Raw genomic sequence first — 72,089 nt, forward strand, 5'->3', positions numbered from 1 at the left:
CCCTTTTCCCCCCTTCAGAGGGCTGCTCATAAGTGGATGTTGATTTTTATTTTGTGATTTGCTTATTAAGTAGATTTATAGAATGCCACTCATCACATTTTGCTCATTTTTATGCACTATGGTTGGACAAAAAAAATTAAATTTGTACAAAAAAGGTACATAAGCATCCAATCTGTAAAGGGAGTGGACAATTTTTCCTTAGTCCGTTTTAACCCATATAGTGATGGAGATCAGTCACGAGCAAACTGGAACAGTTCATGATTTCAGACTTTCCTTGAGCCATTGATGGTTTGGTTCTGTTCTTAGATTTGAGTTCAGGATACACTACAACTTGGAGCCATTGACAGCTTGAACTCTGTGCCTATTTAAACCTCTTAGATACTCTTCAGGGGAACAAGTATGCAGTTGATGAATGTAGTGTTTTTGATGGCTTGAAGTTAGGTATTCGTTTTTGCTGATAGTGGATGTACGTCAGTACAACGCGATCATTTTGATTGCGGTACTTTACAACGCGGTTATCACAATGCAAGTCTTTACAACGACTTGCGTTGGAGGGCGCTGGATTGTGGATTAATTTAATTTTCTGTTCCAACTCCAGCCCACGTATCAGTAGGGAAGGTGTGGGAATAGAAAATCAAACTATTCCTTAAGCAAGAGCGCCATCCAGCGCCAGTCGTAGTAATGACTTGCATTGTAATGGCCGCGTCGTAAAGGTGGCGCGGTGTAAACACCGCGTTGTAAAGGATGTTTCCCGCTGACAGCCAGTACCTTTGCTAAAGTACGCCTTGTGTGTGTTAATACTGATGCTGAATTGAATCCTTCTATCTACTAGAACTCTAAATACTCTTTCAAAGGCAGCTTTATTTTTTTCCTACAAAGATGGGGGATCGATCAGAATGCTGCTTCCATTTTAATTGTAATCTTAGGACATTGCATTAAAAGCAGAGTTGAGGCTCAGGATATCTATGTATATAAAAACGAATGTCTGTCTGTCTGTCTGTCTGTTTGTCCTTTATGCATTACTACACCATTCATCCGATCGGCTTGAAACTTTGGGAAGTTGTTGAGTACACACCCGCGAAGGTTTCTGGCATAGAATATATTAAAATATCGGCCCCCCCAGGGCCCTCATAATCTTTCAAATACTGATGTACGCACCAGACGGAAAAACAACAAATCGTGTCTCCACAAGCACTCGAATAAATAAATAGAATTAAAACACAATTCATCCGATTGCCATGAAACTGTGGTAAGTTGTTGAGTACACTCCGCAAAGGTTTCTGGCATAAATGTGTTTTAAATATCAGCCCCCCAGGGCCCTCATAATCTTTCGAATACTGATGTACGCACAAGACGGAAAAACAAAAAATCGTGTATCCACAAGCACTCGAATAAATAAATAGAATTAAAACACCATTCATCCAATCGCAAGGAAACTTTGGGAAGTTGTTGAGTACACTCCCGCGAATGTTTCTGGCATACATTTTTTTTAAAGATTGGCCCCCCCGGGCTCTCATAATCTTTCGAATACTGATAAACGTTTACAGTTTCCGGTGCGACTCGCTTTTGCAATGACCATCAACAAAGCACAAGGACAATCGCTGCAAGTTTGTGGACTAGATTTGGAGAATCCGTGCTTCTCACATGGACAACTGTATGTGGCCAGCTCACGTGTCGGAAAACCTTCTGATTTATTCGTGTACGCACCAGACGGAAAAACAAAAAATATTGTGTATCCACAAGCACTCGAATAAATAAATAGAATGAAAACGACACTTTGAAATGTTTTCCATATTAAAATGAATATGTTTCAATAAAAATGACACAATGTAAATTGAACGTTATCATAACAAGTTTCCTTGAATTTCCTTTCTTCTGAGATCGCAGCAACGCGCGACAGGTAAGCTAGTTGGAAAATAAAAAGAACAAGTTGAGAGATATAATGGGTTTTTCAATTTGCACATCTACATGTGGGCTTAGTTTGGAATCTAACTAGAAATTCTGATAGAATGAAACAGAGTCTAGTCATTGTAAATTCTCAAAAGAAACTACAGAACTTTGAGCAAATGCAAACATGTTGCTACAATATTGCTGGAATTCACAACTCCAGCTATCAGTTTGGATGATCTGTTAGGTAAATTTCTGAGAGCCTCATATATGCATGCACACACATACATATGTATATAGTAATGGCCTTTCTCCCATATTCAACAGAGGTAATAAATTGCATTTTGGAACACTGCACTCTACAAATCTGTGTATATGTGTGTGTGTCTGTGTGTGTGTGTCTATTTCTATTGCATAGTTGTGAAAATAAATAGTTTAGAGAATAGTAAACCAGTAGTATATAAAGGTGTATGGCCACTCAGAGAGTCTTGGGAAACTTAAAGATTTTCATTATGCGATATTTTTATTGCCCGGATCCCAAAATGTTGAAGGAATTAGCACAGAATTCTGCTTCTTGTTTGAAAAGAATGTTCAAAATTTAAAGTATGCATTGAGTGTCCTTAAATAAGATTTTGAAAGAAATAAAAGGGATAATTGAACTGGCATTATAACAAGGGCAGGAAGAAATAGAAAAATGTAAACGTGAAATGGATTCGGGGTTAGATAAATTGGAAGAGGCGATAAAAGCCAAAAAAAAAGAGATTCTTGACATTCTATAGAATATTGAAAGGGCTGCCTAAACAGCAGAAGTTAGGCAGAAAGTAAAATACAAAAAGGTGGTACTGCATCAGATAGGGGATCGGACACCATTAGTGAAAGTGATATATCAAGATAGTTAACAGCAAAAGGGGTCATTTTAGACAGATTTTACCTCTTGAGAATGGGGCAAAATTCCATGCCAGCAATCAGGAAGAGACCAATCTCAAGGTGGAGCTAGACGCTACAGATGAAAAGAACAAACAGAGTTGGAAAAGCAGCACAAAGGTACAGGGAACATGGTATGATCTCTGTGGAAAAAGGACTGCAGGGTCATAAACCCAAAAAAGTACAATGAAGTGGGTAAACAGTGCAGTGATCAACTTGTCCAGCACTAAACTGATGAACAGAATGTTTTACAATACAGTTTGTCCTTTTGTCCAACTGCTAAATTTAAATTATACAGAAAGAGAGATTGACTTTTTCTTGTCAATAAGTAAATTCAAATTAATGAAATTTTTTATCGCTAAGAAAAAAGGTAACAAAACATTATGATAATTGTTGGGCAGACATGGATAGCTATTTACTGATAAATTATATTGACATGCTTGTTACAATTATTTAAATTGAACAGGATGCTAGTATGTTACATAAAATTATGGAGACTTTCTAAAAGACCAATAAGCAAAGAAAAAGATCCCCGTAGGGAGATTCACATACATTTCCAATCCTAGTTTCATACACTCAAATAGCTCTATGTTACCCCTATTTGCCAAAAACTGGCCAATACTACTCTTAAATGGTATAGGAATTAAACCCCAAACTGAAATGTAGTGCTTGCACAATTTTTATTTAAAAAAAACACCAAAAAACTGCCTCACATCATGTATCTGTTAAAAATCTCGAATATTCATTAAATATACACAAAACAATAAATACAAATTAAAAATCACAATTTATGCAGTACAGTTTCTTCAACAAACATATTAAAACACAAAAAGCAAAGACCCCAAAAAATACAGTTATTATAGTCTGTTAAAAATCCATATGATCCAAACACAAAACATTATAAGTGGGGAGCCTTTAGTAATAAGATGTTTTTCTTATCTAAATGTCCCTTGTTTTTTTGGATTCTTGGTAGGTGAATGCGTCAACGCGTTTTGGTTGTATGACTGCTTGTAAAGGAAACCACCTTCTTCAGGAAAAGAATTGTTAAAGGGTCACTTTTCTCCACATTATGAATATTATATCATAGTTAATGTAGGGTCATAATTCTTGATCAGATTGCTTGTTGTCCTATCCTAGATCCTTCCTGTCACCAGGTCACAGGATCTGTTGTTTGTAGCATAAGTCTTTCCTGTTTCTATTTCACCCGTGCTTTACCTCGTCTTTCATTTTCTTTCCCAAAGGCGCTCCAATGTTTGGTAAGTTGCACACTTTAAAAATGCTTATGGCGACATGATTACAAATTGCTTTTTTGTATAATTAAAAGCGATGTTGGAGTCTTATTCTGCCCGCAAAATGCCCATTGCCCCAGACACTTCTGATGTGTCTATCCGTGGATTTCAATCGTCACGCTATCTCAACATTACGGGGTCCTTCCCTCCCTTCCCAACGTTCTAAAAGAGTTAGGCATTTGCTATGAGAAAAGAGTCCCGAAAGGATTCAAATCTAGATTCAAATACATGTCTCTACTACCATGTAATCCAATACAACATTTCAGGGCACTTTTATTAGAGAACTTAAAAGCATGATCCGTAGCAAATACAAAGGCAGGTGTTAGGTGAAAGCTCTTACAGCCATATAGAAAGTGAGGAAGGGAATTCTGAAATCATCCGACAAGGGTGGCAATATTGTTATCATGCCTAGACAGATGTACTTGGAGGAAGCTGAGAGTTATTTGTCATATACATGGTGTTATTTTGAAATTGAATGGTAGGGATATATTGTCACATCAAGTTTTCAGGAGACTGTTAGAGGATTGGTGTGACGAAGGACAGTACTGAAATTAGATGAATTTAGATATCTAAAATGTGATAATCCCCAGCTACCAGTAGTGTATCTTTTTCCCAAGCTCCACAAAGATATCTAGAGACCACTAGCAGACCTTTTCTTCCTCTGGAGGTAGTCTACTGAAAAAAACTGATCTAAATATATTATAATTTCCTCAGACCTCTGGTGGTTATCTTACCATCGTTCACCATTGATATTGATATTATTTATTAAATGCGTGAATGCACAAAGGCATCTTCTCGAAGCTAACTTGTGATTAGTTGAACCATGGAAAATTTGTGGGAAAGTGGGGAAAGCCAAGATTTCAGTTGTTTCCTAAAACTGGTCAAATTCTGTTGAGTTTTTAGAGGTCCAGGAAATTAGCTCCAGAGATTGCAGGTGGACCTCCTCCGCCATGTCGAGAATCTTGGTGATGGGCCCCAGAGTATCCAAGAGCTTGGCTTGGCAAGCCCGCCAAGACCTGTCGATACCTTTTTTGGGATCTTTTACGAATTTCTGCAGAAACGTCACTATCCTTGGATCAATTTCGGGGGTTGCCGCCACCTTGTCCTCCGAAGAGGGAGGCGGGCAATCCGCCCGAAGGCAGTTACGCACCGAAGCCACTAGCGGCCTCCGGATGTGGCTGACGACACACTGGGCGACCTTGTCACAGGGTGCCCAGTCAGAAGATCTGGGATGTAAAATGTCAGCTGGATCCAGCATATCGGCGCAGAGGTCCTGCGCATCCGCGTCCTGGACAGGAGTAGCAGATGTTGGTTGAGCCGGCTTGCAGGCATGTGAAGGTCCCGCTCCATCATCAGGTACATAGACGACGTGCTGGTGGTTTGGCAGGGCTCTGCCGAGGAGATAAAGGCATTTCACACCTGGCTTAACCAACAAAATGCCTTCCTAAAGATCACCATTGAAGTCAGTCAAGAACGACTGTCCTTCCTCGACATCTCGATCTTCCCTTTTGACGAGAAGTTACAGTGTGAACTTTTTAAGAAACCAATGCCAAGAAACTCTCTGCTGTCTTTTGATAGTCACCATCCGAGAGCCCTCAAGGAGAATCTCCCAGTGGGCCAGTTCCTGCGTGTCCGTAGGAATTGCTCGACCAGAGACCTCTTTGACAAACATGCGAGTGAACTGGCCTCTCAACTCCAGGCACGTGCCTATCCCAAGCGGCTTGTATGTCAGGCATGGAAGAGGGCAGTGAATAATAATCGGGATGCGTTGCTCGAGGTTGATACTCCCAAACCTCCCAATGACAGGCTAACATTTGTGACAACTTTCTGCACATTATCAAACCAAGTACAGAAAACAGTGCGTAAGCATTGGCGTATCCTCAGCGCGGCTGCTGAAAGGATTCCGCCTCCTCTCTTTGCGTTCAAAAAGGGTCCCAGTGTGCGGGACAGCCTGGTCCATACACGCCCAGTGACACAGTCCATGAATGACACCAACACTCTATGGAGATTACCCCCTGTACGAGGCCACTATCCGTGCGGCTTGTGCAGTGTTTGCCCACAGACCACCAAAATGGTTTCGGTGGACATAGGCACTAACCGCCCCTGGATACTCCAGAACCATACCAATTGTAATTCGGACGGTGTAATATACATGATTACATGTCCATGCTCCCTTAAATACATTGGGCACACGACACGGAAGGTGAAGCTGCGCATTAGTGAGCACAAAAGCACCATACGTTGTAGAAAACAATCCACCTGCCTGACTGACCATTTTCTTCTCAAACAACACAAGGCCGACGATCTGAGATGGTGTGTATTGGAACGACCCTTTATCCCTCAACATATATCGGAGATTTCCCGCTTCTTGTTCATAAAGGAGCAGAGATGGATTTTCAGAATGAAAACGGATACTGAAGGCCTTAATGATCATATACCATGGGTGTCAATCTGAGGAACCATTGTACTTGCTAGAGCCACCACTCGAGACTCATGATCTCATGCTAATGAACAGGGGTATTGTGATTACTGTTTGCAGTCACCCTTGCTTTTTTGTCACTTTCTAATGAAGATGTAACCATTGCAGACTATATTTAGGATGAGTCAGGAGCAAATAGCAATCACTAGCTTAGATTCACACACCTCCTATCATGCCGTACCATCTGACATCTAATATTAGAGTGAGTCATATGGACCCTTAACAGCGCTTCAGGTCCGTTGCCCCTCTTGTCTGTATGGTAATGATGTTTTCAAATACGAGGTTTTCCCAATACTAGCTTTTTATGCAGATTCGATAGCGAGACACACACCACACAAACATATTGAGTTACGGTTTTAATTTCAAACCGCAACTTGTGCTGACTCTGCCTCTCGAATACAGGCGGATCCTTGCCTGATGTAGTATTCGGGCTTTGCTTGTGCGCGCTTTAATTAGTGACCTCCTGTGCCAGACAAAGTTTGGATCTTTAGTTTTGCGCAGGCACGCGGTATAGCAGTACACTTGGGACCATTTCGGCGCAGTATATGTGTAGGATCGAGTCTTCACTATGCGCATGCGCAGTGAATAGTGTCCCGTGAGTGAGCATGTTCAATGTGCTCACGAGTAGACCGGGATTTCACAAGTATCAGCTGTTAGGACTTAGCTGATTTACAAGCAATCAGGGTGAGTATTTAAGCAGCTTCCCCTTCCCCTGTCGTCACCTCCTAGACTGCTCGCAGTCTGGTTTGGAGCACCGACAGACAGGTAAGAAGGAGAGAGTCTCTCTGCTTGTATTTCTGTGCATCTTGTCAGTACTATTTTTCCCCCGTTTTCCCTTAGCTTTTATTGACCTTGCAGGGAAGGGAGGTTTCCTTGCACTTTGTTTTATTTTATACCCCTAGTGGTCTGCTGTCCCATAAACGCTTTATCTATTCTTTAAGTTTACATAATAATATACTTATAATGAGCGGATAGGCTGTACATAGACCAAGGCCCTCATTAAATATACACACCAGGATTGCACCATTATGGAGGTTCTGTTGTGAGACTGGGAGGACTAGCCTCCCTGCATTTTGATTCTATCAGGAGCTGAGTGTTTCTAGGTTGTTTGATTTAAGGTTTTTGAGAATGTTTAACGCTGATGTAAAGTTTTCAGACAGAGTGGTATCATTGAGCAACTTCTTTGTCTTACTTTACATGTAAACAGAGCGGGGCTTCCTTCTCTGAGCAGTCAGCCGGGTGAGGTGAGGCTTTCCTCCCACATAAAGCTGGGTAAGTGAAATGTAGTTTTTTGGAGAAAACGATACTTTCATTTGCATTAAACCACGATTTGGGTTTTTGTAATGAGTTGTGCATTAATTGCACAACGGAACGTTAATAGCTGATGTTGCAATATGTTAAATTACTTTTCAATAGTTTTGACCCATATATTTCTTCATTTATTTTTTAGGAAGGAAGAGGTAGCCATTGCCTGCAAGCACGTACATTGCGTGACTGGTAGGGTTGCGAGTGCCACAGATTTACCTTAATATTCTTATTCTTATTCTTCAACACAGTTTTTATGCACCTGCAGTAGCTTACATCACGTAGCATCTGGGTCCTGAAGAAAGCCGGGTCAGTTGACCATTACGGCTGAAACATGTCGACCGCATTAGCCATAGCCAGGAGATAGTTAATATTTTTCACACTAGCAGGTTATTTTAAGTATGGCACTTAGATAATCCCTAATAAACATATTTTTTGTCTAAGTAGTCATTTTTAAATCTTCACACACTTGAGCACTGCACTTCACTAGAGTACATATGGCTTGAACATCCACCTTGGCATGAGCCGTTTAGGAGCATGAGGTCAGGTACCCAGCGGGGCAAGGTGGCTCAGGGCTGTGGTCCTAGATCTAAATCTCCTTGAGCTCCAGATGACGAAGCTCCGTCAATAAGGGCGGGCTGATGGACTCTTGCCTCTAGCCAGGTGGTGGGCAAACTATTAGAATTGGGCTTCCACATTTTTGCAGCATTCAGCCGTTTCCAGTTCCTTCTAGATTTGACAGGGCATCTCTTTGTTAGTTGTGTAGACTGTGATTGGGGAGCAGAGGTGTTTCAGTCTTTAATTAATTCCCCTGAGACCCTTATTTACATTATATTTCCGCCCGCTCCATCATCGCCCCCCTGAGACGAAGAGTTAGGGGCGGCAGCAGCAGAAGAAGGCTTGCTGGCCAACAAAGCTCGCTTGAGGCGGGCGAAGGCGTCCGTATCCACCCCTGCATCCTTTGCTCGCTTTGCAGGAGGTGGCTGGGGGTCAGCGGCGGCACCACCAAGAGAAGCTGAAGCGGACTGAGCAGCCCTTGCCGGCTTGTCGCAAGCCAGTTCTATCTTCCTAGAGAGGCGCTCCTCCAATGGAGCCATGGCTTGCTCCACCGCCTTGTGAATGGAAGAGTCCACTGCATCGTAAAAGTCTTCATCCCACTGCAAAGCTGTGAGAGGATCTTCCTCCCACTGTTCATCCTGGTCATCCAGGTAAGTATTCTCATCAAAGGACTCCATAGTAGAGCAAAACGCCACGTAGATAGCGGGTAAGTAAAACCACTGACGTTGTTGGTGCTGTCAGGCAGAGGGGAACTCCGCAATATAGGAGGCTGGGGGTCAGCCCAATTAGGAGCAAGCTCAAGCTCGTGTTCGGGAACTAAGCCCTGGCCCAACAGCCCTGGTGCAACAACTCGATGGGCAGCCTGTCCGAAATTTTGGGCCCAATCAGGACACTGTCCACATACAGACTCACAGAGCGTATTAAGAAGGCCTAAATACAGACCCACGAGACTGGACGTAGAAAATCAAGCCGCAGTCTCCCATGCAAAAATACAGACCCAAGGAAAACTTCTGCTGCCCCACAATGTCTTGTTTCACTTGAGGACTATGACTGTTCTTGTGGCCACTGAGCGTAGAGATCTACTTGGTTTGTACCACTAATTAAATAGTCTGGTCCCAATCCATGAAGGGTGTAGCACACCAGACAGAGTGCTTTAAAGGCTACCAGTTTCTTCATAGGGAACCAATGAAGCTCCACTAGAGCTTGCGATACACACTGAAATTTAGGTATTTTCTTTAGAAGTGAGCAGCTGCATTCTGCAGTAACTGGAGTGTGTATAGAGATTGTTGGTGAATGCCCAGATATAGGACATTACAATAATTCAATCTCGATAGTATCATTGAAATGACAACTGATTTATGACGATTGAAGGGAATAAATGTAAGAATTTTCCTCAAGTCCTTGATAAGTAGAAACCAGAGGAGATGAGTTTATTAATTTGATCTCTAAAAGTTAGATTAGCAACAAAGATCATTACCAGGTTTCTGACTTTTTGTACTGGAATTGGCAGTGGCCCAAGGACTGGGGCAACCAAGATGAATTGCCAAAATATGTGTCCTTGCTAAAGAGAATTTCAGTCTTTTTAGAATTAAATTTGTGACTGTTTTGTGTCACCCAGCCGACGATTTTGCACATACAATTATTGAAACAAAAGGAGGTGTCCTCAATGTCACTAGGAAAGGGCACTATGATTTGAGTGGCGTAGGCTATAGAGGAAAACCCAAAAGTCAGAATCAATTTAGCCAGAGGGGCTATGTAATTGTTAAAAAGCTTGGGTCTCAAGGATGACCCATGAGGGACTCTGCATGGTAATGTAAACAATTAGATCTAAGGTTTCTGAGGGAAATCGACTGCTCTCTGTTTGCAAGGACTAGACGATCAATAAGAATAGAGTGGCTCACAGTTTCAAAGGCCACAGATCGGTCCCATAGGATCAAAGTGGCCTTCCCTCCCTTGTCTATGGTGGGTCTTATCTCCTCGATGGCCACTATCAGGGTTGATTCTGTACTGTGATTTTTCCTGAATCCGTGTTGAGCCTCATCAAGAATCTCATTCTCATTTCAATATATATTGATAGAGTGGTATTAAGATATTTTTCTATAATTTTGGCCACCATCGAGAGCAATGGGGCAGTAATTTTATTTCTTTATTGAGGTTGAGGGACAGATTAAATATAACAAAGACTTCTTAGCTATAATTGAATAGATTTCTTGGGAAGTTGACTTTTCAGTAATCACACTAGATGTCACCTAATTGTATGCAATATAAACCAGCCAGATTGGATTAAAGTCTGTAAGTTCTACATGAGACCTCTGCCTTTATGTTGTTTCTCTTGTACAAAATGGATCCCCTTCATAAAGGGGCAGACAGTCTTCTTTGGGCATCAGATCTAGGTTTGGCAGCCCAGTGGAGTGGGCAAAGCGAGCAGCTTGCGTCACAGGGCTGCAGGTCTTCTCATTGATGCTGCAGGTGGAGTGGCACCAGGGGCCAGTGATGTGATGGGCCAACCAATCCCCAATTGTGGTTGCTTGCCACCTTTTCTTCTTTGCATTAAGGCCCATTGCACCCTCGCTGTACTGGGGTTACTTTGGGCCTCGGAATAATGACACAAGTGAGGGGAAAACTGAAGCACAGAAGACACCTTTGCTTGGGCAGTGAATAGTTTGCAGGGATTGCAAATGTGATAAGATGGGTTTCTCAAGTTTTAACCATGGGCAGAGGAGATAGCCTGAATGCAATGCACAAGCAATCATTAGTGAAGCATGGGCAGTGGCACTGTGGCCTGGGATGCGAGGGGCAGTCTGCATCACAATTATGACTGTTCTACTTTACAAATCGGGTATGGGCACTCATTTTAATTGCAAGCGTTAGAGCTAAGGATACTCATGCTGCAAAGAGGAGGGCAACACTTTAGAGCTTTTGTGTCTGAAAGAGACAGAGAGACAGTTTCAAGACTGGCATGATGCCCTGGAATTGGCAGACAAGGAGTGAAACAGGAAAAGAAAACAGCCTTTTTCTGAAGGCCGCAGCTACCTTTAGGGGAGCAGGTGAATCGAATTGGGGCCCAGGAGTATGAGGGGCTCACAAGATCCCAATTATGGGGAGCAATATTTTTGTAAAGTTTCTGTTTTTGTTTGATGCATTTATAAATCTCACATTTATTGTGAATTGTGACCTGCAGAAAAATTAGACTCAAAATGATATCATAAGCCCCATGCTCCACACACAGCCCTGACTGTTGCCCTCAGTCAATCCTTGCCATTAAGTTTTGAAGAGGTGCCCCGCCTTCCAAACATTTTGCTTAGGTGGGGCTCAGAAGAAAAAAGTTTGAAGAGCTCTGCTACAAGCAATGTGTATTTACTAGAACTGGCACATCTATCATCAGAAATGCCTCTGTCGTTGCCTGACACTGAAGGCCTCTTTCTAAGCATTTAGTTTTTTTGTTGTGAATATTAGGTCACCGTGTAAATACGGATAGCCCCGATTTCCACATTTTGCCACCGTCTTTTGAATTTTTCCAATGCACATAAAGCGAGGTTTCCTGTAGAAATGTGAATGGTAGGAGTCGAAGGATGTGCCATTTGTTTTTTTGTACAACATAAAATCCAGTTTATACCCAAATAGATATTACAACTGAACTCTGAGGGTCATTTTTGTAATCGCACAGAGCCCAACGCCTGTTTTATAGGCACGAAGTGCATAAAGTGAAATAATGTAATCTAATATTTCTTTTGGTTAGTGCTTTGTTTTCAGATAGTGAGCAAGGCTTGCCTCTTTTTGTTTCTATGCTGTTCTGTCTGAAATTCACCTTAGCCATACAGGCCTATAAAACAGCCGCTCCCCCCACGCTGCGTCAGACCAGACCATCACGATAAGGCCTCAGGTTCGTTGGAGCTACAGTCAAAGGTGTAATTATCCCATGAACTCTCCGACTTTTCAGTTTTCTGTACCTTCTTATTTTCCAGATAGAGAAAACCAAGGATGGCTAATGGAGACGTCGATTACGTCCCTTCCTGAAAAAGTGAAAACATTTTGCCTTCGGTTTTCCCTGAAAAATTCTAGTCTGACAGGTCTGTGGAGTGAAGTCAGAAGAGCAGAATCACAAAGAAGCCACAATGGCACTCTGTGAAATTGTGCACGTCGCTGTCAGAAAATGTATCGGAATCTTCCCTGGAGTAAATGTATGCAGAGAAGCACTGCGCAGGCTGAGAAACGCATTAATCTGGCCGTGAAAGGGCCCGGGAAGCAGTTCTTTAGTACGTCTCCAGTGAACAGGAAGCCTCACTTTCTATGTGTTCATGGCAATCTACGCGATTTCTATGCAGAAAGCGCCAGCAGGGTCGAAATGTGTTGACGACGATTGTTTCCCTTGAAAAGGCTGGGTTTCTGCAAGAGCTAATTGAGAGGTGCACATTGGGCGATGCACTCTTACTGAATGGCCAAGCCCTGCTCCATAAGCTACTCTATCCTTTAGACAGACAATTGGATGTAGTGTCTCCAGACTTTGATTGGTATGGGATACTTGTTCAAAGTTATAGTGCCTTTAAAACTCGTGATATAGCGCATACTCACTGAGATTCACTCTCCAGCACCTTGGCGATTCCTCATTCAAACAGGCATTTTTCAGAAACAAAATTAGTTTGCAGCTTTTTCTCTTTTTGGCAAGACATGAATCGGGCAGATCTACCAGCCCACTGTGATACTCCATATATAAATTTTTAGTGATAAATAAGCTTTCTGTTCATGACTAATTTGTGCTTGAAATGGCTAATAATGCACACATTCTTAAAGCTGAGAGCCAGCATAAAATACATATTTCATTTAGAATTACATAGTAAGTCCACACATAGTTTTAACTATTGACTTTCAAATACAATTAATTTATTTAGCAGTTTTACATAGAGCGAACAAGACCCAGCGGTGCCAAAGGGCTTTACATCAAAACAATTTATGGATTCACAGAGGACATTGCAGGGTAAGGACCCTACAGTATTATTTTGTCAAGCGGACAGTAATAAGGTGATCATACATTAGAGAACAGACCATTAGGTACATATATATAATAAGCATAGGCAGAGGAAGGGGATTCAAGGATTAGTGAGTTGGTGCCAAAGGAGGCTATAAATATAATCCAGATTTCCAGATTGTAGGTACAATTTAAGTAGTGTCACTTGAGAATTTCGTTTTTTATTTCTAATGTTTTCAAGTAGGAGGACTCGAAAGAGGTTTAGAAATGTCTCTTGTAATCCTAGTTAGAAGTGTTGTCAGGTATTGGTGTTTTCAGTAACATTTGGAATAACTCGTATTATTGAATTACCTTGATATGCGGCCAGGTTGGGGTCGGTGGAAATTCATAACCTCGAGGCACTTCCAGACAAGAATTGCTGTAATAATGTGAAATATAGAGTAAGAGATTGTCTGTGCTTCTTAGCTAAAGTTGCCCACCCGAGATTCAAAGTATTCTAAAGCGATAGTTTGATGGGCCCTAGTAGACAGCCTTATGGGTATTGTTGGCTATTTGGAAAATATTCCTTATTTCCATATTGAGTCAGTTTAGTGAGGTAATAAAGTTTGATACATTTTGGCGATCTAAGCTGGTGTTGGGCACCTTTTGCAATATAGTTGATGTACAAATGGAGGTTCAGGTGTTTGTCAAGAATGAAACCTAATAATTTCAGAGTCAACATTGATCAAAGTTATTTTGAAGAGATTTGTTGAGCCATTTTTGGATATGGGTTTTAAAATTCTGAGCTGCGATGAACATAAATTCTTTTGCAGCAGGGCTTCAGTAGATGTGCTGAAATCTAAGCTTGTATCTCATTGAAGATTTTGGCCAGCACTCGATCAACAAAAGTGTTGCATGTAAATCCTATCTACCGGAGAGGCAAGATGGCGACAGCGTAGTGGTCGATTGCAGCATTAGCAGAGAGGACATGGACTCTAACTGAAACCCCGTGTGGTGTGGTGGGCAAACTTTAAACACTTTCTACGGGAGGCACAGTACAGATTTAATGCTGTTTCTGATTACCTGCCGGTTGTTCTGGGTGAGGACGCCGAGCGTTGCGAAGTCCGGGCTCGGGTGGAGACAAGTGGCCGGAAGTGTTCTGCCCATAGTGTCTCTCTTGCTCCGATGCAAGAGGCGTAGCGGTGGAGACAGGCGTAGCAGGTGGAGGGAGCGGAGTGAGATTGATATGGCACCGAAAGTGGTGACTGGGGCGAAAGCGGAAGCGGCAGCCCGGAAGAAAGCGGAGGTAGCGGAGGCGGAATCGGGCAAGGGGGAGACACCTCATAAGCCACGGACATTTCTGCCCAAGCCGGCAAGGCAAGGGAAACATACCGCAGTTAGGACCCGCCAGGCAACAGTGTCAATCGCGGAGCTGCTTTTACGGAGTGGTAAAGAGAAGGGCTCGACGGCTGGGATTGATACGGAGGGAGAGGCAGCCGATCCTGCGGCCGCGATGCGGGCACAGAGAGCAGAGATGGCATTGCAGGCTCTGGGGACAGGTCTAGATGCGACGCAAGCCCCTCTCCCAGAAGATGTAAATGGAATTAATCAAGAAGTGCCCCAAACTAAGGCAACTATTATCCCTACAATCCCCACAATGGCAGACTTAGAGCCACTTTTGGTTAGCTTAAAGGAACTTGGCAATGAGGCAAGAGTTGGCAGAGATGTGAGAATAGCTGAGGTGGGGATTTTTTAAAACAACGCCTCCATCTCTCAAGAGGAGAGTAATTCAGCTATGGCTGCTATGGCTGATCTGGAAGCTCTGGAAATAGCTCAAACAGATTATGGTGACACTCTGGGAGGAGGGGAGACCGGAATGCTTTGTCCTACTGCACCTTTGCTGACTGGAAAAGATAGGTCGGACTATGAAAAGGACTAAGATCCTAGGGAGTGTTTTTTCTCTGTTTTGGAAGGGGCCAAATGATCAGAAGATGAGGAACGGAGCTCATTCCTGGGGGACAGCAACTTTGAATCAGAGAGCGATCCTGAACAAGAAACTCCAGGGACAGCTATAAGACCCAACATCCAATTAAAAACACGTGAGCAACCTCTACGAGACTTAAGTTGGGATCATTCTTCGTCTATGCCACTTCAGGGTAGCCCCAATGCGGAAATTCCAACAACTCAGCCTTCGCTCCTTGAAGTGATTCATCAGGCAATCCTCGCTCACAGGGAGGAAACAAGCCAGGATAGCCACAAATCGCAAGCAGCAATGAGGAAGATGCACGGCGTAGTAAGGAAACTGTCTAAAACCTGCATCAATGTGGGAGACAGGGTCTCAAATCTCGAAGAGAGGATTGTCGCAACAGAATCAGAGGCGGCTGCAGCCACCATTAAAGTGGAGTCTCAAAGTGCCCAGGTCATTGACATCCAGTGGAAGCTGGAGGACATGGAAAACAGGCTCAGAAGAAATAATCTTAGGGTGCTGGGGCTACCAGAGGGAGTGGAGGGGGCAGACATCAGAGCCTATATGATAAAGTTATTTGAGTCTGCCTTCCCTGAGCTCTCGGACTGGAACTGGGCCGGAGAAATTCAGAGGGCACACCACACCCCCTTCAAAATACGTCGCAATGCAAGGGAAGGAGATACGCCAAGAGCAATCCTAATCTTTCTGGGGAACTTTATCCTACGGCAAGCTATAGCTGAAAAAGCAAGACCAGATGCAAGAAGGTCTAGTGGTGGAGTCACGTTTTTTGTCTGCCCGGACTATTGTCATACAACAGTCGAGAGGTGCTGGAGGCTGAGACAATTGATCAAACCCTTCCAGGACAAAAATATTCAAGTATACCTCATAAATCCGGCGCAACTCAAGATAATAAATGAAGGATGGACACAGTATTTTTCATCGGAAGTGAAGGGGCAAGAAGATTTAGATTCTATGGGTAGCTAGAGAGTCGCTCTTTTGGCTTGTGCAAGGGGGAGAAGTATGGTTTGTTTTTGGCCACTTATGTTTTTTTTTTCTGATTCTAGGGTGTGGAAAAAGGGGTATTGATATGTTAAAATGTAATTGGGTAAGAAGGTCCGCGCTGCTACTGCTGCATGCATCACATGCACAGACCAAGGTCTGAGCGCTTCACGAGGGAGGGAGCAGGGGTTGGGGAGGGGAGGAGGGCAGAGGGGCGGGGTGGTGGAATGGGGTTCAAGGGGGGGAAGTGTAGTGGGGGGTAAGGAGGGGGGAAAAGCATAAAAAAGAGAATTCTCGGTACAAATGCAGCCTTATTTTTGGATGTGAATTGTGTATTATGGGCTTTATATGGCTTCGTTACTCAGTTTCTGGTGCTAAAAAAGAAGGAAGATTGTAAACAAAATAATGACGAATCTTCGTATATGCTCTTTGAATATTGGGGGGCTAAATGACTGGAAAAAAAGGGGCAGATTGGCAGAATTTGTTAAATTAGAGCATATTGATGTCCTGTGTTTACAAGAAATGCATCTGCCCTGGGCAAAAAAATAGCTGTTACATTTAAGAGGTTATGAGATCTTGTCCTGCTCCTCTCAGACCTCTACAGTTAAGGGGGTAGCTATTCTAGGGAAGGTGGGACTCGGGGGCATAAAGCGTTCCAGGGCCGATACATTAGGAAGATGGGCGCTGGCTGAAATGAGTATTGGCATCACAATCTGTGGGATATATGGATCTAATCGGGACGACCTGGAGGTCTTCGAATTTTTAGAGAAGGAACTGATCGAATGGCCTACTCCTATTGTGGTATGCGGGGATTTAAATACATCAGCTGATCTTGTGAAGGAAACTGTGTACTTGGGCCGGAAGCCAAAGGTATTCCGGGCTCTCTTTTCCATGATGCAATCACACGGATTAATAGATGTGTGGGGGAATAAGGAGCCCGGCAATCCCGGGTTTACTTATTTCTCCTACCCATTTCAGAAGTACACGAAATTGGATTATTTTTTGACCTCGTCCACAGAACTTAGTAAGGTGAATATCCGGAAGTTACCAAAAATCTTATCAGATCATAGTTCGCTAATCTAGACCCATGACTATATAATGCTAGACAGAAAGCATAGGCCTTGGACTTTTGATAGGAAATTAATAGCGGACAGTACATATGTGGAGCATATGAAGAATTGGTCCCGGGGATTTTTTGATACAAATCGGTTCAGCACGCCCAGAAACAGTGTCTGGGAAGTGTTTAAGGCAGCGTTCAGGGGTGAGATCATCGGTTATGCTGCCCCGCTCAGGAAAAAGATTCTGGCAGAGAAGGAGTGGTTATTAGGTCAATTGATAGGGGCAGAAGAGCAACACGGCAAAGATATCCTGCAGGGAAAAGAAGGGAAAGAAAGTCAATTAAGAATTATCTCCATTAAAGCAGAAATACATAAAAAAAATGGCTAAAAAGGCTGCCTCCGAATATCAAGTTTACAGAGGCAGGATGTATGGGACAGGAGAGCAGGCTGGTAGGGCGCTCCCGATCCGGATCAGACAGGCTGCTACTAAAAATGTAATAACTAGTATCCATGAGCATGGTCAGGATTTTGTCGAATCTCAGGATACCTTGAATGTCTTTAAAAACTATTATCAAACCTTACATCAGGAAGAGTCAGCTGCAGAGATGCCACATTGGGAATATGGTGAGGAAGGTACTAAACTGGACCAGGGGGAAAAGGAAATTCTGGAAAAAGATATATCAATTAGTGACGTTTTGGAAGCACTACACAAGCTAGAACCTGGTAAAGCTGCAGGGTCTGACGGCATCCCTTTAGAAGTGTATAAGTGTGTTTCATGTGAGATAGCCCCAATGCTTTTTGACCGATTTAATGGGATAATGAATACGGGCAAAATACCCGAAACATGGAAGGATACAAATATAGTGGTATTCCACAAGAAAGGGAAGCCAAAAGAAAATCCCGGCTCCTACAGGCCTATTTCTCTTATAAATGCGGATAATAAAATCTACGCTAAAATCCTGGCAAACCAATTGGGGAGGATCATTGGGGGGCTGGTCTCCCCTTGGCAGCACAGTTTCATTCGAGGCTGGGGAACTACTGACCATATAAGATGCGTAATATCCCTATTTGACTTCCATACTGCCGGGGGGGGGGAGGGGGATGGCACCTAAAGCGTTTGATCGTGTTAGGTGGAAATACCTATGGGGGGTACTAGAGGGAAGGGGGTTTGGACCAAGAATTTAGACTGCTATTAAAGCCATGTACTCTGATCCAGCTGCTAAGGTCCAGCTGATGGGTGAAAGCTCGGATAAAATCCACATAACAAGGGGGACACGCAGGGATGTCCCTGCTCACTCATCCTGTTCGCGCTCTATATAGACCCACTAATAAAGCAAATACTTGTCAATGCAGAGATAAAACCTGTCATCACAAATGGATTTGTGACCAACATATTGGCATATGCCGATGACCTGGCAGTTATCTCTGTGGAACCACACTCAGCCTTACGAGCACTTGTCGAAATTACAAAGGTATTCGGCATGTATTCAAGATATCGGTTAAATGAGGGGAAAACCCAGGTGATCTGTACCCAGGATATTGTGAAATCAGACCCGAGATATGTAAACTCTGCAGTATACCTAGGAATAATGATTAATGCAGCACCTGAACTTATTATCAGGGATAATTTCACCCCAGTGTTAAAATCAATGGAGGTAGAACTCAAAAGAATAGACACACTACACCTGTCATTAATAGGGAGATCTAATGTCCTGAAAATGACAATGTTTCATAAAATCCTCTAAATGTTTCTGGCTATTCCATTTTTAATAGATGAAAAACGGATTAAATCAATAGAAGCCATATTTATGAATTTCGTATGGAAATATGGCAAGGTTAGACGATCGCTATAATTCATGTCCCTTCCGCAGGAAATGGGAGGTCTTGGAATGCCCAATGTAAGATATTATCACTGGGCTTGTCTGCTAACTCAAATGGCAATTTTATTTGACCCTTCTGCAAATGATTCATATGTTCCTTATAGAAATCAAAGTCCCCCCTCAATATATGAATTAATATTAGGGAAAAACAAACAAACAAAATAAAATTAAAAAGTATAAAAAGAAATTAAAAAAAAATATATATATATAAAAGAGAACATTTTGGCCACCACTCTATGTCTTCCAAGGAAGTGGTTTTCATGAAGAGTTATGGGCCATCCGCATAAAGCGGCTGTTGATGTGTGAGTATTTCAGTATGTTAGTGAGGGGGCTCCATATATATGCTGAAGTGTTGCTGAAGTGTTGGTGAATATATTGGTCCTTGAGGGACATTCTGATGAAGTATTGTTGACTGGAGTTGTATATTGGATCTCCAGTTGTGAAGTTACAAATGTTTAATGCCCAAAGTTTGCCGTGGTTAATCTATCCCCCTCAACAGTGAAATCTAGTGAAATCTAGTGAGAGATTGGTATAAATATAGACAGTCAGCGATGAAAAAGTAGAACAAAGCAGAAGACTCTATACATCACATGAAAATACATTTTTTAAATGGTACTTGATGGTTGTGAGTCTTTGTACATTTCCTTGAGTTTGAAAAAGGAGAACATTTACATGTTATGTAGATAGAGGACTGGGAATGGTTACATTTCTTGAAATCACGTGTCTTCCAACATCCTAAACTGGGCAGATCTCTGAGGGTTTAGAGCCCCGGACTTTTAAATGCCCTAAACCTAAAACCTAAACCTTCAGAGAGAGCCAAATAAACATTACTCTTGAAAATCGAGTTGTTCATGTGTGCCTTCAACTGAGATTGCTTTCAGTCAAAGGGAGCAACTTAGGAATGCTGTTGGGTGACCTTTTCCCCACACCCAAGTGGAATTTTACTTTCCACAAGAGTTTTTTTCTGTTCTGTAGTGCCTCTCTCTAGTATATATTTGCTCATGGTAGTTTTACTCAGTTTCCTGAAGGCAATAATGCTGCAAGCAACCCAGCATAAAATAACTACATCTTAAGTTAGTCTCAGGTAAACAGTCTCGTACAGAATTATTGATGTCACACAGTTGCCTTTCCTCCTTAAATACTCTATATGAAAAGACTCTTACCAAGAATTTCGAATACCATCCCCATTTTTCTGTATGATCCAATTAATCTCTATCCATTTCTATCCCTATATGTCTTCCTACTTCTTTGTATTTAAAGTTGCTCTATGCAAATTCCATACATATTGACATAAACACTGATTTTCAAGATAAATTACATAAATGATAAACAATGGAATTGTTACTAGGCACATATCACAGTGCAGGGATCTTATTTTAGACACAATGATAAACAATTTAGATAATATCCATTTTACTTAGAAATTACCTAGGCACTGAAGGGGAATCATTGTTATCCCTTAATATCCAATGTCGGTCCATGAGGGTTAGGTCCACATCTCATTTTTTGTAATTTACTATTTAAAACAATTGTTGTAGTATATTATGATAACTTGACTTTATAAAGCACCCATTCACCACATATTTATTTGGTGCTTAGAGATTCTCGCTGATTAGTTTCATATTGCGTAAACCTGCATGAAGAACCAAGTATTGAGATTTCACCTGAATCATTTGAAATCAGCTTCGAGGCACAGGTGAGCCAGAAGGCGTTCCATGTAGCAGGGCATTTTGGTGCAAAAAAGCTCTTTTTGACTTTGCACTCACTAAATGTGGCGTTGTCAAAAATGTAGCTGATGCAGACCTTAGGTTACATGCTGGGAAAGAGTTGTTTAATTTCCTAGCTAGAAAATGGGGAGACAATCCATTACATCTCTTGAATGTTAGGCAACATGTTTTAAATTGGATGTGCCGTTTTACTGGCAGCCAGTGGAATTGCTGTAGTAAAGAAGTCACATGAACCCATTGAGGGATTTGAAATATTTTCTGTGCCGCTTCATTTTAAACAATCTGGAATTCCCATAGCATGGCACCAGGCAGGCAAAGGTGTACTGACTTTGCAGATTCTAATTTAGATATTATGACTCCCATGACAATTGTTTTGCAGATGTCCAGCGGCAGAAGCAGCACCATTTTCTTCAGCATCTTAAGGGTGACTAAATATTTTGAAGTTTCTGGATATATTTGTGGTTTCCTCAATAGCTTGCTCTCAACAATCACTCCAAGGCTTTTTGCTGAAGTTTTTGACTGCAGAATGCTTCCCATTTCCGCAGTCCAGTAGAAGTGATGCCAAAGGTTAACCTGATTCTGTAAAATAACAATCTCTGTTTAATCAGAATCAAAGTTTTGGAAATTGACCTGCATGCAATTTCCAATGCAGCGTATGATATTTGAAATTCCAGCTGGGAAGCCAGCGTGCCATCTAGGTGCATCAGGAGTTGAGTGTCATTGGCATAGTTATAGAGTCTGACTCCCCTTGCTGCAAATTATTGTATCAGTGTTTTTATATCTAGGTTAAATAAGTCAAAGGACATCATTGGATGCCAGCTTCCGCCACACCATCCACCATGAATTTATGACCAACCATGTCGAATGCTGCACACTGGTCTAACAATACCAAGGAAGAGACCTGTCCCTGGTCATCTTCCCATGTGAGATCGTCAATTACACACAAGATGACTCTGTGCTTGGCATGTGAATACCTTTTAGCTTTATTGTACGTCCTGTAGATAACCTGGAAACATTATATGTATTTAGCCTTCGTGAAAAAATCACTGCATCATTGAAAATAGTTTTATCATGGCATTTAACATGCAATATCAGACTCTAAGGACTCGTAAATATTCATCGTGACATGTTTACAATGTGTTGTTTGAAGTTGGTAAGATGGCATTTTTTGCAAGAAAGGTAAATGCAAGGCAACTGTTAAGGTTGGAATGAATTACTGTTCCAATATTTGCATTGAAGGGTGTAAGTTAGAGAAGGTGCCATTAACAAACCATTAACAACCATTAACGTTAGTGACTCTGCAACAGGTTTCCTGTTCATCTAAGTAGCTGTGTGTGCTTGCGCGTATCTATGTCTCTGTATTTGTGTGTGCACCTTGTTGTTCTTCCCCAAGAAAGACAAAGTGGCTTAGAGTTGCAGCTTGTAGCTGTAACTGGTTCTCTCTAGCTCCAAAATAAAATAGGGGGTTGGACATTCAGCTCTTCTACATAGTGTGCACAACATTCACAGCATTGAATAAAGCCCACAAAGCACTTTAATTCTAAATATTAAATATACTGGATACTTACTATTATCAATATTGTTTTCAAGAGCATATAAGATTGATTCGAAGGGACATAATTATTTTCAACTAAGTTCGCATAATAACCTGCATTAATAAAAATCCCTATACATTGTCTAAAAATATATTCAATTGAAGGAATGCAAAGGTCACCACCTGCAAGCCAAAACGGAATAAAGCTTTCCATTTATGGCTATGTACAAAACCAATTATCTCACATATACTCCTCATGTTCTCACACTTGAGATTATAGAATAGATGACATCACTAATTACATCATTGGATACAACATTGAACCCATGCAGATATGAGCAGATTCATAAAACAGGCCAAGCTTTGGAAGAAATACACCATAAAACACTTGATTAGGTGCACTCTGGATCTACACTAGAATGGAATCCGAGTAGCTACCAGTGAGTGGTTATATCCCCAGAAGAAAATAGAGAGCACACAGTTACACTTGGCTAAGAACCTGTAGACCCCTGAAAGAAATTACACATTTTTATTGCTGCAGATACTCAGATCTTAAATAATTCAATATAAATTTGGGTCCGTTATAAATTGTGAATGAAATTGAACTTGGGAAATGATTATTTGATGAATTATCAAATAAAGTAATATTAATTCCGCCATACTCTACAATATTATCATGTATTTGTTTTGTTGCACAGACGCAGGGAAACATATCTGTATTCACTTTATAAAGTTTTTGACTTACGATTGAAGCTGTGCTTTTCTTTGATTTGAATGCTCTCAAAAGTTATCACATCAATGACACTTAAAATATGAATAATCTAGCATTGTTTGAACTATGTGTAAAGTTGCATATACTGATTGATTAATTGAGATCTGATCATTTTCCAACCTATTTAGGGGTTTATATGGGCTTCTGTTGGCCTAATACAAGGTTTCATGGGTTACTTCTCCAATCTTCCGTAGGAGGGGAACAGATTTTAAAAAATAGGATCTCATACACTTACTCTTCAGTTCACTCTTGGACCAGGGGAAGGACTCTCAAAGGATTGCCTGCTGCTGTTACCTGCTGTGCACTCTACAAGACTGCTTTGCTGTACCTGGAAGGATTGTTTTGCTGCGTGGAGCCTGCCTTGAAACTTCAGAGGCCAGCCAGAGTAACTCCAATGGCTAGTTTGCTGGCCTCTTGTTTAGAGCCTCAGGGACACAAAAGGCTTCCACCACCCCGAACCCACACCTGGACCCAGCCCGAGTGAGTACTGAACCCCCAAGTGGTGTACCAGCAGTCCTGGGCCATTGTTTGAGGTGCTAAAGGTGCCCAAATGGCTCAATCCCAAAATCTTTGACCAAAAAAAGGCCCTGGTGGTAAACTAAGCTCCGCTCGCAGGGTTTGCAGAGTTTTTCCCACTCCGCGTACACTGCAGTGTTCTAAAAAACTCTGCATAGTGGTGCAGAGTGAAGTTTTTCCTCTCTTGTGGCTCTCCAATGTTATGGTGGTGTGCACGTGTTAGGAATTCCAATGCTAGACCACCTCCTGGCAAGATTTCTTAATGTGGGCGGTCGCAGTAGGTCGCTTCCGCTCTTGTTGACACCTGCCGCTCACGTTGAGGAAGGTACTGCTCGAGTAGATGTTCTACTCAAGCGACAAAAAGAAGCAGCACCCCTTTGTACTATGCGTGGTTCTGTTTAGGCTAGGGTTACAGTGATGGGACAAACTCCTGGCAACTAAAAATCAGCACAAACCGCGCAACTTACCTCACTCCGAGAGCTTGGGAACAGCAGAGTTTTTTTGTCACTTTGCGGAGTTTGGCATAGCAGAACTCTGCGAACTCCACCTAGTCCTAGCCAAAAACTGCTCTGAGAACCAGGAGATTTATTTTCATCTTCCAAAAAAAAACCAATGTCTGAAAATAGAAATCTTCAATGCGATTTCAACCCAACACTCCCCAATGGCAACGCTTTCTCCTCAGACACCGCCTCCAGCTTGATCCGCTGAACTTTACCTTCTCTAGACATTTTTCAAAAAATGTCTTCTAAGTCGGAAAGTGTGTACTGACTGGGCGCAATCCCCTTCTTGAATCTGAACCGCGCTCCATCTTAGTTGGCCAAATTTTTAAACTTTGACCCAGTCTCGCGGACTAGATATCCGCGGTGGGCAGTTTGATCTTTTAGATGCTAGTCTTTACTAAAAGCGACTCAATGGATTTTTTAACTTTATTACAATTTTGTCTATTTTTCTTAATTGGTGTGGAATTTTTTCTTATCTTGTGTTCTCAGTTTATTACTGTCTGTGTGCTGCATAAAGGCGTTACATATTACCTGAAGATTAAGCATGATTGCTTTTTGCACCAAGCTACCCAGGGTCAATAGAGGTTGGTTTAGTGACTTTTTGCGGTTCAACCTGCAAGGGATTGTGGCTGTTGCTTGACCAGGGCTCTCAGTCCAGTCAATCAACAACCTAATTTCTCACAAAACCCTTACAGGGGTCTCTCCTCTTCAACACAGCACATACAAAATGGTGGTTGGCTCATTGCTCTGTGGATTCTTTGCATCCTCTTTCAAATAATGAGCATGATAAAAAAAGATTCTTGCCTGATGGGCACCCCCCCTCTTCCAGCACCTCATAGATAATTAAACATTTAAAAAGGCACAATGCCCTTTAGGGACCTGCACCTCTTTGTTGAACTTAATGCACTGATATATTGAGGAGCAATTCCAGAACCCTGGTAAGAGCTTCCATGGACTCATGGATATTCATATATTTCCTGAATTTTGATAATACATCACCCCATAACCATTTTCCAGTCACATCTCGGTCACATCTTGGTTAAGTTGTCCTAGACTCTTCATAACTTTCACCCATGATAAAATATTGTCAAAGATATTAGGTTCAACTCCATGAGCAAAGCTATGTTGACCAGCCTGTGATGCATTTTCAATATCTTTACTTGTATATAGTCCATCCACACCCAGTAGGAAAATTATTTTAAGTGCTCATGACACACGTGGTTCATGCATTTTTTTAAGCATGAGCGCACTTACTTTGGTGCTGATCGGGGCATGTTCAATTGGAGGTGAAGAAAAAAATGGGTCTAGACTCCTCTTAGTCAATAATTACCTGTAATCGCATTCCACCCTTTACTTAGTATTGCTATTTTATGCTGAAATGCCTGGCAATTATCCCTTTTGTCCTAATCTGAAAGATAATCAATTCATTAAAAAGAAGTTCCATTAGAGATATGCTTTCAAAGCGGACCATAAAGACTTGAAGAATGTATAACAATGATTGTGATCACATTCCAAATCACATCCCTTATTGCATATTTTGGGCGGGCTTTTAAATAATGTCTGGAATATGCTTTTATTGCAATTTTTGCAAATGAATATGTACAGCCTTATATATTCATGCCCCATAGCTATGGCAATAAATTATATATTGGAAAGAATATAAAAAGGGTATAAATTCAGAGACATGTTTCAGGTAAGAAATATAAATTGATGCATGATGTGAATATGTGCAGGTGTCTGTGAAACTGCATGAGTGGATGAGTTTTTAATGTTATTTTTATATTTATCATATCTCTGGTGAATGCTGTAAAACACATGGGAGTAGAGGCATTTTCTGATTAACCACATTAAAATATTATCCTACGGGGCTTCTCAAATATAGCCATCTTCAGTAGCAGAATATTGGGTCAAAAATGTCGTACATGATTCTTAGAATATCAGTTGATTAAACTATATTGCAATTGGATATGAGAGCATTGCAAATGTTATTAAGACATTTAAAAAACTTTTAATTATTAAAAAGATACATGTTTGAAATATATTTTTATACCAAAGGTATACATTTTAGGAAATTAAAAAGATTTGAATTGTTGAGTAAACAGTAAAATAAAACACATTTTCTCCTACTTTAAATATTTTCTCTGACATTTTACCTAATGTACCTAATAGCCACTCAAGTAAAGTAAAGGCACAACTTCCAACAACCATCTAATGAGATTGAGATGATTATGTGCAAAGGTGGTGCACTCTTTCTAGTTAAGTAAGGTGATCCACCTCTTCATAAACAGGATTTTGAGAAACTTCCCAGTAGATGGCCACTGTTGGGGAGGTTGATTTATATCTCTCCGTAGACAGGCTAGGGATCTATTTTCTTTATGCTTCATAGGTAAGCACGTTCAGATGTCACACCTTTTTGACTAATAAAATCAGACAGGCAAGTCATCGTGATTTGCTAAAGATATATTCTTGTGCTTCCCATGATACTGACTACTTTATCAGGATGCCTTTACAGGGGTAGGACTGATGCATACTTCCAGGTACATGCATACAGAATGATGTGTAAAAGTGTTTACTCATTGGCACTCACTCATGCCAGGTACTGTAAATGTGTGGTCACAAAGTCTTCACCATTTACTTCCAGAGCCACAGATGATGTTCTTGTTTCCATTTGCATACCTGTAATTTGTGTTCCTAAAGGCACTACTCCATTACAAATGGGACCCTGGCCATGCATTGTCCAACAGGAAGAGTGGATCCCCTGAACCTGAATCATACCATTTATTTATCTAATCACTACTTTGATCCGTTTCAGACCTGCAGACCAAAACAAGCAGAAAAAAACAACAGTTAAAGGAAAAAAAGGGGTTTTAAAATGTACATAACAGTTTGTTGGTACTAGAAATCTGACAGGAAAGCCACACTAGATACGTGATGTGGATGAGGAACAGTGTTGTAGGGATGTGCATGGTCTGAGTCTATGAGGGACATAAGGGAAGCAAATTTGTAAGGGGCATGGTCAATTGCTTGTGTGCATGTGTCTATGAGGAGTAGGACAATGGGACGCCCTCTTCCTCCTCCCCTTGGCAGGTACTCGCTGAAAGGGCCCCAAATGTTTCTGGTTGTGGTCTGGGGTTTGCAACTCCGCATATGTTTCTGCTGCTCCATTAGAGAACACCATGTCCCGTTGCCAGCCCCTGACCTCAGGCACAGGGTCCTGAAGCAGGGCCCTTGTGATGCATCACTGAGTTACAACCAGCAGTAGTGAAACAAGCTATCACAGACTCCTGGGGAAGTCCACTATTATTCTGAGCAATACAGGAAAGGGCGCACATTGCAAGAACGTACCGGCTAAGTAATTGATTATGAGACCAAATTGAACCAAAAGTTCTGTATGGATGGAAAGTACCAAATCAGGTGTATAAAGTCTGCCGGATGCGTGGTGCAGTGAGAACAGCCTGAGGGTCAAGTGCTATCTATCAGCTGGAGCGCCTTGGGTCTACAAAATGCCCTGGTGAGAAATGTATAACGAATGAGCCTATATCTTTGATTAAGTGAGACTAAGCCACTTTGCTCACAGCAATATCACCTTGCTTTGGTGGGTATGGACTGGCCCATATCTCCCCTCTAGTGAAGCCATTGCCTAATTCATCAGGTGTTATAGTCATGCCACCCACTCTCTTGTGTCAGTGGACGAGTACATCTTTGTCACTGGTGGATTCCTTCAGGCTCCCGTGGGAAATCCAACCAGTGCATCGAGAAGGCGTGGCACTGTCTGTAATAGGTGAACAAGGCAAGGGCGTTGATGTCCCATAGCAGGTGAAATTTTTCCATGGAGATAAATATGCCTGTGTCAAGTAGTTGTCCAACCTTAGTGAGCTCTAACTTCCACAGTGTCAGTTGTATCAATTCATTCATGATAAGCACCAGTGTTGGGTTGTTCAGTAGTGCATTTCAGGGGAATTTAAATTGGTGAAGCCAGCAAGTTTCACCAGTGTTGTGGAAACCCAGTGTGCACAGCATACAGTCTCGCTGAATCATACCATATAATGTTATAATGCGTTTCTCTTACTACTAAAAAAAGACAATGACTTTGAGCTAGTAATGTAAAAACGGAATATCAAATTGGGAACGTCTAGAGACTCTAGAGACCTGTCGCTCTGTAGAATTGGTAAATTAGTAAAACCCCATTTTAGTTGTTCCTTTCAAAGTCTTTCTTTGCAGATGAATAAGTAATTGGTCAATTAATAAATCCCCATTTTAGTTGTTCCTTTGCAAAGTCTTTCTTTGCAGATGAATAAGTGAAATTGATTGAAGCACATTATCTATTTTTTATATTCTTCAGAGAAACATCCACCCTGTCCATAAAGAAAACAAATATATCAGTGCTATTAGGTGACTCACACAGAGGTGAAAGAGTCACACTGCAAAATGTAAATATCACTCAATTATTCCAAGTCTCAAATGATATTCTTTATTTCATCTCTCAATTTTCTTTGCATATTTGGACAGCATTTGATATCAATGGCCGTATGTGAAACAATTTCTTAAACACACTTTGAGACTTGGTAAAATTGAGTAATAACTACATTTTATCGTGCGCCTCTCTAACCTCCTGGATAATTGTCTCATATATTATGGGTTTTAGAATGGTTAACACAGGGAATTGGGCACCCCTAACCGGGAATTACTTTGAGTGCGGCAATACATGTCACAACAGGACAGCGTGAGGTTTTTTGTCAGGCTAATATGTTACCACCACATTACTTTATTGATAGACACAACTACTGGAAGAAGTGAGTGCTGATCATTCACAGAAGTTAATTTGCCATTGTTATAGCTCAGCAACACCTTCAGATGAAATAGGGATAGTTTCAAGTGCTCTCTTACATGCTTCTGAAAAACATTTTGCAAAAGATATAACTGACAATATTTAAGATTGGGCGAAAGTGAGAGGGTGAATTTAATTGAATTGGCCAGACAGTTTAGCTCTAGCGGTACCACAGTGGATAGTAACTTAGCTTTGAAGTTAATAATGGACCAAAATATAAGATGCAGACAACCAGCATATGCAGCTTTCCATGATCTTTAGAAAGAGCTAATTGTGCTAATTTATGGGCAAGTATGGCAGCTTGAGTTAATCCATATGCTTTGTTGATTCTACAGATTCAGGTCTGCACTGACATTTGGGTCAGAGTCCTGTTAAGTGGAACACACTATCTACGGATAATTTAGTAATAAATAATGGCCTTAAAAGAAGATGTGTTTCAGCACTCATCCTGTTTTCACTTTATGCAGTGGATTATCCAGAATCGCTGGGGGAGATTCTGTGTTTTCCTTCAGCACTTGGTTGTCACTCGAATCATTTCCTTTTACATTCGAACAACACTCAACTTTTGAGTATTATTGAGGCAGCATTAGCTCAAAACAATTTATTGCTTAATGAAACTACACTAACTAGGAATTAATTTGAAAAAGACAAAGAAAACTATCTTTAGTAAAGGAAGGATTAAAAGTTCCAAGACAGGGTTCTCCTGAGTTCGTCCTGGAGGGCCAGGTCCATGCCAGATTTTTAACAAAACTACATTTATCTAAATGTAGATATGCTAAAAATGTGGAATGGATCTGGCCCTCCAGGACCGACTTTGGAAAACACTGGTCTAAGAGATGAATATTTGTGCACCTGTAGATGATGGTACTAAAACAGTACATTTATCTTAGCATTTTATTTAAAAGCTGCTGACTTTTTCGTGCCTTATTAGGAACCAGATGGCAAAGTCATATTCTGCTGGGAGGGGTCTGCTATGCTTATTTTATAGAAAATGATAGAAGAAACTAGACTGCCTTTATCAGGTTCTATATGGCTAATATACCTGCCATCTTTTTATAGGGTCTAGAATAAACCTCTATAAAACAATTAGAATTTTCAGAAAAATTAGGAGGTCGATGAAGGAGAGCATTGTTGTTCTTAAATTTATCTATGGAGCCAATCAGACTAGAATTTGGGATAGCTGGGTCATGCTTACTAACTGAATTCTGGATTTGAGGTTACCTGAGCCACTGCTGCTGTAAATATTATACAGAACCTTACTTTTGTACCACAGCAGATAGGAGGAAAAAGATTAATCAACAATATTTTTGTCATGAAGTAACTTTGATTTTTTTTTCAGTAAATCTGAGCGGCTACATTTGGCACCTGTTAAATTTTCCTCACTTTTAGCAAACAAGTTTCAATAAAAGGCTATATATAACATCCCACATTGAGCAAATGTATCAAAATATCCTTCCATTGTGGAAAAAACAGACATCTTGCCTCTTTTTTGGAAAGCCTGATTCATGTTGTCTACTTTTTTCTTCAATTTACATCTATAAAATCAAAGAAAGCTGAGGCAGATTTAACTGTTATTTCATTATGGACTCACCAGAGTGACAACACCCAAAATTCCAATGAGATCAACACGCAAATTACCACTGTTAATAAAGGCAATGAGCAAGTTGTTAAATTTAACCCCATGTAATGCCAGCATGTTTTCCTTCACAGAGCCTATGATGTGGCATGGTTCTATAGCTAAATTCTTCTCAATGGACCGCCTGACCCCAACGTGTCTAAAATTCAGATGCATCTGTGTGTTATATATGTACAGTCAGTACAAATCGCACACAGATTGATGAAGTGCATGGGGTCTTTTAGCCACTGGCCTACAACAGATGTTACAAATGAGAGACAGGCCCATGCAAGACCTCACATCTCTCAACTAGAAAAGTAGACTGAAGGTATATCTGGTTAATTAAATTGCAGGGATAGTATTTAAAATACCCCCTGTAATACAATGTAAGGTATTCGCCTTTTATTGCTTTAGAGTACTTCATGTTATCAAATTCTTCACTGAAGTTCAAAGTAATGAGATCAGGGAATTGGGTGTTTCCTAGTGAATAATAACCTGATTTCTATAATCTATTAAGGTCATCGCCATACCAGGCACAGATTGGGAGGAACACCCGTCTCTATGACATTGAGTAGTCCATGTTTCTCCAGACAAGGCTGCAGATACATAGCTACCTGTCTACCAATGTATTTTGCTAAGTATATAACTAAGAAAGAGGCCAGTCTTGTGCCACTTACAGCACATTACTCTTTTTGAAGATATATAATATGACCTAATTTACCACAAAAGTGCTTAAGAGATGCACGTTAGATGGTGCCAGGTCATTGAGAATTTTCTCTCAAAAAATGAACGTAGGCTTTCCCAAAAAGTTGAACGGGATGGAGTTCCTTAAACTGTACCTGATAAGCCAAAAACTCTTCATCATTGTAGTTTGCCACATCAATTGCCCCTGCAATAAGAATGTTATTGCTAATTTATTTACCATTAAGTGGGTATGATGTATTCATTTGTCATGGGCACCTGTTTTTTATAGAATGCCTATTAGGGGCAAAGGAGTAACTTTTCTCTACAAGAGGTAGATCTTTGCTAAATCAGCCATTAGCCTGATGTTTGGCTTGACATAATTTTAACCTTTTCTGAGGAACATTTATGCATATTTGTGTTTGTATAGCTTATCTAAAAACAATGAACGAATGTGCTTGGGTATCCTATCTAAAAATAATCAGCACAACTTACAAGTACTGAAATATTTTTTTTTTTAAATCCATACATTCCCTACACATATCATTTCATTTTCGCTGAATGCTTAGGAATAATGGCAATTTGTAAATGCTCTTTATAAAAATGTAATTTTTCATTCAAGTTTAATATCACTTTCCACATTTGTAAAAACGTATCACAGTAATAGAATGCACTCACAAATATTTGCAGTAGATCAATCAATCATATCATTATAAAGCGCACTACTCACCCGTGAGGGTCTCAAGGTGCTGGGGTGGGGAATGCTGCTACTGCTCGAAAAGCCAGGTCTTGAGGAGTTTTCTGAAGGTCAGCAGGTCTTGGGTCTGCCGTAGGTGGATGGGGAGGGTATTCCAGGTCTTGGCGGCGAGGTGGGAGAACGATCTGCCACCTGAGGTCGCTCTTCGGAAGTGGGGGACTGTAGCGAGGGCAAGGTCGGTTGAGCGGAGCTGGCGGTGGAAGTGTAGAATCTGAGTCGTCTGTTGAGGTACGTTGGTCTGGTGTTGTGGAGTGCCTTGTGTGCGTGGGTGAGGAGCTTGAAGGTTATCCTCTTGTTGACCGGGAGCCAGTGCAGGTCTCTCAGGTGAGGTGTGATGTGGCTGTGGCGAGGGATGTCGAGGATCAGGCGTGCAGAGGCGTTCTGGATGCGTTGGAGCCATCTCAGGAGTTTGGCCGAGGCTCCTGCATAGAGGGCGTTTCCATAGTCCAGCCTGCTTCTGACAAGGGCCTGGGTGACTGTTCTTCTCGTTTCAGTGGGGATCCACTTGTACATCCTACGGAGCATGCGGAGGGTGTTGAAGCAGGAGGAGGAGACGGCATTGACCTGTTTAGTCATGGAGAGGGTGGAGTCAAGGATGACCCCTAGGTTGCGTGCATGGTTGGTGGGTGTTGGAGCGGTTCCCAGTGTGGTCGGCCACCAGGAGTCGTCCCAGGCCGAAGGGTTGGATCCAAGGATGAGGACCTCCGTCTTGTCTGAGTTTATCTTCAGTCGGCTGTTCCTCATCCATTCAGCAACAGCCTTTATTCATTCATGAAGGTTGGTTTTGGCGGTTTGGGGGTCCTTGGTGAGAGAGAGTATTGGCTGGGTGTCATCGGCATAGGAGAGGATGTTGAGGTCGTGCCGACGGGTGATGTGGGCGAGCGGTGCCATGTAGATGTTAAACAGGGATGGGCTGAGGGATGAGCCCTGGGGTACGCCGCAGATGATCTCGGTGGCTTCGGAGCAGAAGGGGGGAAGGCGGACGCTCTGTGTTCTGCCAGAGAGGAAGGAGGTGATCCAGTCCAGGGCCTTCTCTTGGATCCCAGCGTTGTGGAGGCGTGTTCGTAGTGTGTGGTGTCGAAGGCTGCTGACAGGTCCAGGAGGATGAGAGCCGCCGTTTCTCCATTGTCCAGCAGGGACTTGATGTCATCGGTGGCAGCGATGAGGGCAGTCTCGGTGGTGTGGTTGCTGTGGAACCCGGACTGGGAAGGGTCCAGGATGTTGTTCTCCTCGAGGGAGTGGGTCAGTTGTTCTTTGACTGTCTTCTCGATGACCTTTGCCAGGAACGGGAGCAGAGAGATGGGCCGGAAGTTCTTGAGGTCCTTGGGGTCCGCCTTGGGTTTCTTGAGTAAGGCGTAGATCTTGGCGTGCTTCCAGTTCTCCCGGAAGGTTGCTGTCTCGAAGGAGGTGTTGATTACTTTCCGGAGATGGGGTGCGATGGATGTGCTGGCTTTGTTGAAGATGTGGTGTGGGCGTCGATCTGATGGAGATCCGGAGTGGATGGTGTTCATGATCTTGATGGTGTCATCGTCGTTGATGTTGGTCCAGTAGAGCAGGCGGTTGGTGCGGATGGTGGTTGTGGGGGCGGAGGTCTCAGTGGTTGTCAGGGCGGTCGTGGCGTTGAAACTGTTGTGGATGTCTGTGATCTTGCGGTGGAAGAAGGTGGCCAGCGAGTTGAACATGTCTTGCTAGGGTGGGACGTCGTTGGTGTTAGAGCTGGGGTTGGAAAGTTCCTTCACAATGTTGAAGAGCTCTTTGCTGTTGTGCGCGTTGTTGTCTAGGCGGTCTTTGAAGGAGGCCCTTTTGGCGGATCTGATGAGGTGATCGTGTCTGCGGGTGGCATTCTTGTGGGCGGCATGGCTGTCCGGTGTTCGTTCACGGAACCAGATCTTCTCCAGCTTTCGGCAGGTTTGCTTGGAGGCCCGGAGGTCTTCAGTGAACCAGCTGGCTTTCTTGTTGGTATGATTGTTGGAGGGTTTCTTAATCGGGGCGAGGGTGTTGGCACAGTCGTTGATCCATTGTCTGAGGTTGCGGGCGACGGTGTCGGGGTCGGTATGGTCGGCGGGTGGGCTCTGGGCGAGGGTGGTGGTTAGCTGGTCTTTGGTGACTTTGCTCCAGCAGCGGTGGGGCATCTGTTGGGTGCGGTGGTGCGTGGTGGGTTTCTTGAAGGTGAAGTGGATGCAGCGGTGGTTGGTCCAGTGGAGTTCGGTGGTATGGTTAAAGGAGACGTGGAGCTTGCGGAGAAGATGGGGTCAAGCATGTGACCGGCGGAGTGGGTGGGTGTTGTGACGAGTTGTCTGAGTCTGAGGTTGGCTAGGTTGTCGATCAGGGTGGTGGAGTTGGTGTTGTCATTGTTCTCGAGGTGGAAGTTCAGGTCCCCGAGGAGGATGTAGTCCATGGAGGCGAGGGCGTGTGTGCTGACAAAGACGGCGATGGAGTCGCTGAACTGTGGTCGGGGTCCGGGTGGTCTGTAGATGAGGGTTCCTCTAAGGGTGGTGTTGGGGTCAGTGTGGATCTGGAAGTGCAGGTGTTTGGCGGTGCTGAGGGTGTCGTCGGTGTTGGTCGAGACTCTGAGAGTGTTCCTGTGGACGATGGCAAGTCCTCCTCCCGCTATGTTGGTGCGGTCCTTGCGGGTGATCTTGTAGCCTTCCGGGATGGCTATGGCTATGTCAGGTGCCGAGGCGGGGTTCAGCAAGGTCTCCCGTCAGGAAGGCGACGTCGGGGGAGGTTGAGTCGAGTAGGTTCCAGAGTTCAACGGCATGTTTTCGGGCGGAGTAGGTGTTGAGAAGGATGCATCTGAGGTGGTTGGGTTCTTTCCTGGTCGGCAGCATGGTGGGGCGGATGCTTGTGAAGCTGCAGTTCCGGCAGGTGAAAGCTCCGTGGGTGCGCTTCGGGGCGGCCAGGAAGCAGGTGTGTGATCGTCCGTTGTTGAGTGCGTGGAGGGTACTGGCATCGTAGCGGTGTCGGGCATCGTGGCATTCTTGGTGTCCAGGGGTCCTGGCGCTGGGCACGGTCCAGGCACGGATGGGCACAGACGGGCTTGCCTTAGGTGCGCCAGCGGCACGCCAGCGGCGCGCCCCAGAGCGCGGCCGCTGCACGGCTTCCATATGAGGGGATGTGGGAGGGAGGAGCAGCTGGGAGGCGGGAGCGGAGCGGCGAATGGGATTGCAGGTGGGTGGGGCCGCAGGGACGCAGCGGCGGGAAAAACTGGCGGGGGGTGCGGGAGAACTGGGCACAGGAAGAAAAACAAGTTTAGGCAAGAAAACAAGTACAGGCACAGAGGAATAAAATCAAGTCTGGGCAAAGAAGCAAATTAGGCACAGGGGAATAAAAACAAGTCTGGGCAAGAAAGCAAGTACAGGCACAGGGGAAAAAAACAAGTCTGGGCAAGAAAGCAAGTACGGGCACAGGGGAATAAAAACAAGTCTGGGCAAGAAAGCAAGTACAGGCACAGGGGAACAAAAACAAGTCTGGGCAAGAAAGCAAGTAAAACTACATTCGAAGTGAGGCAAACACTCATTGAGAATGCTCTTAAAGGCCTATCCACACATGAACTAATATGTCTGTCACAACATTTATTGAATAAAAAATACACAGCTTGGAGTAAATATAGTACATAATAATTCATATTAGCAAAAGAAGTGCATGTTCTGTTGGTAACTTTAAACTGTTTTAAAACAATTAGAGTTGTAAGATACAAGCACAATAAAGCAGTTTCAAGCAATGTTGAATAACAATACTACTACTATGTGACTGTAACATAAGTAGTCATAAGACATCACAGACATTGCTTAATGTGTTGCAGGTGGGCCTACTGGCACTCATTTGTGGTCACCAGCATTATGTGTCCTCAATAGAGATTGATCCAGAGCAGGACAGAGAGAAACACAAAAGGGGAAAGACGAAGGAAGAGAAAGATGGGAAAACAGTAACAAAGAAAGAAAACAGTGATGAAAAAGAAACTGCAAGAGTGAGATACATGGGCAGGGATTGTCTGATGGTGGATTAAAGAAGCATGAGAGTATCAAGTCTACTCAGCCTTGGTATTCTGCACCCTGACCGCAACTCTTTGGGCACTAGTACTTATTCTTTTACAAATTAAGCACTGGTGTCAGAGCTACCTTTACTGAATGAGCATGGAATGATTTAAATGGAAGGCTGTGGCATTTTATCTTTGGGCATTTATGTAAAGTGGTCAGAAGAATCAGCAAGCATTGGCAAAGCCACTAAGTCTCACCTTTGAGAGGCTTTAACCAACCTACGCCAATCTTGTTGTCCATGCCGGTCAGCATTTGGAAAAAGGTACAAAGTTATATTTCTTGCTAATACTGAACAGCATTGACAAAAATCCATTGAATAAGCGAATGAGATTGACAAAAAGTCAAACTATGATAAGTAATGGGCTGCCCCAAAACTCACTCTAAGTTGTATTGTACCCAATATGCCTTTCAAAAACAGACAGCTATTGTAGTCTGTAAGCAAGACATAAAAAGCATGTATGCTCTCCTCATCAGAATCACAGCAGACACTAGATCAAGAGGATCATTTTCCAAACCTCTGGGCCCAAACCTCTGAGCCCAGTTTTATCAAGTGCTTGCATTGCCCTTGCATCAGGCAACTTGATGCAAGGTAATGCAAGCCCTTAAGTCAGACTTAGTAAGCTACACAGATCCATCCTGTGTGGCTCTGAGTTGCTTAATAAATCTGGAGCATCGCAAGGTAGTGCAAGTCACTGCCTCGTGTTAATCTGTGTTGGGAAGGCATTCCAAGGATGTAACGTGGGTGTTCGCACACATCCACCCATAGTTTTTGGTGCATTCTCAGGTGTATGAAGACTAGAAAACCTGGAAATGCATCAACATAGTACGCCTTCCCAACAGAGGCATAACAGGGAGAAACATGTTCATTTCTCCTCTTTATTTCCTCTTTCTGCATGTGCTGCATTCTGCAGCACGCATAACAAGAGGGGAATGACTCTGAGGATTGTTTTGTACAGGAAGGCAGCTCTCCCTGCACAAAAACAAACCTGTCTGCAACACCAACACCCTTGAACCATGGCACAAGGGTACCTGCATTGGCACAAGGCGGCACATAGTGTGGCAATGCAAAGAAAGAACAGGACTGTGTCACATCTTTGTAGATATGGCTCATTTCTGCTCTCTCCCTGTCACACAGTTCAGCAAGCTGTCTTGCTGTGTTATTTTGCATGACGTTTTAGTTAATCTAGGACCATGTTTTATAATCATGGGTCAGGGGTAAATTTCATAGTCTAAATTTGTCATATAAAGATTCTTACAGAGCAAGATATATGAAGAATCGATTCAATTCTCTTCCTACCATGTGCTTATGCTTCAAGCCTATCTGGTGTATAGGGCTCCTACAAGCATAGTCAATACGACAAATATCATGACATGGATATGTGTTTTGTTTGTCCTGGAGCTGATGGCATTTACTCAAGTCTTTTGTCAGACAAGAAGCACACATAGTGCTTATGTAGTTAACCTTTGTAGAAGGGAATATTCTTGTAACAGATCCTAAGGATGATGGAATGAAATTCCATAGTAATATTTTCCACAATGTGGATGCGACCTTCACTGGTATCAGTTAAGACAATCATTTGGAATATTTTGTTCATCTAGAGCTAGACCACATTACCTTTGAAGTTTTCATCCAAAGACATACATATCACAAGTATCCTCAACAACCTTTGAACCTTTCAATTTTCTGGTTTCCCACATCTTTTTTCAACATGCCATAAACAAAGCTCAGAATCAGGTCTGAATCCCATCCCAGACCTCTGTTGTGAGCTTGTTACTGAGGTAGAAGACTTTTGAGGGTCTATATTTTCGTGCATCATTAACAATATGTATTATGCATTTTCACACAAGATTTTACATATCTCGATTGAATTATCATAATTGAATTTGAAAGAAACTTCCTATGATATATAGAAGTGTATTTATCAATGTGTTTTAGTTAGACAACATTTCTGGCTTAATTGCCATCTTGAACAAGATGAAAGCCATCTCTGTCACTCACTCATGCTTCACCCCTGCACGCATCCTCTTCCCACAGGTTCCACAGCATACAGTCACGCTGAAGTCATAATGGTTTATTTCCATTGATGTTAATATTCCACTCACTGAGAATCTTCCATGGTGCGGATGTAATATTGTTACATGTAACTATGGGTCGGATTATGATGATGGTGGGACCGCCACCAACAGCCAGTCGGTGGTCCTACCGCCATCTGAACCAGAATCTCCACCCGCCATATTACAATGGCGGGTGAATGGTTGGCGATCGGAAAGACCGGCGCCATGCATCCGACCGGCTCCTTGAGCCCACCGGTGCGGTGGAGGGGGTTGTATTCGCTACAATGGTGGTGCTGCCTGCTAGGCACCGCTGTAGGGATTACAATGTCCCTTTCCACCCGACTTTTCATGGCGGTTAACCCGTCATGAAAATGCAGGCGGAAAGGGACTTTGGGGGCCCGTAGCGAGCTGTCCTTCCTCCCTTGCCCCAAGCTGTGGGTTTTGGGGGGAACCTATGGTGCCCCATACATATTCCTGCACCATGTGGCAAGCACCGCATGGTGCCTGCCATGTAGTGCAGGGATATAACTTGTATCCCATTTTTGCATTGCTGTGTGTGCTGCGGCCAACAGCATCCGCCGCAATGCAAAATACAGGCATTGCGACTGCCGTAGTGGTGGTCACATCATAAAGCCTCTATCGGGACTTCTGACAGCCTGTAGGGCGGTCCCTTTTCCGATAGGGTGTCCGCCCGCCATCCTAATCAGCCCCTTTGTTTTCCATTTATTTACTGGACCTATTAATTTGAAGAAAGTCGTATTGTTAAATGTTTCATATTTGCTCGAACATATTTGGATAACATTAGCATAGAGGGTGTTTAATAATTTATTATTCAAGAAAATGGGGTCGCCTATTTGTTAAGGTAATGGCATTTAATGACGTTTACTTTTCTTGCATTCTGATTTGCTGAAGAAATTATAAATGTATTCACACCATAATGAATGTGCAGCAATTCTGATTTTCTATGCAAGAATTGTGTACAAATGTCCCTTGATTTGGGGGGTGAGCCAGACAGCATCAAGGAGAATTCCTGATGCTGCTGGGGATGTTGTCCATTTTTTATTTGTTGTTCATTTGAACTTAGAATAATTTCATATTTTTGCATACTATGGATAACTCTTTATCTAAAAGCCTTCATGGCATTTACTCTGAATCACTCATTACCATTTTTATTATGATAAAACCCTTTAACGTTCCTTTGTTGTAAAACTAAATTATTCAGTGGACCCCATAATGAATTGTATTAATCTACTGGTTTGTTGTTTTGGGAGGTGCCTTAATGTGGGGACACATTGTCTCAAAGAGGTGGTGGAATACTGTCTTTCATTCAGTAAACTGTGGAAGGCCTGAGTGCAGTCAATTTTGGGGTGCCTACATTTTTGGGTGCCATTTTGCTCCCACACTGACATCACCTGGATGCGTCCTATATGAGATTCGGAGCTTGGCTTTAAATATTGGCATTTACAGCTGTTGTTTACAGACTTTCTAAATTCAATGGCATTATGGAGCAGGGACTTAAGAGACAATAATAGCGGGAATTTTTTTCTCAGCAGAGTGAGATTGGGGACATACGATCATATCTTTATCATCCATATGATGCAGAACATTAATAATTATTAATCACCCTTTCACCTCATTATATAATTTTGGCTGATGGCCATTTGCTCAATATACTGTTACTAGCTGGTATTGCCCTAATTAGATGAGAGCAATGTTCAAATATTAAAGCATCAAGAGTCTTTTTAGTTTGTGGGTTTCTCCAGAGGAATAGTTATGCTAACAATTACAAAAGCTGTTTAATTATTACTATTGTTATTGTTATTACTTAACCTCATAGCTGCTGCCGTCGGCCAACGGCCGTCACGTGCACTACCTTTGTAGTGCTGCACACCTTCGTTGGCCGACTTGGCCCCGCCCGCTCAATAGAACGTTCAGCACTAGCGCGGAAAGTTCAGCGCAGCTAAGGAGGTAATAAGAACAACAACATAATAACAATAATAATAACAGTAACAACAACAATAACACCAACAATAATAATGAAAATTAAAATTATTAATACTACTAATACTAATAATAGTAATAATAATAATAATACAAAATAATAATAATAATAACACCACTACTACTACTAATACTAATAATAACAAAATTAATAATAATATGGAGAAGACGAAAAAGATTATTATCACTTTTATTATCATTTTAAAAACATTGACTTCAGATCTAGAATCCTCAGACGCGGCTGGCATGGCTTACAGGTGGAGGGCGAGGGGCGAGTGGGTGTCGCACGGGGATAAGGGGATCGGAATTAAAATAAAACATTTTTTTAAACTTACCTTGAGGCCAGGTCATGCGTCTTCTCCGCTCCTGCTCTCCTGCCTCTGACAGGAGCAGGAAGCAGGAAGCAGGCAGCCAGGCTCCCTAACCTAAGCCAATCACAACGCTGCAATTGCAGTTTTGTGATTGGTCTGGGGTGCTCAGCTAAGGGTTGGAGGGATAGGCATGTTCTCCATGCAGGCTGTAGTGCAGCCTGCATGAAGAACAGTAAAGTGCGCATGACTGGTTTGGGCAGCCCGAGAGGGCTGACCAAACAGTCATTGCGCACTTTCGGAATGGGCAAACCACTCTTCCCCTGCCATGCTCAGAGAGCAGAGAAGTACCACCCACCCGCCTGCCGCAAAGCAGCAGGACACTAAACAGAAAATGATAATAATTGTAAGTTATTGTCATGTTATGTTTCTCACTGCTTAAAAGCAGTGGGGCGACACTCCGTCAGAGCGGAGGAGCCGCCCCTGAGAACCATAGACCCCAAGAGAATCCCACAAATTATTTTTTGGTGAACCCTAAGAAAGGAACAAGAGTAGTATCCCACACTACGAGTTTAGCCTCCAAAGGTTGAATTATCCAATATCCTTTCATTCGAACTATTTGGCTTTATCAGAACCTACCATAACTTGAAATAATCTACTTGACAGCTAACTCCGAAAAGAACAGTGCGACCTTTTCAGATGGAGGAAGAGGGATGCCTGACTTTACATAATAGAAAAAAAATTCATATTCATTCATCCAAGGACCAGGAATGACAATAACTAACAAAACACTTTAGTTGGCAGGCTGTGCCCACTCCGAGAGTAATTCTCAGTTTACGGTCCTTTCTCAGATATATTACCCCTTCTACCGGTCATAAATATGCAATAAACACGACATGGATTTATCATAATATATTTTTTAACTGTCTTAAGTTACCAAGAGAACGCTTCTGACAGTAAACAATTTGTGTCCTCTTGATTCGGATATAAATCGCTTTTGCTTTATTTATTAAAGGCAATATTTCCTGCCAAGAGGCATAGAAAGAAAATTATATTCATTTCGCCACAATATAAACCACGTTTAGCTTGTGTTCACTTTATTCCATTACAGTCTGGACGTGTAGTGGAATAATGTACCTGTTTCTGTTTAGGAGCAGAACTCCCAAACATTGCTTTATGCACCGTGTTATCTCGCATCTCGCTCTTCTGCAGGTTCCTACAAACCTTTAATTAGATACACTTGTTCCTGATCCTTGAATGCATTAAATATTATTCCCTTTTATGAAAATAATGGAAATTAAGAATTTTTGGTCTAATGGACTACTAAAATATGCAGGCAACAAATCCTTAAGGTAAACCGTCTAAACTGGACCAAATAGAAACTTGAAACAAAAACAGCTTCCTGCTGTGCACTTGAAGCAATAATTCAGAAAATTCCAAACAGCAAGGCTCGGGTTAAGCAAGTTTAAGACGCATTTCCTTTTCCCTTTCTACTACATGCAGCACTAGTTCAATTTCTATAGGCAGAACAAGCCAGCGATTTCAAAGGTAGTGATTGAGACTGGCATGTATTTTCTCCTCTAGTCTGTAACAGTTTAAGTGTTGCTGACAGAAAGCCGAGGTTCTCTCTAGTGATAATTGGCCAAGAACTGAAGCTAGATTGTCCACTAATGTAATAAAAGTTGAGGGCATTTAACTATGGTAAGGTTAAGAAGATCTCGCCTGATATTTGTTTTTCTCTTTTTGAAATTAATTGGCTCTGCTGCTTCAGGTTCCCAACAACTCTCTGATGAGACCATCTGCTGGGGAGGAGACGACAAGCATTTGTTCATTCTTGTGTTGCCAAGTGGTCGCGTATCAACGCCAAACATACTGACTTTGTCAATCCTTGTCTTTTTAAGCAGCTGGATTATGTTTCCGTGTGTGTGCGCGTGTGTGCGCGTATCTGTGTGTGTGTGCTGTATGTGTGTGTGGGTAAACATATATGTAGGTACATATGTGTGAGTCATTCAATTGTCTAAAACTTTTAAAAAAAGGAAGTAAAAGAAAAAAAAGAACAAAAAAAGTATTCTGTTCCATTTAAAATCAATGTTTGAGACATATAATATAATGGGTGATTATTCTTTGTACGTTTGAGTTGTAAACTAGTTCTTCATGCTCTTCAATGCATGGACTCCATAGGCTGCGTAATAATATATGCAACAGCCAATAGCATGAGGAAAAAGTGGTAAATGCTACCCTAAACGAAGCCAAATTCAATTCTATGTACAATTTAAAGAATTGGTCACAGTTGGTCTTAATGATAGCTGCGCTGCCAGGGTAAACCTAAAAGTGAGATAAAAAAAACAACGCATAGGGCTAACTGGCCCCTATATTATGTAGAATGTTATGTACTTCTAATCCATTGCTCACCGATGGTTTGGGCTGGTATAGGTCACTACTAGCTTCATGTGAACATCATGGTTTTATGAGTAGCTATGTGTCCATCGAAGCTGAAAGGAGCGGATGCTGCAAAAGCTAGAGATGAGTGTTGCAATAACATGCTTAGATGTGGTGTAGTGCTTCGACAAGGGCAATTGGTATATTATATGGCTTTCCTTGAATGATTTGCCATTTATAAAGACTTTTATAAATGTAAACCACAAGTCAACAAGCTTAAACTTGCAAAGGATAGAACAAATAAACTTTATTGCAGACATTCTGCATTCATATACATTATAGACCTTGGTGCCCATTGGCATTGAGTAGGTTTTCATTTTCTAAAGAGCCTTTCCCACCACAAGCTAAGCAACATTCTCAGGAAGTTGTGAATTTGGCTGATAAGATCTCTGTTTTTCAAGGGACTCTTTAACAGAGACTAAAGCTCATGAATTTGCAGAGGGTCTTGATACCATTACTGTACATGAGAGCTGGCAACCCCTGTATAAAAGCCTGTCTCTAATTTACTTATTACAAGTGACATGTGACACCCCTAGTTGACTATACTAATGAATGACTAAATGTGCCCTTTCCTTCTTTTGTTCTATTTTTTCTAGCTGAACAGTGATCAGCAGAAAGGAGATTTTTATTGCAACATGTTTTTTTTTTCCTACACATTAGGTAATTATAGGAAAGATAGAATCTGTCTGCATGTTTCTGCACATTCTGGGCTACTGCGTTTTTTTAAAATCGGAATTAAACTAAACTGATTGTCATATATTTTGCAATAAATATTTAACTGCTTTTTAGTGTGCATAATTTCGCACTAGACATTGCAATGTTATTCTCTATGTTTATGAACATCCTATCTCTTTCATAGAAAAGAGTACCACACCAAGTATATAAGCTGTTTGGGGAAAGGGTTATGGTGTCACCATGTAGTCTAAGGAATAAAATACCCCCTTCATCCATTATAAGAATACTGCAAGTCAATTCGGAGTTTCGTGATGTTATATAGTCACCAAACTCTTTGGTGACTAGCAATATCCATGTATTGAATGGAAGGGGTACTTTATCAAATATATATATTGAACATATAAGTTGCTATTTTTGAAGTATTACTGGATTTTCATCCCCTTGAAATGACCCTGCTCCAACATTTTTTGACAAAGCTGACTCTCTAGTTTACCTACTATGCTACTGGAAGAGTAAAACAAATTCATGGAGTAATTTTAATAGACATAAAGTTGAGAAGTTCTTTGGGAAAAAGATTCGGAATAGGTGCGATAAACAAAATAACAGGCAGAGGGCAAATCCTTACTTTATATAATAATTAAATGAAAAAGTATCTATTTTTCAGTACACAGGATTAGTACCAAAAGCTACAATTTCATACACATATTGACAAGTGGTGATCCTGTAAGCTAACACAATGAAATTCATTTATTTTCACAATCTTGAAAAACGAAATGCTGTGTTGACCTAGAGGTTTTCAAAACCGTGGTTCTCATGTTCCACTGATTTCATGTATATTACCCGTCAAATATATTGTTTCCCATTTTCTTCAGACAACAACCTAGTGCACATTTTCCAGCTCTGCAAAACATCCTCTAAGTAAGGGACATTTTGTGCTGACGAATATTAACATCAAGCAGAGACCTGGTAAGATTTACGTGGGGGTGGAGGGAAATTTAAGGAGTGGCACATATTAATGGATGGATGACCAGAATACTTGTCTAAAGTGTTATTGTAGCAAAATAATCATGTTGTCAAAATAGCACCATAAAAACATCCCTGGCACTCTCTTTACAATTTTGCAACAAACATCAACCTACGATTTGAATAGCTTTATTCGACAGATGAGTCATAAAAGCACAGTATACAAACTAACATGCACTCTAAAAACATAAATAATCCAGACCTAAAAACATTTTAGGATGGGATTAAACATACAATAACGGTCGAATAATATTGATAAATGACAATATCATAAAATTCCATAAAAGCTAGTTCAATAAAAATACAACATTAGGCATTCACATTTCATAATTCCAGTTAATTATTAATCATCCGGGGTGACACTTAATCAACAACAATACGAGGGGCCTGTGACAATGCCCTAGAACGAATACACCAGGACCAACCCAAAAACGTGGCCATAGGTATTGACAATAATAGCGATGGATCTGTTGAAAGAACTCTCAATGCCTCCTCGTGCCTTCTGAAACCTAGCAACTTGCAAATAGATATAATACACTTCGCACAAGGTTTCTTATATAATGGACAAAAAAACAGCAGGTGGCTGATCTTCTCTCGCCTGTCTTGACACCCTGGACAACCAGTCTCAGCGAGCCCTGCCCATTTGCTGGTAAATTCCCTGACAGGCAGGGTACCAACCCTCAACTGAAAATACAGCTTCCTATCAGATGGTTTCTCAATCGCATCCCAGTACTGCTCTAGGGCCGGCGTTGACTTAAAATCCAGAAACCGGCCAGTTAGATGCTTTACTGAGCCATTGGAGCAAACAGAAACCTGTATCATTTCCCAATACAACTCCTTCAAGATCTTCTTTGAAGGAAAAATAGCATGGGGGGGTCAGTCCATAATTCACTCAGTCCCAAGTTCTCTAGCAGCAATCTAATCTCTCTTAACCATTTCACCTTGTGGAAACGGTCACTATCCCTTACATCTTTAATACCCATGGCATAATGAGATAGTTCAGCCGTACTCCACAATTGCCGCCAATATAAAAAGGGGTGTAGTTTCGCCAGGTCTGATACTGCTTTCCTTCCCAAATCAAGCAGCAGCGGGCACATAGGTGTGCTTTTAGGGACACTTGTGACCTTACGTAGAAATGAGTTTTCTGCTACCGTTAAAGTAGAGACATTCGTGAACCCCCATAGCTCAGCTCCGTACAAACAGGAGCTTAAGACCTTCATGCTATAGATCTCTAGCAAGGGACTCATTGGTTTCGAGAGGGAAGTCTTAAATTCGGCTGCCAGGATCCCAGCCTGTTGTTTGTGCTTTAACGTGGCCACGTCAATTTGATTTGACCACTTCATATCAGCCTGTAGCGTGACCCCCAAGTACGTAAAAGCATCCACTTTTTTGAGAGGCGCTTTATCCATATATAACTTCCCCCGGAATGATCTATGTTCGTTAAAAGTCATGTTCTTTGTCTTTGTCATATTAAGTATTAGAACTCGATTTGAACAGAACTCCTCAAACCTGCCCAAGGCTTTCTGCAGACCACTAGGTGTTTTTGCTAAGATTAGGGTGTCGTCCTCAAACATGAGGATCGGTATGTATACACCGGCCAGCGGTGGGGCATCGGAGGGTACCTCGGAGAGGAAATCGGCCACACCGTTAACGGAGAGCGAGAACAGGGTCGGTGCGAGCACACAACCCTGTCGCACTCCCCTGTTCACGGCAAATGACTCGGTGACCTCCCCCCTGGTCCCCCATCGAACCCGTGCATGGTTACCCTCATGTAGGCGGACGATCAGGGATAACAATTCTAAGGACAGCCCCATCTCCCAAAAGACACACCACAGCCTACAGCGTGGCACCAGGTCGAAGGCTGCCTTCAAGTCCACAAATACCGCGTATAATGCCCCCTTCCCCAGGGGGACGGTCTTCCAATAGATATTAATAAAACGGAAGACCTGGTCAATAGTACTTGTGAGGGGTCTGAAGCCTGCCTGCAGAGGGGTGAGACTATTCTCATCATCCATCCAAGACTGAAGTTTTTGTAAGATCAGTCTTCCCATGTTCTTTTGGATGGAGTCAATAAGGCTTATTGGCCTATAATTTGCTGCTACAGCTTTATCCCCCCTTTTTAAAAACTGGAATTATCTCAGCCCCCTTCCAGGATGCCGGAATAGGGGCACCACAGGCAATTGCATTTACTAGATGATGAATATACAACCACCAGGAAGACTTAAAGCTTATAAAAACATCCGCAGGGATGCTATCAGCTCCTGGAGCACGAGCTGGTGTGATGGTATCTAGTGCCCTATCCACATCTGCCAGTGTAAAAATCCCACTAGTAAAAAATGAATGACCATGCGAGAAAAAGGACTGCTCGTCAACCAAAGAAGCATACTGGGGTTTAAAATATTCCACCCACAGATGATGGGCCACATGGTTTTGCGGGGGGTCCGGGCACCCGCCCCTATCCCACTTAAGCACATCCCAGAATATTTTAGGATTCCGGGACTCACATGCTTCCTTAAGGTCTCGCCATCTAGCTTGGTCCCAGAGTTTTTCGCTTCTCTAACTACTTTCTTGTAAGAGGCCCGAGCCAACCTTACTCCCTCAGGTTCTCCTACACCTATAGCGACTCCTAGAGCCCTCCGAGAGTGACGGCAGTTTGAGTTGAACCATCCTTCAGCTTTCTTATTCCTGCTATTCTTAGGTTTAATACTTTTACAAAAGAATAACTTTAGATGGTCAAAAAGCGTAGTATGGGTCTCAGTTAGGTGGGGCAACGGAGCCTGGCTTCCCTCGCTACCACTCCATACTTCCAGGACCCTATCTACCTCATTGTTCATAGCTAGGACTATTTCCTAGTGCTGTACAACATTACTCCATTTAAGGTGGCGAGTATTGTTGGACAGCACCAGGTCACTGACCCCCTCCTCTACCCTAATAAATGGTGCTTCTCAAAACAACGCTGTAGTGAGGCTTGATACTGCCTCAGACAATCGCACTGCTAAATGTGCGAATTTCGCAAATATATATTTATTTATTCAACCATACTCAAAGTTCATCCAAATGCTCCATGATATTCCATACTCTTTTTTATCTTCTTCTCAAATTTTTACACGAGTCCACATGCTGCGTGTCTATGCCATTTCCGAGTTTTTACTGTTCACTCTACGTCTATCCAGACTTCTTGAATAAACAGGGCTGAAGCATAAATTCATATCAGGCAGCGTTTATTTTTTAAAACAGGAGTACCCAATGCATTTCGGGCTCAACGCCCTTCTTCGGGGGTCACTGTAAACAGAATAAATAACCACAATCACAAATACTGTTTATGTCTTCCGTACAAAATTACCCATTACAACCCAATAGTAACTTTGTTATACAACAATTACACCTTTTTACACTTTAGCAAGCCTAGCGCGGTAATTACATGTGTAACTGAATTGACAGACAACCTTCCTCGTCCTTACTTCCCTATTTATAAAACCGTCCTTATTTCTCGAATGTCACTTTTTTGAGCGCAACCCCTCACGTTCAATGCTCATGACTTCCAATAAACCTTCTTGCTTCCCTCAAATCAAACAGCGTGTCATTTATATTTAACTTTCACCATTTGCGCTTCAATCTGCAATCACCCAGTCTCCGCTCGTAATCAAGTTAGTGGAATCCCAAGAAACTATCTCTCATCTTAACTCCCCCTCCTCAGTTCTATACAACCACATAAGTTCACAATACCTCCTCGCTCCCTCTCACCCTCGGTCATTACTCCACTAACATTCTACTTAGCTCATACCTGCCATATGTTGTTTAAAAGCCATCTGTCCTCCTCCGTTTGCCTTCCCGTCAGTCTCCTTCCCATAATCCCTCTCTCATTTAACCGATCATTCTATCTAACCAATAGGGCTCTTCTGTTTGAATCTCCCGCCCTCGCACCTGCTTGATGTTACGCTTAAGTTTTCTATCAGTTACTACATTTACCACAATTCAATGCAGCTCAGTTAAACGCACCTATCCGGCACTCAAAGTAAAAAGTGTAAAACCGTAATGCATCACTCAGGGCAAACTTGATTGTGAACATTTAAAATGTCCTTTACATACTCCTGTTTTAAAAAATAAACGCTGCCTGATATGAATTTATGCTTCAGCCCTGTTTATTCAAGAAGTCTGGATAGACGTAGAGTGAACAGTAAAAACTCGGAAATGGCATAGACACGCAGCATGTGGACTCGTGTAAAAATTTGAGAAGAAGATAAAAAAGAGTATGGAATATCATGGAGCATTTGGATGAACTTTGAGTATGGTTGAATAAATAAATATATATTTGCGAAATTCGCACATTTAGCAGTGCGATTGTCTGAGGCAGTATCAAGCCTCACTACAGCGATGTTTATAACCTTAGTGCCGACTGGGCATGGCACTTTATTCAATCAGCACGCATATCTTAGACAAAGAGGTTAAACTTGGAAAATGAGGAATACTAGGTGTGCATCCTGTCCCCTTTTACAGTGCAGCTTCTCCAAACAACCCAACCACTGTGGCTATAAGTGGGTCGTGATCGCTTTCAGGGCGTTTCACTACCACCATGTCCCCCAAATTCTGCCACAGTAACAGGCTCACCAACAGGTAATCGATGCGGCTAGACCTAAGGCCATTATTGATCGTATCAGCCCCCTTCCTGTCTGACTGCGTTCTCCCATTTGCGCCTCGCAATTGATGGCCCATGCACATCCCCTTCAATTGGATGGCCGATGCAGTCCACTTTTTTATAGGCTCGATTGTAAGGATAGGGATTCCCCACTTAACATCCTCCTCCTCCGGGAAACACTGATCCTCAAGCCCCAGAGGTTCAAACGCAGTGTTGAAATCCCCTGCAATTATCGGGTCGATGTTTCTTGGTAAATCATCCAGCAGCCTCTGCAAGTCCTCTACAACTTCTGAACAGCGTCCTCCAGCAAGGCCTCTATCATAGACATTAAAGATTTAAAAACTAGGACCCCGCTCCGGGATTATTTTCAAAGCAAGAATATCGACATTGTTGGTGAGTATTTGGGATACTTTACACGACAGGCCCTGCCTAACGCAGGTCACCAGACCCCCCTTTGGACGGCCTTTTGCTAATTTTACAGCTGGGACCTGGAAAGATAGATAGAAACACGGGATCCACTGACCAGGTCTCTTGAAAAGCGCATATGTCATGTGAGTCGATAAAGTCTACCCATTCAGGAAGAACTAGTTTAGACCCCAACCCTGCAATGTTCCATGATTGAACTGACACTGCATTGGTCCTTGACGGGATAAGGACCTATAACAAAAGGTGTCCTACCTGTGAGGGGGCTGTCCAGGGCTCATGGGCCGCCTTGTAGTCGCTTGGTGATCTTTATCCCCCATTATATCGGAAGATATCCGGGTTCCTTCCAATATCTACACACACATTAATCCTGTCTGGCTGATAATTAGAAGTTCTAGGAACACTAAAAGGTATTAAGCTGCCTACAGCATAAGCTTTATTAGCGTTCCCCGAGCAGGATGTGGTTCTGTCCGGCAGGGGGATGCATAGGATAGGGTCACCGTTAACCATAGTGTCCACTCCATTATCATAACTGGGAGCAGACTCAGCTTTAGAGGCACAAGCATGGACCTGTTGACTAGAGGGGGTTCGATGTCAATCACACTCCTCTAAGCCTGATAATGCCTCAAACCTGTTCAAAGTCCGGACACCCTGCCAAACCCAGGGCCTTTGGGCGAACCCACCTCTATTAGACTGAGCAGTAGAGGGGTCTAGGTTATTAACTGGATAAAAATATGTCAAGGGGTAAGATTTAATCAGGGAGTCCGCACCTAGGTATTCCCAACCGCATATGTACTCAGCAACTCTGGTATCCCTGAAATTAATTATGATTATTATTTAACAAACTTATAAAGCACAGCTGTCACCATTGCAGGCATCCTGGTGCTGATAAGATCTGATGAGGCGGAAAGAGGAACACAAGGGATGAGGGCTTCAGACAGTTACCTTGGGGAATAGCCAGGTTTTAATCATTTTTCTAAAAGGCAGGAGTTCAGTGATGTGTCTAATCTCAACCGGGAGAGTATTACAAAGTATGGCGGCTGCCACTTCAAAGAAACCCCCCCCGCTCGGACCTTCCTGAATCTGGGGACCACTACCAGCCCAGAGTCTGAGGATCGAAGTCGTCTGGTTGGAGAATACCAGGCAAACTTTGATTGCAAAGGGGCAGGGCCAGATCCATGAAGAGCCCTGAAGACTATGCAGAGGGCCTTGAATTGTATCCTCTGTCTGATCGGCAGCCAGTGAAGTTTGCCCAGGGCAGACGGTCCATGAGATCTTCTCTGAAGCCCTGAGGCCAACTTGGCCGCCGCAGATTGGACCCTCTGGAGCCTGTCCAGCAAAAAACCAGGAGAGCCAAGCAGGAGGGCATTACAATAGTCCAACCTGCTGAGGATGGTACACCTAACCACATGGGCACGAGTATGGATAGGTAGGAGAGGCAAAACTTTCCTCAAGGATCGAAGAATGGCAAAGCAGCAGGCGGACGTCTTTTGCACGTGCATCTCCATACTAAGCCTTTGGTCCATCATGACCCCAAGATTGCGGACTGATTTCACAGGTCTTACTTTGGACCCACTTTCCGGGGGCCAAAAGTAGTCTGGGAATGGCCGGGAGATCTTAGTTCCAGCGCTAAAGAGCACCTCCGTCTTCCCAGCATTAAATTGGAGGGAGTTGTCCTTTAGCCACCGAGACGTGACCCGCAGGCAGTTGTGGAACATCTCCACAGATGTAGATTCCTCCCCTTCTAAGGAGAGGATCAACTGCGTGTCATCAGCATAGTTGACAATCCTGATATTAAAGCTTTTAATCAGAGAGATCAGAGGTCTAAGATACAGATTAAAAAGAATCGGGCTAATTGCCGAGCCCTGGGGTACCCCATGGGATATTAATGAAAAGGCTGACTGAAAAGGGGGCATGGATACTGCCTGCTGCCTATCCTGCAGGAATGATTGGAACCATTGCAGCGCTGTTCCTCTCACTCCTGCCTCGGACAGCCGACTAAGCAGAATCTTATGATTCACCGTATCAAAGGCGGCAGACATATCAAGCAGGATCAAAAACGCTGCCTGACTTCTGTCTGCCCGCCTTTGAAGCTCGTCCATAGTGGTGATTAAAGCTGTTTCGGTGCCGTGAGCAGGCCGGAAGCCGAATTGATCCCTATCCAGTAGTTGTTGACATTCCAGGTGTTTAGACAGAGTGTTACTGACCAAACGCTCGACGATCTTAGCCGGGAAGGGTAACAGGGAAATGGGCCTAAAAGTTTTCGAGCAGTCTGGGTCCAAGGAGGGCTTTTTTAGCAAGGGAGAGACTAATGCCCGCTTCCATTGAGCTAGGGCACTACCAGTCACCAGAGACTGGTTACAAATACGATGGAGTGCGGGGAATAATTCTCCCTCGAATTCCTTCCAAATTTTAGGAGGAACAAGATCCAGAGGAGACCCAGAGGAAATCCCTCTGGCTAGCTTTGAAAAGGCCTCATATGTCAGGGGCGGGAACTCACATAAGAAATCTATTGTGGTCATGTCCGGGCCAGACGCCCATGCCGTGAGAGGCCCTTATCCTGTGTCTAAGGACGGAGTACAATCTGGAGTGTTCAAGTCCTTAAGGATAAGGTCAATTTTATCCTTAAAGAATCCAGCCAGATTGTCGCAAAGATCTTGGGAGGGGACAATAGCGTTTCTGGAGCACTCAGGATTAGTAACACTGTTAAGTATATTAAAAATGCTCCTAGAATTGTTGGTGGAATTGCAAATCACAGAAGCGTAGTGCTCTGCCTTAGATTTATTAATCTGACTCTTATAGATCATGACCTTATTTTTCCACATCTCTTTAGAAGTTTCATTGTAGTCCCGTCTCCATCTTCTCTCTGCTTGTTTACAACCCAGTTTTAGGTTTCTTAGATTGTCATTAAACCAAGGGGCGGAGTCTTTTCCTTTACCGCTACGGATTTTTAGCGGGGCATGTGCATCAAGGATGGTTGTGATGCTACTGCAGAGAGAGACATAATTGTCTTCTATTTGCTTTTCCCCATTAAAAGACTGGTCAGTGTGGAAAACCCTGCCAGAGGAATGCAAACGTGAAAGAGCCCTCCAGTCTCTGCACTTAAAATCCTTGGTCATTACAGGGCCCTTGTAGAGACCACCATTCATATGTAAGAAGAATTTAACCAGTGAGTGGTCTGTCCACTCCATAGGTACGGTCTCCCCCATCGTCACCAGGTCAGGGGCGGCAAACAGCAAATCTAAGAGATGTCCAGCTGTGTGAGTAGCCCCGGACACCAGCTGGTGGAGGCCGAAGCTTTCACAAGTTTGGAGTAGGTTGCCAAGACCTGAGTCAAGGGCACCGTTGCCCCAAGGATGATCAGCTTATGGTGGGAGGAGGCAATGTTGGTGAGGGTAGTCAGCAAGTCTTGTTGCTGTTGAAGGCTAAACGCCCCAGGCGGGTGATAGCAAACTACCCCCGTAACTGCCGTGCCAGATTGGGCAAGAATAGATAAGCCAAGAAGCTCTGTGCCCGCAATAGGGTCTAAAACCACAATCTTAATACTGCATGCTGCACTGAAAATGACGCCTACCCCTCCACCTCTTCCACTCGGTCTAGGAGTGTGAAGAAATTTAAATCCAGGGGGACAGGCAAATCCCGGGTCCACCGCACAGTCAAGACGAGTCCATGTCTCCGTCATGACGGGAATATCTAGTTCATGTGTTTCGATCAGGAGCTGGATCTCGGTGCTGTGCCTAGGTAAGGACCTCACATTCAAAAGCCCACATTTTAAAAGACCATTACTCAGAAAGTCGACTCGTGGAAGTGCCGTGTGTGACAAAGCAACTTTACCTTTGTCCGCAAAGTGCTCACCAATAAGAAGAAGCTCCTCTCTTGAGTAAGGGGGGCCAGGAGGCAGCTGTACAGGGTCGGCTAAACCAAAACAGGCAGCGTAGCTGGCGCATGGTGCTACCTTGCCGCGGACTGGCGCAGACGGGCTTGCCTTAGGCATGCAAACGGCGCTCCCGCTGCGCTCGTCCGCTGCGCTTCCGAAAGAAGCACATGATTTATAGTTGCGGATGACAAAGGTAGGGAGGCGTGGCCTCAAGAAGGGGGCGTGGCCTCGAAGAACGCCGGAATGGCGGCAGCGCTGAACTCCGCTGCGCAGCCTGACCAGGTGAGACTAATGCCCAGAATCAAAGTGCCAGGAGGGGGGGGTGAATAAGATAGTACAACAGGCTATAAGTGACTCTCAAATATTAAAAAGTTATAAAAACACACTCCCGGCTTCCGCCTCAGGAGAACTAACATGCATCCTGATGCTGTCCCCCTTAGTAGTTTTAGGTCGAGACCCAACCCAATCTACCCTTCTCGCAAGTATAATTTCAGCCGACACCCCTGGGGGCAAAGACCGGTTCTCATTGAGCCAATGAATGCACTTGTTTTTCAGGTCTATATGATTATCTTGTTGGCCTGCTCACAATGGTGGAACCCCCGTTAAGATACACACATAGGGTACGGAGGCTAGGGGAAGATCTATACGTGACAAACAATCGGTTGGTAGAACTATGGGCGCCCTAGTGCTGCGTCCTGGGGGTTGGGCCCCTGGGGTAGAACCATCCCCCCCAACGGCCTTACCACATAGTGGCCTCACTCCCCTAGTGCTGCTTTTTCTAGTCAGGGGGCTTGGTTCACTAGGAGGCAATGACGGGATATTATTAGGTAACAATACATGTTTAGACTGGGTAGCCGGGTTAGGGTAAATAGGGGGGTTAAGAAGAGGTAGGGTAGCCGCAAGCGTGCCCCCAACCTCATGCCTATTCCCAGACCCATCCAAAATACCCAGCCTACTGGTATCATTAGCCTTAGTCTTTACAGTTTCCAGGGTTAACAATCTCTTTTCAATTGAGTCCAACCTATTATAGATCGGAATACAGGACCTATAAAAGAGTTGCTCAAGTTTGTCCCACATTTCTTGAGACCAGCTGAGTGTCCATCCTTGGTGGCGTAGCTAAGTCTAACGCAGCCACAGTCGAGGTGGGTGCTTCAGCCCCAATGTCTGATGAACTTGTTAATAGCCCAGGAAATTCCACACAGACACTCGGTTTCGAGATTTCTGCCTTTCTGCCTTCATTGGCCGCAGCCCCACGCTTCCTTTTGGTGGCTAGTTCTGATTGGTGCGGGAATAAGCCACTAGTGGGGCCAGCCCTTATGGTGCTCTCCCCCAGGTCGGACCTGATACTACGGTCGGCGATGCCCGTTCGCACATCCAGCTGGTTATCTTGGATAGTGCGTGAGGGAAGAGAGTCACTGTCGGCATGGTGTATTTGTACAACATGGACCCCCGCCCCTACTTCTACATTTACGCTAGCCTCAGGGCTAGGAATAGCAGTGGTGAGAGACACTACCCTAGCCAGTCCACCTATAGAAGACCTTTTATTAAATGCAGGGTCAAGAGACAATCTTTTTTCAGCTCGCTCAATCTCGTGGGCAATAATAGAAGATGCACGTACAATAAACTGGTCCAGCGTCCCTATAATAGACCCAGTGGGTGCCATTTTCCCGCCCTTTGCTGCCCTTGTAGACATGTTAGACATGTTAGACAATAATGTTTTTCTTACAGTGGGTATTCAATCAGACTGAGTGACACAGAGACCGAGCAGTAGGCAGGAGGGGCTCCCAGGGGCAAGTTCAAACTAACCTTGTCGCGTCGAAGACAGAGGGGTGGCCCGTCCCGTCCTCGAGCCGTTCTCGAACGGGCTCAAACGGGGGGTGAGCGCTATTTCAAGTGCCTCCAGGCGCGACGGTGACGGTGGCGGCGTTGCCACGTGGGAGCCTGGGAGATGAAGTGCAGTCCTCCACGCTGCAGCCGCTGTAATGGAGGCTGCGGCGGCGGGCGGACAAGCTGCAGGACACCGAAGGACCGGAGATCAGGAGGTGAGGCTCGGTTCCACCAGAATGCCCCCAAAAGATCCGGAGCTCCACCCCGCTCCACCGGGGGTGAGTGCTATTTCAAGCGCCTCCAGGCGCGACGGTGACGGTGGCGGCGTTGCCGCGTGGGAGCCTGGGAGATGAAGTGCGGACCGCTGTAATGGAGGCTGCGGCGGCGGGCGGACAAGCTGCAGGACGCCGAGGGACCGGAGATCAGGAGGTGAGGCTCGGTTCCACCAGAATGCCCCCAAAAGATCCGAAGCTACACCCCGCTCCACCGGGGTGAGCGCTATTTCAAGCGCCTCCAGGTGCGACGGTGACCGTGGCGGCGTTGCTGCGTGGGAGCCTGGGAGATAAAGTGCAGTCCTCCGCGCTGCGCCCACTGTAATGGAGGCTGCGGCGGCGGGCGTACAAGCTGCAGGACGCCGAGGGACCGGAGATCAGGAGGTGAGGCTCGGTTCCACCAGAATGCCCCCAAAAGATCCGGAGCTACATCAACCTACATAGCACAGTAGCTTTTACTAGTATTGCACAACACCTTGCATTTGCAAGAAAATTATAGAAGTGAAAATGGACAGATGTTCTTGCAGTACATTAGTTTACCATGGTGGCTTTAAAAGCCTTTGTCCAGAAGTTATACTATGCTTCCCATTGCATTATCTTGATGTTGAAAATGTGTTTGCCATTTTTGGCACTCTGCCGGTGTCTAACCATTTAGATGGATCTTTATAGCATGTCTCATCTTCTGAGATTAAGAGTCTAACCTTGATTGGATACTGTGCTCGCCTGGCACCCTCATCTCTGGCACTTTGATTGGTCGGCAGGTCGGGGCAGTCAATTGCACTCTTGTGTGCTCCAGACCCATTCATCCCCCCATCTTTGCTCTGCAGTTGATGTTTGCCTCTTAGGTTTTGTTAACGCTGGTTCATTCCCCTACCCTCTTTCATCCTTTGCCTCCTCGCTTTCCCCATTGCTCTCTCATCTGTCCATCAACTTGTTTTAAAATATGCAGCTGTAGGAAAGTTGGGAACAGCTCGCCTCGACAGGGGCTGGGTGCACACGTGTGCTGCCCTCTTCTTGTTTGCATGATCGAGAGCTCCATCCTGGGCACCCTTGATAGATTACAGCCAGAGAGATGCTCAGGCTGTTTCAAGCAGAGCCCTGGTGAAGGAGTGTAGTTGCAGGCAACAGGCACTCTGTCCTCCTTTCTGCATGTGTATCTCTTTTCCTGCCTATCTATACATCATCCCTCTCTACACATTTCTGCTCTCTGCATCTATGTTTGCACGTCCATTTTGCTGTCAAAGTGTTTATCTGTACGTCTTTCTGTGTGTCTTCTTTTGCCATAGGCCTCTGTATTACTCTCGCTTTACCTGCATATAACAATCAATCTATGTATATATTTCTATTTCTCAGTCTCATTCCCTTTTTGCATATACCTGCCTGCCTCCTTCTCTTTTTATTTGCCTCTGTACCTCGGTGCCTAGTCCTCTATCAGTTTGCCTATCACTCTCTTTTTCTCTATTACTTGCCTATTACTCTCTATTTCTCTATCTCTCGGTATCTATTTGCATGTCTTTCTGCTAAGCCGCTAGGTTTCTTCGTCTCTTATTATCTCTCCCTCTTTCTCTCTGTTAATATATCAGTCAAATAATCTATTGGCCTATCTGTGTAGTTTCTTTGTATCTCCTTGTATGTGCCTGACTATATCTTTGTTTATCTCTATTGCTCTATCCAGATATATTCTCTTCGCTACCTATCTATTGGGTGACCTAACTATGGGGCCTATTAGGATTGCGGTTTTTCCGCATCCTCCGGGCCGGCGGTAGTCACCGCCGGCCCAGAGGATGCGGAAAAACTGCATCGGACCCACCAGAGACCCACCGCCACATTAGGATGGCTGGTGGGTCCTGTTTTCTGTCCGCAGCTATTCCGCCGCGGTTGGCTTACAACCGCGGCGGAAAAGCTCTAATATGGTGGAGGTGTCTCTCAGACACCGTCCACCATATTAGGAAATGCTTGAAAAGATGCTTTTCTGCGGCGGATTTTCCGCAGTGGAAAAGCATGTGGAACTTCACTGCGGGGGCCCGTTGTGGGCCCCCTAGGTGAAGGGGGGGTGGGGGGTGCACATGGGGGGTACCTATGGTACCCCCCTGCATTTGTATGCAGAGATCGGCAGGCACCGCGCGGTGCCTGCCGCTTTCTGCATACAAAAGCAAAGTATGCATTTTTTACATTGCGGCGGGTGCAGCTTGAAGCTGCACCCGCCGCAATGTTAAGGATAGAGGATGTGACCGCCACCCTGGCGTTCACATCCTAATCTTGACGGGGGGAACGCCGCTGCCCATGCGGACCTTCCCCCCTACTCTATGGTGGCGGACGGACTCAGGTCCGTCCGCCATCATAATCGGCCCCTACCTTTGTGTTTGTCTTTCTCCCTTTTCACTGTCTCGCCTATTTGTGATGTCTGTCTATCCTGTGCAGAAAGGCATATTTATTTTAAAAGTTGACTAGGGTGCGAAAAATGAATGCCCAAGCTTTTCAAGTTTGAATCAGTGGACAGTAGACAGTGCATGACTCAGGCATATACTTGAGGGTAAACTATGCTAAAAGATGCTCGAATGGACTGGTATAGACGTAGATTACTTTATTTGTACCCTATTTCACCCAGATTTCCAGTATTGTAATGTAAAACGTAATACTGAAGTCCAGCTCAGGTATTAAGCACAGAGAGAGAGAAAAAGTAATTTGCCAAGGATCGCAAACGGTTTAAATGGGAAGCTGAGATAAAAAAAACACACAGGTCCCCTTGCTCCCTTTTTCTAGGTGTTTTAATATGTATTTTTATAGTTTTATTCTATAACGGAACTCTTGGAAGAGAGAGTTTCCAGCACATTGATGTAGCAGGGAAAGGCATAGGTTTAAATTTCTTTGATTTGCGCTTAATACCGACCTTTTAGCCTTTCGTAAATACTCCCAATTGTAGCTGTTAAAAGAGGACAACAATGTGCTACTTAATGTTGATAGTTGCACTTAAATCCCTATCACGTATATTGATTCCTATGGATCACACAGTGTTGCTCAAATATGGGGAAACTAAATTTAAATCTCAGCAGTCCTGGTTCCATGGTAGATGACTACACTATTGGGTATATTATGTTTGTGAGGAGAACAGAAAAATAATGTGGCTGTTCTGTAGGGTTTAAGAATAGAAGAGAGAGATTTGTGAAAATGCCTGTTTGTTTATGTTCTCTTGTGAATTTGTTTAAATATATAAATAATAGACTAGTGAAGATTTACTCTATTAAAGGAATGGCCAGTAGTGCCCACTAGTGCTATTGTGAACAGATGGCTGGAGGACTTCCCACCACAGCATGGTGAAATGGCTCAGATCACTTCAGGCATTGGCTCTCTTGCTCTGGGAGAGATTTCAATTTCCCTGATCATGTGTACCTCTGCCTAAAAGAAAAGTGCCCTACACCACAAGGGTTGCTGGACCAAATGCCTTTTGATTCCATTATTTATTATTTTTTTATTTTTAGTCATACCTGGTGTTTAAACTATTTCTTCAGGTTACAGTAATTCAAAGTAAATGGTAACTTGTCTTTGTGCTAAAAATAATTCTATTTTCCTATGATGCATTTTAAAATTAAAAAGGGGTTGTATATCATGTTTAAGTTCACACGTCTGAGAGAAAGAACCCATAATGTTCAAATCATATGCATAGGCTAATGCCTCTCATATTTACAATTTGTATTACAACCATATGACCACCTTGTTTAGGCAGCGCATGTTTTATTTTTGTCTTTCTGTGGCATATGCTTGCAAAAAATACCATTACATTTGCTGACCAACACCAGACCTATTAGCTTTGCCAATGTTTGTTCTTTTATTTGTCGATTGTCGTGTTTTATTACCAATCTATGGCAAAATGAGCATTTTCTGTAGATAGCGGTTATGAAGAGAAACTTTAAGGTCTTTGAATGTGCTTTTACTAGGGCTACCCGTAGTTTTCAGCTTACTATTCTCAGGGAATCCCCTTGATTTTATCTCCCCTAATCTGCCAGTAGAATCAACCTGTGTACACAGGATCTAGACATGAGAGGAGGAGGGAAGGACTGGCCTTGGGGTAGACGTTGTGCCATTCAGGATGGGTGGGTGTACGGAAGTAGGAAACCTGTGGGGAGTAACTTACACCGAGTGCTGCTCTTTTCTCCTTTTCTGTTAACCTCCCTCCCTGTTACCCGAATTTCGTAGCGTGCCCTGCATCGCAAAATGCGTTGCAGCGCGCACTACGTAATTCATTTTATTAATTAAATTGTTTACTTACCTCCAAATATCCATATGCCGGTTTTTAGCACCCCCCACCTTGCCCCTCCCCCGCCCGCCTCCCTGCCCCACCGCAACTCCCTCCACGGGCTGCAGCTGCTGTTACCCTGCCTCTTTTGAGCTGCTGCCACCTCAACATGAGTAGACCTACTCTGCTTCTAATATGCCCTCCTAGATTCAGTTGTGTAGTTGCACATCAGCAGTGGCAGCTGCCGCCTACCTATAGTGGTAGGGCAGCCGTGGGTGAAAAGTACAGTGGGATGGGGAGAGGGGGGAATAGAATATAAGTAAAAAAAATTAAATTAATTACCTGCTGCACTGCTCCCACTGATGCCTGCCTACCGGCTCCTCTCGTCGGCCCGCCAGAAAGGGATGGGCCCTCAGGGCGCAAGGTCCACACCCAATCCAGACGCTGCTATCACATGAGAGCAGTGCCAGGATTAGTCTGAGCGGCCTCGTTTGCAGCACAGAAGGTGAATTGGAACCTGTGGTTTTTCTCCAGCCTGGCTGTGTAACAGCTGGTTGGAGAAACATAAGTGCGCATATGTGTTTGGCCAGCCTAGGATGGCTGGCCAAACACATATGTGCACATATGAGTGTACTCTACTCCTCCTCCCTGACATGCCTGGCCCCTCCCCTATACTGATTGTATTGCGGGGCTCAGACAGCATAAATAAAATGATAAGATCATTATATTTATCGTCTGCTGGCACGGGCTGTGGGGCAACGCTCCTCTGCCATTACAGGGGAGCCGTGCCTGTGCACCAAACCTTGTGTGCTCTTGTCGATCAATCCTGCTCACATTGAATTTGCAAAGGGTAGCCGTCAAACAAGGACAGTTTTACCTTAACAAGTGGGTTACCACCTACATTGAAGAGTCAGTAAGTTTTCAATGGTATACAACCGCACCTACGGTCACAAACTATTCTATTTCTTTGTGATTCACAATTAGGACGTAATGCCCATTTTATGCCAAATCACAATTGTGCTTCGGAGTCATTATTCCTATTCTGCTAATCAGGAAGTGTTCACCGAATTACAAAGTGTGTGTAGAAGATAGCAAAAAAAACACATTTTATGGTCACAAACCATGCGATTTTTTAAATTGCAACCCGAAAACAGCCCTCGGATTCTTAAAATTAATTTAGTAAGCAAGGGCAAAAGATTATGAAGCTTAACAAATATATATATATGGATTTCACCTACACAATCTGTGCAAAAACACTTGGTAAGCAAGTGCATTTTGTTCCTAAAATTCGGCCTAGGTTTTCAATATTTCTTTGTAGACTACTGCACTAAAGTTCATTCCTGCTTACACGCCGAGGCATGTGTATCATTATTCTATGACCCATGTACTTTCCCATCCATAGAATGCATTAATATGCTTTACTCTTTTCTTATTTGTAGTGACAGATCACAAAATTTTCCTAACAAAGTTATACGTGATATTAAAAAAAAGTAAACAATGCTATGTGCATTCAATTCAGTATGTTGAGGTTTATTATTCTAGCCTAAGATTTAACTCCCAATTATTGTAAATCTTGCACTAGCAAGAAAATCTCCCCTGTCCAAAGCCTGATTTATTGTGGTATTGAGCAAAACCAGACAAGATGTATAAAACACAGTGTTGCTCCGTTTGTCTTCAGATCTCTCATGTTATCAGTGACTGCAAGCCCAGCTGCTGGATCAAAACAAAGGTGATACAGGCATCAATCTCCCCGATAAAGTCGAAGTCCTTTCTGCCACAGTTTGACCTTAGTGATGCCTTTGGAGCGACTGCCTAGTCAAAGTCGTCACAGCAATTACCAAGGGACACTTCGAGAATACAGCTCTAATGGCGCGGGCTGGAATTACTAGCCGGCTGCAGCGAAAGACTTGAACGTTAACCCTGGGGGTTTCCTGGCTTGGGGAGTATTTGACACTTCTCTGCTGCCGCTATCAGAAATAAAGGGAAGCGGTGTGAGGCTGAAATCTCTGAAACATTCCTACAATTGAGAATTTCTTTACCGGGTGTGGCGCAGACTGCACTCCAGTCAAGGGTTGAAATGCAAATCTGCAAATAAATATAATCATAGGTAATTATACTTTCCAACCTAGCTGTCTGCCACCAAAGTTTGTAATAGCTTATTTTTAGTTCACTAAAAGTCACATTCAGGTGCAGGAAATGTGCGTTTGTGGTACTTCTACAAGCCCTTGTCTGAGAAAAAGAGAGACAGGTATGTTAATTCTTTTCTTTTTTCCAAGATTGTATAAATCAATGAATGCAGTCTACTAATAAACTTGTGCCACAGCAAAAATAGTCTGAGCCATGATAATGATGTTGGGACCAAACAGTAATCGTGAATTCTCATGAGTGGCACAGTCTGTTTTGTGATGGATGCATCTTTATGCATGAAATATAAAAATACATTTTTTAATTGTGTTTATTTATTTTGTATATTGTTATTAATTGGTAAAAGGCAATTTGACAAGACTGCTCTACATAGGTGCAAACAATTGGGTTATTAGTTGAGTCGGGTGGAAGTACCACTCAAATAATAAACACAGTCCTTGTCACAAAATGAACCCAAAAAGTCATTAAATAAACCGGCACCTAATCCCCTGATAGCTTGGCACGAAGTCAGTGAGGCTCCACTTAGAGGCAATGTGTAAAGTATTTATGCAGTACGGAAACAGTAATACAGTGAAAACACAACAGAAGAAAAATTAAAATGCAGTTTAGAAAAATACAGCTTTTTTTAATCAATAAAATGACACCAAAACAATAAAGAAGAAACAGAGTTATGCATTTTAAACGTTTCTAATAAAAATAGTGACAATTGCTGTTATCTGGTTGTGTTAAACAGGGGTAAAGTCACAAGTTCAGACCAACTGCAATGGTGTGTGGGTCAGACACAAGGACCGGGTTCGTCCAGTTGAAGAGTTTACTTTTTCTAAGTCAAGTGAGGAGCTGCAGTTGAGCTTCGCATTGGTGGTCACTGTGAAGAGACTTTTGATGGCGCAAGAAGTAGGTCAGCCGTCGTGAACAGTCGCTGTTTGGCACAAAGGATTGGTCAGCACTGGAGCTGGGCACTGGGGGTCAACGTGGATGGCTGCTGTTGGCACCGATTCTCATAACATATGCAAACAACAGGTTGTCCCTGGAGATTCACGCCATCAGGCATTGTGGTTGGTTGCTGGGCTATGCGAGGAGTCCATTCACGGATGCCAAGAGCCCAAAAACTGCTCACCCAAGGGTCCAAGCTGTAGAAGGGCACCACTTGTGGATCAGGCAGAACTCACTTCATCAGAGGCCAGCAGCAGAGCAACTCCAGTTGGTGATGGTCAGCTAGGCAGTTGCAAGGAGGTGTTTGGAAGCCGATTGTGACCCTTAGCTCAAACAGGAGGTCAGCAATCTGACCCTTGGATCACTTCTGAGTTCAAGGCAAGGAGGTCCAGTTTTCCTTCTTCAGACAGCAGGGCAGTCATTCTTCTGAATCTTCTATGGTTCATATGTGTTCCGATTAGAAATTCTGAAGGTACCCCTTTTATCCCCAGTGCCTGCTGTGGGTGGGAATACCCCCATTGTGTAACCTTCCCCCTTTTTTGGAATTGCCTCCAAACTGTCTAGGGTAACAAAGGGCAGACAGAACTAGGTGTGAGTTCCATGTGTCAGTGTCAGGACAGACACCCCTTAGAAATCAGGAAGGGAGTGAGCATGCCCAGATGTTACCCTTTGAAGCTCAAGATGGCGGGTGCAGCCCCCCCTGCCCCCAAGATATGCTCAGGAGATGAAAACCCTCTTCCAAACCTTAGGCCCGTTTGTCACCATGTTTGGAAGGAATACACAAAGCAACACAGGAGAGCAGTAGCGGTCGGCAGTAGGAGTTACTGCAGGGAGGTGACGTGGGCAGGGGGAGGGGCATGGTGGGGGGTAGTAATGTATGGATTATGGAGTTTTACAGTTAAGTAAGCATTTAAATTAATAAAACGAATTTAGTTGTGCGCACTGCAACCGCCCTGCAGTAACTCCTACTGCCGACCGCTACTGCAGGAGAGCCATTCACAGTCTTAAAGGGGCTGGCAGAATAGCAGGTTTGATGTAGGCAGAAAAATGCCAACTTTTTTAAAGTGCTGTTTTTAGTAACTTAAAATACACCTTTATCACTAAAGAGGAGTTTAAATTACAATTCGTTTGAGTATAAGAGGCAATTTCGTATCGTCTCCAAAAACTCTGAAAAACTGAAGTTATCACTTATGAAGTTTATTAAGGTAACAACGTGTTAGTCAATGGGAAAGATACCCTTACCACAGCGTAAAAATGACTGCAGTAGTTTTTCCAATGTTAGTACATGTAAAACTTTAACACACATGTCCTGCTTTTTACATATAATGCACCCTGCCCTAGGAGTGTTTAGGGCATACAGTAGGCATGACTTAGAAGTATTATGAAGCAAGGAAGGTTTAGGCATGGCAAAAGATGTATTTAGCCAGGTCGAAATGGCAGGTTCAAACAGGTGTCAGAGGCAGGTCTGAGATATGTTTTACAGTTCTATTTTAGTGGGTGGCACAATGGATGTTGCTGTCCACTAGTGGTATTTAATTTACAGGTCCTGGGTACATTCACTAGAGATGTATAAGTAAATTAAAATGTACCAATTAGGTGTAGGTCTATCTTACCATGTTTTGGGAGGGAATACAATCACTTTACCATTAGTTAGCTGAGGGAAAGTGCACAGAATCCTAATGCCAACAAAAACACGTTCAGCAAAATACGGGAGTGAAGGCCAAAAGTCTGTGGGAATACTATGCCATGGATGTCAGGTCTAGTAATAGCTCAGAGAATCTGCACACAATAACATAAACGGTTTGGAAGATAAATAGAATTTTGTTGGAAGCATGCAAGATGAGTAGTACATTTGAACAGTAAGCAAACTAGAAGCATTAAAATGCTATATAAAATTAGTAAATATCTACGGATCAACATATTCAGATTAAACAAATAATTTATGTATGTATATCAACATTTGGAGGTAAAGAAATAGTAAGGGGCATAGAAATGCTGATTAGTTGAGACCACATTTGAGCATTAGCAGGTGAGACTTAAGGGAGTTTATGTAGGGGTAAGATTCAGGGATGGGTATTGTATAAGGGTACTAAGGTGTTTTTAGAGATTAGGGATGGGGAATCTATTGGAGTAGTAAGGATGCAGAGATGTGTAGTGTATAGTTAGTAGCAAAGGAGATTTAGGGTTCAGCAATGGGTAGAGTTTAGGGTTTGGTAGGGTGGTTTAGGTTTCAGGTAAGGGTAGTGTGTAGGGTCAGTTAGGGGTTGTTAGGGCTCAGGGATAGGTTGTTAATAGGGGATACTAATTAGTTGTGCATAGGGGCAGCAGGTGTTTTTGAGGTTCAAGGATGGGCTTTGTATATGGGCTGTCATGGGTTTTTAGGATTCAGGGATGTGTTGTCTGTAGGTGTATTGGGGTAATTTTAGGATTGAGGGATGGATCATGCATAGGACTAGTAGGAAGTTTTAGGGCTCAGGGATGGGTAGTGTACAGGATAGTAAGGTTTTCAAGGTTTTAGAGAGGTGTTAAATGTATTAATTTATATTAAAAATACATACATTCAATGTACTTTATAAATAGTGCTTTGAGATTTATTAGTATAAAATTATTCTAAAAAATCTGAGATAAGATAAATTGCAGGTATATATTTATATGTTAGAAATTTTATATATATACATATCTATATCTATCTCGCTCTCTCTCTCTCTCTCTCTCTCTCTCTCTCTCTCTCTCTCTCTCTCTCTCTCTCTATATATATATATATATATATATATATATATATATATATATATATATATATATGTTTGAGCAAAAGCCTTTGAGCTTTGAAGAGGGCTACTCACACGATGTCTGCCCTCCAGCCTTTCTGCCCTGCAGCACACATTGCCAGCCTTCATGTTTCAATTAGCCAAGTTCGACGCGTTTCAGGGCCAACGCCCCTTCCTCATGAACTGCGCATAAAGGGAAATGAAAAACACACTGTTCTTTCCTTTTCCGACCTTTATTGAAGGAGAGGAACGCCTACAGTGGGCGTGGCAGTAGTTGTAGATACCAGCGGAATGCTGGTTGATGCAGTCCAAAGTCAGTGGGTCCAGTGTTTAACCCTGAGTGGGCTCAGTCCCTTTATTGATTTGTGCGTTATTTTCCTTAAGTAGGAGGAAGGTTGGCATTTGCGTGCTGAAATAAAATTGGCATCGTGTACTTCAAACGAAAGGGAGACAGTTCCTTTTCTGAAGCGCCTTCCTGCTCCTGCTGATGTAGTCTGGAACAACAAGTGGTGCCCCTCTCCCACGGCCAAAGGTAGCCGTGCAGGAATGTGTTTGAGCAAAAGCCTTTGAGCTTTGAAGAGGGCTACTCACACGATGTCTGCCCTCCAGCCTTTCTGCCCTGCAGCACACATTGCCAGCCTTCATGTTTCAATTAGCCAAGTTCGACGCGTTTCAGGGCCAACGCCCCTTCCTCATGAACTGCGCATAAAGGGAAATGAAAAACACACTGTTCTTTCCTTTTCCGACCTTTATTGAAGGAGAGGAACGCCTACAGTGGGCGTGGCAGTAGTTGTAGATACCAGCGGAATGCTGGTTGATGCAGTCCAAAGTCAGTGGGTCCAGTGTTTAACCCTGAGTGGGCTCAGTCCCTTTATTGATTTGTGCGTTATTTTCCTTAAGTAGGAGGAAGGTTGGCATTTGCGTGCTGAAATAAAATTGGCATCGTGTACTTCAAACGAAAGGCGTTCCTCTCCTTCAATAAAGGTCGGAAAAGGAAAGAACAGTGTGTTTTTCATTTCCCTTTATGCGCAGTTCATGAGGAAGGGGCGTTGGCCCTGAAACGCGTCGAACTTGGCTAATTGAAACATGAAGGCTGGCAATGTGTGCTGCAGGGCAGAAAGGCTGGAGGGCAGACATCGTGTGAGTAGCCCTCTTCAAAGCTCAAAGGCTTTTGCTCAAACACATTCCTGCACGGCTACCTTTGGCCGTGGGAGAGGGGCACCACTTGTTGTTCCAGACTACATCAGCAGGAGCAGGAAGGCGCTTCAGAAAAGGAACTGTCTCCCTTTCGTTTGAAGTACACGATGCCAATTTTATTTCAGCACGCAAATGCCAACCTTCCTCCTACTTAAGGAAAATAACGCACAAATCAATAAAGGGACTGAGCCCACTCAGGGTTAAACACTGGACCCACTGACTTTGGACTGCATCAACCAGCATTCCGCTGGTATCTACAACTACTGCCACGCCCACTGTAGGCGTTCCTCTCCTTCAATAAAGGTCGGAAAAGGAAAGAACAGTGTGTTTTTCATTTCCCTTTATGCGCAGTTCATGAGGAAGGGGCGTTGGCCCTGAAACGCGTCGAACTTGGCTAATTGAAACATGAAGGCTGGCAATGTGTGCTGCAGGGCAGAAAGGCTGGAGGGCAGACATCATGTGAGTAGCCCTCTTCAAAGCTCAAAGGCTTTTGCTCAAACATATATATATATATATATATATATATATTTATTTTATACATATATATTGGTTTCTATTTATATATGCACATATTCCGTATCTATTTATTGCACTATGCCACTTTATATTGTCTTTTTATTCCAGCATTTATGCTGTTGAAAATATATTGACTTATTATCAATTTATGTTTATCAATTGCTGCCAAAGCATTCATGCCGATAGTAATGGAACATAATATGAACTGCGTACAAATACTCGCAAAATGGTGTTTTTACTAAGAATACTCTTTCTATGTTCATGGTTGTGGTCATGTGATTCACAGAGGGTGGTTACTCACATTGCATAATATAAAAAGATGGCTGACGCGGTGCTCATTGTGTGAAGAAGAGCACTTGATGCTCGAAACGCGCCAACAAAGAATGTTGGAATGAAATACAATATTTCCTTGCCTCAAGTCGTGGGGTCCGCTTCTTCTTTTCGCCCATGTGGAGGTTCTGAAGAATATTGCGCTGATATATATATATATAAATATATATATATATATATATATATATATATTCACTGAAAAAACCATAGGTTATAGATTATATATAGTTAGGAATTAGCATTTACAAAACCTTGAAAATTCACTGAAAAAACCATAGGTTATAGACCATATATAGTTAGGAATTAGCATTTAAAAAACCTTATTTTACTCACACAAAACCATTGAAATTCCATATATAGTTAGTTGCACTAACTATATATCGCGCACCCGCAATCCACTGCTGATGATGTCACATATTACATCATTCATGACATGGTCAGTGACATCACTGATGACATCACTGATGACATCTCAAATGACATCACTGATGATATCTCATTTGACATCAATGGTCACATCAATGATGATATCATTAATGTGACAATACAATGCATCTCCTCACACTTTAATATAACCTCTGTTACACCCAGTGTTAAATACAGAGTATAATTTTTGAAACCATTGACACACCAATACTAGTTACTACATACGCACTCACTGATTCCTACGTCTACACACACATTCACTCATTCACCCATACAATCATTCATACATACAATCACTCATCTTTACAACACTATCATATGCACTCATACACCTATACAGACACTCACACTCTGCCACTCATCCATGGAGTTACTCACACACCTAGTCAGTCCTGTAAAGAATCAATCACACTTCCATTTTCTAATCTACACAGTTAAACATAGAGTACCTTACATTTTCAAACATATACTAACACATACTTACTCTCTTATAGAATCACTGATACAAGTACACATTGATCTGCACAGAGTCACACACCTCCCAGCCAGCCATACACACACTCAGTCTCCCATACAAATACTTGTGCAACCAATCAATAACCCATATAGCTACTTATATAGCTACTGATCAACACATGCAGCAGCTTGCACAACAACAGACATACTGATGCACACTTTCAGACAGTTTAGTCACTAACCCGTGCATTTAGTAAGAGGCATTTAATCACTCACTCATACAGTCAATCACGCACCTACTAAAACCTTCATTCAGACACTTATACATCCACTCATTCTTCAATATGTAAAACATATTTAAACTTTACAGAAACACATAATCACTGGATGTTGTCATCAGTGATGTCATTTGAGATGTCATCAGTAATGTCATCAGTGATGTCACTGACCATGTCATGAATGATGTAATATGTGACATCATCAGCAGTGGATTGCGGGTGCGCGATATATAGTTAGTGCAACTAACTATATATGGAATTTCAATGGTTTTGTGTGAGTAAAATAAGGTTTTTTAAATGCTAATTCCTAACTATATATGGTCTATAACCTATGGTTTTTTCAGTGAATTTTCAAGGTTTTGTAAATGCTAATTCCTAACTATATATAATCTATAACCTATGGTTTTTTCAGTGAATTTCAATGGTTTTTTAATAGCAAATATCTGTAGCTGTAAAATGTATTCTTCTTTAAATTCCAAAATATATTTTATATGTTTATTAATAACTTTTAAAAAAAAAAAAAATTTTCTTCGTTCCCACTTCGCGAATCGGGAAGCTTCCCGTTAGCTGACCTTGATGCCGCGAAATAGACCGCGAGCCAGTAAACGTTTCTTTACCGCAACTGCCGCGTTAGAAAACAACATCGTGACGCCTCCCGTCCGCATGACGTTTCGCGTTGTCGCGTGATACGTCATATGACGTACTACGTTAGCGAACTGGTACGCTTACCGAGTCGCAAAGCACAGGTTTCTGGAAGCAAACCGGAAGGCCCTGCAAAGCGTGTAACATAAACACAGCAGGTCATGTGACTTGGTAATAACACTTTTCATTGGTTCATTTCACTTTTGGTTTCCTAATGATGTAAGACTAGGTCATATAATCTAAAATGAACACTTTTCATTGGTTGAGAACTATTGTTTTTCCCAAATGATGAAAATCCCTCTTTCTTTCCTCACTCTGACTTTCATCATTGTGAGAGAAAGACCCTTTGTTACCAGTGAGCAATGGCTTCTTTAGTAGCTTCAGCTGGTGCTTCCCCACCACCTCCACCACATCCAAGGAAGAGTGGACCGATGTGTGAATGTGTTCACTGTATGCAACAACTTTGACACTTACAGAAGCCTCACCTTCTCCATGCCTCCTACACAGTTCTACATGTACATCATAAATGCAAACAGAACAGAATTAATTATACATGTTAAATGGTTTATTTTTGCTGTTCTCAGAATGTATCAAATTTCACTAAAAACAGTGACTTGAAGGTATTCATCATATAACAGCGGGGAAAAAAAACACAATCAAAATGATTGTGTTTAAAAAACCCATACAACATAACAAATCAGAATTCAGAACTCCTTAAAGTTAACTTACTTTCCATGACGGCCAAGGATGTCCTATGAACAGCTTACACTCTGTTGTGCTGTTATTACTTTCAACCCGCCACTTTCTGAAAGAAAACCTCCATCGTTTTCAAAAACATGTTACATACAATAAATGACTTCTTGCTCTCTACCACAAGTTTCCACAAGGCCAAATCTTGTCAAAGCCATTTATAACTCTTGGATTTCTTGTAAGCCAATCCCGTCTTTTCGCATTTCCGCAACTTTCAGAATTAAAATGTTGAAGATCATTTACACAATCCTGGACTAGTAATATCTTCCCCTTCTTGCTTAATCATGTTCTACATTTCCTATCACACTGATACTGCTTACTATGAAGCAGACTTACACTACCTTTATGACTAGTACAATTATTTAATTCTCTACATCACTTTTAATCACAAAGCAATGTAAAACAGTAGACAGCATTGCAGACTTACATTCCCTCTACTCCATGTTTTGATTGGCTGCTTCAATTAGCTAATAAAAAGAAATAGTTTTTCTGAACTCATTCAAAGTGCACGTATTTCTCAATGACGTCCAGTGTTATGGTAAAAAGTTATGTCTCTGTACTACACTTATCCTCAAGGCCAAATAGTGTAGGAGCCATGAGAACTTCTTGAAATTCCTCAGAGCACATCCCGAGATTCTTTCCCTAAAATTTTGGTTTTAAAAACACCAGGTAAGAGTTTTTAAGGTCATATGGCAATTTTTTTTTGAAAATTAAAACAGAATCATTGCAGAATGACCAGCCATTTCTACACTTTAAATAAGCTGTATAATGTCCTGATGTTATTGAAGGACCATCATGATATATAATTGCTACAGTTACAAAAGTCCTTCCTGATATTGACAACTGTGAAGCCACAAAATTTTTAATTAAAGTTGTCAATTTTGTTCCATCAGGCCTACATCGTTGGTACATTAAAATGACATACTGGCCATATGTTCGTATAAATAATGTGGACATCATTTCAGATTTACATTGGCTACACTCCATGTTGTGATCAGCTGCTTTTACTAGCTTATTAAAAGAGACTGATTTACTGTCTGGCAAAGTTAAATATATAAATCTTTCTGAGTCTACACTAGTAGTACTTGATACCCTACAGTTCTCGCAGTCATGCTGCCATTGATAAGAAAGCCCAAACAGGTGATCTACATCTACACCTTCATCATGCAATACATCAAGCATATACATTAAAAACTCCTGACAATCTTGCTGACTATTTTGAGAGAATTGTGTTTGGCCTGAACATCTGTCTAACAGATTTCGAATTTCAGACACACTTTCTATGTTTGTTCTATCAGTGCTACATTTCTCTAACACAGAATTTAACAAACTGCAAAATCTTTGATCAGAATTGACCACAATCTCTTCTTTTACATTTTCTAGAGAAAACAAAACATTAACCACTACATTAGCATAGCAGTTGACACCAGAACTGTTTTCAAATTGAAAACCAACAACATCTTCAACAGAATCCTTTTTGTTTCTGCTTATAATTTCAGGTTCATCGACTTTTCGTCTTTTTGCTACAACCTCCCCAGTATTGGTCACATTTCTTCGTTTCCGGCCTACCACACGTTTCTCAAACAAAGGATACTGAGGCAAATGTGGCGCATACTCT

The sequence above is a fragment of the Lissotriton helveticus genome, chromosome 12 (genome assembly GCF_964261635.1).
Source record: "Lissotriton helveticus chromosome 12, aLisHel1.1, whole genome shotgun sequence".
NCBI lineage: Eukaryota > Metazoa > Chordata > Amphibia > Caudata > Salamandridae > Lissotriton > Lissotriton helveticus.